The following is a 63,724-nucleotide window of genomic DNA, read 5'->3' as shown; positions in this document are numbered from 1 at the left end:
AACTGCATCCTGCATCTGCATTACGATTGATGGATGGACATCAGTGAAAAACAAGAGAATTATGTTGCAGTGACTGCTCACTTCAGTGATGAAATCGGCAATTTGAAGTCATAATTACTATCTAGTTGTAACTTCTATGACAGGCATACAGCTAAAAACATTTCCAGGGAATTACAAAATGTGACTTCAACTTGGGGTATTATCAAAAAAATTGTAGCTTGCATTACTGATAATACATCTAATATGGTTAAGGTAGTGATTATGTACTAATGGTGACATGTATCTTGTTTTGCACATACACTGAATATGGTTGTGCAAGCAAGCCTTGAACCAATTAACAGACACAAGAGCAAAAGTGAAGTCAATAGTGGAATTTGTCAAAAGAATTCCTCAAGCACTTGAGAAATTACACAGCATTTAGAAGCAAATGAGCTTCTCTATTTCAACATCGAAACAAGATTGCCCTACAAGTTGGAAGTCCATGTATGAAATGTTTGACAGACTTTTAAAAATTCAGAGGCTGTACAAAGCATCCTCACTATCCTCAGTGTGGATTCACAAACAGTCCTATAAAGACTGTTCAGCTACTGAAAAATCTTGCGAAACACTATCTGCTTTTTAGCAAGCAACAACAAAAATTAGCAGCAAAAGAAATGTAACCTTGTTAAAAGTTGTCTTATTAAGCAAAGATTTACAAAGTCATTGTCTGAGACTGAAAAACTCATATTACAGCAATGAAGTACAGTAAGTGCTAAGATTGAGGATAGATACTGTACCTATCTCATTCAAAAAGTCCGCAGATAAAGCAATTGCTTGGGAAACAACATTATTGGAAACTAGCTTCAGGAAGCACAGATTTCCAAAAACTGGGCATCAGTTTAAAGAAACAGAAGATGCCATAATTAACTAGTGCTGTGCGACATAACAGAAACCCACCCAGTGTGCTACAAACAACCCACCACCTGACCAACCAATTGTGGTGAGCACATTCAACTCTAGCAGAGGTAACATTTGGCAAGATTTTCACCAAGCTGTAGGAGACAAACCAACTGCTGCAAGTATACTCGAGCTTGATAAATATATGAAAATTGCACTGATACAAAGCTCACAATATACATTGCTGTGATGGAAAGAACATTGTGTGTTGTTTCCTACACTGTCTGAAATAATGAAATGACGTCTTTGTATTACAATCACCTCCGTTCTGTGTGAGCACAAATTTTCAAAGTACAGTAAACAATAAGAGACAGACAATCCCATTTTTTTGAGTGAAAAAGTATCAAGAACGATATTTCTAAACTGCAGCTTAGAATAGGTACATCAGATCTACTCAGAAATAAAATAGTAAAATCTGAATTGATTTTGTTCTTCTCTGAACAATGTGCACTGAATTTGCATTTGACAGTATTTTGTTTACATGTAACTACCTTACAAGAACATTATTCTCAAATTTGTTGCACATGGAAATACAGTTATGTTTTTGCTCACCATTCAGTGTGTTTAATTTTCTTGAGTGTGTTTATTTATTTACGGGTTTGAGAATAATTATCTGATTTATTTATCTATATGTTTATTTGTGAATTTAATTTTGTAAATGTGCTATGTTTGGTTATTACACAATATAGGCATCTTAATACTTGTGTATCATAAATAATTCTGAGGCAGAGCAACAATGGTACTTTTAAACTTTTGTTTTTGGCATCCAGATAATGTGACAAAAATTGCATTCTAACAGCAACTGAACTTCACCTCTGATTTCCTGGGGAAGTTTACAACAAAATGATAATGTGTGTGCTTGCTGTGACTACTTGAGGGAACTCCCTATACTTGTAAATCAACCAAAATTCTTTAGTAATAACTGTGAGTGGTGTAGAACCACGTCTACCAAGAACATCATCACGATCCAGGTAACACAAATGCATTACGCTGTATGACTTATTTTAAATTTTAGTCTGGATTTCATACTTCAGACACACACATCGCTGCATTTCAGTTACCTTGAAATGTTTTAAAATGTTTCTCAGTTCTATCAAGTGTGCATATTATGAGCTGTATCCAGATGACTTGTGAATGTTTGATATAAAACTGCCATACTTGATAGTTGTATTATATGCTCCAATCTCTTTGGTAATTTTTTGATCTCTGTGCATCAGTTAGTCACTTTGCAGTCCAGCCCTGTAGGACAAACAATGGAAAATTGAACTGTGATTGAGAAAAGTGTGACTGGCACACTCATAAATGTGGATCATCCACAACGAATGCTACACTTCAACGACCACAACAGGCTATTTAAAAAAGTTAAATAATAGTGGCTCAACTTTTGACCTCTGAGGTGAGTCAAGGTTTTCTGGTAGGTGCATTTGATGTCTTTAATGCATTCATTGTGGTGTGGCTGATTGGTGAACACAATCCAAAGGGATAACACATTTATCTACTGACCACTGTCTAGAGTGATATCGGATACATTAAAATAGTTGTGAATAAAACGTAAATTACAATTGGAGCACTTGGAAGGTTCTACAGTCTGTTTAAAATTAATAAAATATAAACATAAAAATGTATAAGTTTTTTATCAACTCTATAAATAAAATTATAACTCAAACTGGTTTAGAGCTGCAATTATTGTTCTAATTCTTTGGACTGGCCTCCAGATCTTTCACCACGATGAAGAAAACTGCTGTGTTCAAGTACTCTCTAAGTTTTCTTTTGAAGACTGGTAATGCTTCCACATACTTCATACTCTCAGGTATACTGTTGAATAATAATCATAATACCTTCATGGGATCTTCATCAGCAACTTTGTGTCTTGAAATGTTGATATAATAATTATATTTGTCTCTTGTGTGGTAGCACATTGCATATTTAAAAAAAATGATCATTCCATATCGGTACATGTAGGCAATTGTTAGTATATTCAGTATTCATTGAAATTATTTCTGTATGACTGTCTGGGTAACAGCCATCCAATACATCTTACTGATTTCTTCTGAAGCTTTATAGCCTGTTTATACATGTATATTTGCTGCTCTGGTCCATATTATTATGCAGTATAACAAATTGACTGAATTAAGCCCACTGGACTGATAGAAAAAATTTTCAGTTTTCTGCTATTAAATTCCAAGTTTACAAGAATCCATAGCTTCTGGCTGCTGCAAATAGGAAGAATTTTTAAAAGCAAATTTTTAGCTTCAGGGTGTGGTCAATAATAGTAGGGCTGAATTTCTGTAGTGCGAACGGAGCAGTGGAGGGGGGTCAGACCACCTGGGCGTGATAGTGCGGAGCCTCTCAGAGAGACCAGTATTTTTTCCAGTCGCGTGCAGGGAAGCGGTGAGTGAGCATGTCGATTTTTGTGGTCCTCCATTTAGTAGTGTGGTCGCGTTTCAAGATAGAGAAAAATCTCGAGCAGCACTACATCATCAAACTCTAGGTGAAACTCGGGAAAACCGCGACGGAGACCCTCGATATGACTAAGGACGCCTATGGAGCTGCTGCACTGAGCCATTCAATAGTGTTCGACTGGCACAAGCTTTTCCGGGAGGGGCAGGGCCTCGTCGAAGATGACCAGCGCTCCTGTTGCCCATCAACTTCATGGATTGGTGAAAATGTGGCCAAAGTGAAGGCGCTCCTGGACTACGATCAGCGCTTAAACATTCGTCTGACGTTTGCTGATTTGGGGATTTCATACAGTACCATCCAAAAAATTGTTACTGATGATTTGGCCATGCGAAAGGTGTGCACCAAGTTTGTGCCAAAATCCTGAGTGAGGAACAAAAAATTAACTGTGCACAATTTTCCCAGGAAATTCTGAACTGTGACCAAGAAAAGCCAAATTTTCTTCACAATATGATTATTGGTGACGAATCGTGGTGTTTTGAGTACAACCCGGAGACCAAACACCAGAGTCCTGTGTGGCACACTTACAATTTCCCATTTTCTGCGTCCAGAGAAAGCCAAAATGAGCAAGTCATGGGTCAAAACTATGCTCATCTGCTTTTTTGACCATTGTGGTGTGGTTCACAAGGAGTTTGAGCCCCCTGGACAAATGGTGAATGCTAAATTTTAAGTGGAAGTACTTGAAAGGTTGCGCAAACGTGTCCTCCGAGCGCGACCAGACATAGTCACTTGTTGGAAGCTGCACCATGCTGTGCCTCTGTGCGCTGCGAATCATGGAACACCTGGCCAAGCAATGGGTTGCCACGTCGCCTCACCCTGCCTACAGTCCAGATCTGTCACTAACAGACTTCTTCCTCTTTCCCCGGCCCAAGCAGGACCTCAAGGGACACTGATGCGGCTCCATATAAGACACCAGAAACGCTGTGACGGTGTCTCTAAAGAGGATCAGCAAGTTCCAGAAGGTGTACATGCAGCGAGAATCACGTTATAAGCGTTGTATCAAAGTGCAAGGATGCTACTTCGAGGAACACTAAGAATTTGTACCAGTTAGTTCAATAAAAAAATTAAATTAATTCAGTCCTTCTACTTATTGAATACACACTGTATAATTCATGCCGACAAAATGGTGCAGATATGTGTCCCTATTGTTATATTACCACCCACTCACTAAATAAATTATGGATAAAGTACTGCAGACCATATGGGCATAATTTCTTAATTCAGTGCCTCGCTTCCCAGACTGCTATCTCAATCAAATATATCCCATGACATGTCTTTTCAAGAGCACATACAGATTATCACACAAAAACCTATCAAATTTAGGCACAAGAATACAGGTAAGCGGATTTGGCAAAATCGAGTATGTCAAACATGCAAACGTGTGTCCTCAGCCAATTGGAAGGTATGAAAGGCACATGACATGAAAACAGCGCATTTGCTACAGGAAGTACGAAACTGCCAAGACACCTGACTGAAAGTTTCACACTTTCTGCTATATGATTGACGCTCCCGCTCCTCGATTGTGTTTATATGGCAATATTTATACAGTACACACTCAAGATGATATATTACCTCCCTTCTTGTAGCGGGGTACCGTAGGTCTCTAGAAGAGCGTAGCGTTCCAAAGGATTGGGAAAGGGCACAGGTCACCCCGTTTTCAAGAGGGGACATCGAACAGATGTGCAGAACTATAGACCTATATCTCTAACTTCGATCAGTTGTAGTATTTTGGAACACCTATTATGTTCGAGTGTAATGACTTTTCTGGAGACTAGAAATCTACTCTGTAGGAATCAGCATGGGTTTCGAAAAAGACTATCGCGTGAAACCCAGCTCGCGCTATTCGTCCACGAGACTCAGAGGGCCGTAGATACGGGTTCCCAGGTAGATGCCGTGTTTCTTAACTTCTGCAAGGCGTTCGATACAGTTCCCCACAGTCGTTTAATGAACAAAGTAAGAGCATATGGACTATCAGACCAATTGTGTGATTGGATTGAAGAGTTCCTAGATAACAGAACGCAGCATGTCATTCTCAATGGAGAGAAGTCTTCCGAAGTAAGAGTGATTTCAGGTGTGCCGCAGGGGAGTGACGTAGGACCGTTGCTATTCACAATACACATAAATGACCTTGTGGATTACATCAGAAGTTCACTGAGCCTTTTTGCGGATGATGCTCTAGTATATCGAGAGTTGTAACAATGGAAAATTGTACTGAAATGCAGGAGGATCTGCAACGAATTGACGCATGGTGCAGGGAATGGCAATTGAATCTCAATGCAGACAAGGGTAATGTGCTGCGAATACATAGAAAGAAAGAACCCTTATCATTTAGCTACAATATAGTAGGTCAGCAACTGGAAGCAGTTAATTCCATAAATTATCTGGGAGTAGGCATTAGGAGTGATTTAAAATGGAATGATCATATGAAGTTGATCGTCGGTAAAGCAGATACCAGACTGAGATTCACCGGAAGAATCCTAAGGAAATGCAATCTGAAAACGAAGGAAGTAGGTTACAGTACACTTGTTCGTCCACTGCTTGAATATTGATCACCAGTGTGAGATCCGTACCAGATAGGGTTGATAGAAGAGATAGAGAAGATCCAATGGAGAGTAGCGCGCTTCGTTACAGGATCATTTAATAATCACGAAAGCGTTACGGAGGTGATAGATAAACTCCAGTGGAAGACTCTGCAAGAGAGTCGATCAGTAGCTCGGTACGGACTTTCGTTGAAGTTTTGAGAACATACCTTCACCGAGGAGTCAAGCAGTATATTCCTCCCTCCTACGTATATCTCACGAAGAGACCCTCAGCGGCTTCAGTATTCCACAATACGGTGAATCCCTGCAGTATGCTTTTGCATCACACATAGCTCGCTCAGAAAAATTACCCTGTGTTTAAGTTAGGAATTTTCATCAGTCTTATTGTAATTATAATACTATTTTAGGTGAGAAGGAGAGCATTTTATGCTTTCCATCTGCTCTCCTAAGAAGCTAACAGTAGCGCTGAAGTTTTGCTGAATATTACTTCAATCTCTTGAAAAATTAAATGGCATTCGAAGCTACATTGTTTCTCTGCTCGTCCCTTTTTACGTCTGAACTGCAACTGCTCACATCGTTACAGGTTAGTTGGACCAGCTCGCTGGCCAATGGTGTCCAGGTTAAATGCGCTGATAAAACTGTTACCCCCATTATCGCTCAGTCCACGTGCGTGTAACACAGCATAAGACGTATCCTTATGATTGTGCTTGGCTGTACTGGACATAGCTCGGCTTCCACCTGAAACGAAATCCAATGAAATTCAAGCAAACACGGAAGAATACATGATATAATGTTTACGTAAGGTTTATTCTTATGATGAACACATACAGAAACAGATTTTCAGAATCGATTTTTGAGTGTTTTCATGACCACTCTAAAGCGGTATTGGGAAATCGGTTTACGTAATCCGATTTTGGGATCTCCATGTTAACAGGGTGACTAAGGGACTAATAATGTTGAAACAATGGTTGGGTCGACAACAGGACAAATCATGTTTGTTCGTGTTTGTTGCTTAGTGTTTGTTTAATTGTGATATCATCGTACAGGTGTGGGCATAGGTGCACAACTACTACGAATTAGCTTTGTGTAAAGTTATAAATTGGCGTAGCCTTTAGCTAGAACAGTGAATCGGTTGTCATTGTAAAGAGCTTGCGGATTTATATTTATTTATCATATGGAAATATAGACACATAAGAAAAAAAACAGACAAATCACTAATATAACAAATGTTAATAATTGCAAACGAACATCACTAATATAACAAAGTTTAAGGATTACACACAAACATCAAGTATATTAATATAATCTATCGACTCTGGAGCTGCAAGCAGGAAGTCGTCGGGGCTCCCATTATAGGCTCTTCTTGAACAGTCTTCAACAATGTGGCTGATTTTCTCCGCAGTCACACTGAGGGGATGGTATTTTACCCCATTTATACAGGGATTAAGCTCACCTGCCATGACGAGTTCGAACCCTATTTAGAGTGGACCACGTTTTGCGTGGGTGGTCAAAACCAGGTGGCTTTTGTGTGATGTAAGGCATGTTATGATTTTGCCATGCGTTCCATTTTTCAGACCATGCGTTTGTGATACTGAAACCTTCTTGTACACAGGTCCTTGCTGTTCTTGTTGGCGGGTTCCTAAATCGAAGCCTATTAGTGTTTGCAACCTCAATGTCTTGGTGGATTGGCAGGCTTAGATTTCCCTTGATGTTTTTGTATTCACGTACAAGGGCGTCAGTACGTCGCAGGTGTGGTGGCGGGATGTGGTTTAATATTGGGAGCTATTGGAGTGGGTTTAATTACTCCAGAAATCATCCTTAGAGTGTTATGCAACTGGACATTCACCTTTTTTACATGTGGGCTGTTTAGCCAAATCGGAGCACAGTATTCGGCAGCTTGGAATACAATTGCTAAAGCAGAGGTGCGGAGAGTGAAGGCCGTTGCTCCCCAGGTAGTGCCACAGAGTTTTTGTATAATGTTGTTTCTTGTCTTTTCTTTTTCGGCAGGCTTTGTTAGGTGCTCTTTAAAAGATAGTGTTCTGTCCAGCGTCATGCCCAAATACTTCGGAGTTTTATTGTGACTGAGAATGGTGTTTTCAAATCGAATGTAGAGTTCCTTTCCAGCAAGTTTGTTGTTGAGATGGAAGTAACTAACCTCTGTTTTGGAAGCATTTGGTTGAAGTTTCCACTTACGGAAATATTCACCCATTATCTTCAGGTCTTTCGTTAGGATGTCCTCAGGTGCTTCAATTGTGCTACATCTTCTAGCGAGGACCCAGTCGTCAGCATACCCGAACTTTCTTGATTGTGTTTCCGGCAGGTTGCAATATAGAGGCTAAACAGCAGTGGTATGAGCACTGATCCTTGTGGTAAGCCATTCTTTAGTTGTTTGATGGAACTGTAGTCAGTGCCCTGTCATTGAGCATGCTGTCTATTAAGTGTGCTATAGATTTGCAAGGAATTACTCAGAGAATTTTGTACATGATGCCTTCTCTCCACAGAGTGTCATAAGCTGCTGAGAGGTCAATAAAGGCCACTGATGTTTTCAATTTTCTCTGGAATCCCGCCTCAATGTAAGTAGTGAGTGACAATACCTGGACAGTACAACTTCTTCCTGAACAATTCTGGGCTAATTCTGTTATATATAAGCCTCTCTAGTAATTTGTAAATTACAGACAGCAGGGCAATTGGTCTGTAGCTTTTTGGGTTGTCAGCTGGCTTCCCAGGCTTTAGAATAGCTATTATCTTAGAGTGTTCGAGTTCTTGTGGGATATTGCCAGTTTGCATGATGTTTGTGAAAAATCGAGGCAGCCATACTTTCGTATACTTGCCACAGTATATTATGAATTCAGGGTGAACGTTGTCGAAACCTGGTGCCTTTGTTGGTTTGACATCTTTCAGAGCTTTTTCTATGTCTTCGCTAGAGAAAGGGTGATAGCGTTCAGTTTCTGTGGCTTCATTTTTTAAGATTTTTCGTTCTCGCTTCACTTGGATTGTATGTGTTTTATCCTTTGGTGTCCTAGACTTGTTAACCAGATGTGCAGCTATGGCATTTGGTGTTACATCTGCTTTTTGTCGTTGTGCTGGTGGGCCACTCCCTAGTTTTCTCAGCAGTGACCGTGCTTGCTTGCTAGATGTTGGGAAATTGAGGCTTTCTACAGTTTCTGTCCACTTTTGTCTTCTGGCAGCATCCAAGCTGTGAAGCAGTTCATCCGCTATTCCCTGATCTCCAGATTCAAGGAAGCTCTGGTACAGTTCTTCGCTGGTTTGGGACCGTCCAAGGATGTATTCTTTGCGTTACCCTCTTGGTATGTGCTTCTTGGCCATGCTTATCATGGCACCAACAAATCTTTGGTAATTTTTGCTAGTGTGGTATCCATCCCAAACATTTGTCCAGATCTGTGGGGAACCCAGTCCAATTGGCTTTTTTAAAATTCCATCATGGGCAAGGAATAGACGTAATTAGGGGAATTTGAGTTCCTACCTCTATTATGGTTGGATGGTGTTGACTGTGCGGAAAGTCGGGCAGAACTCTACGCGAGGTCATGAGAGGTTGGTCTCTGTTGTTGGACGAAGACGAAACACAGGTCATGGTTGTATTCCTGTCTCCAGGCAGCTGATCTAAACGTAAATCGTTCCTTAGCGTCGAATACATGGTATAAGTATTCGTCTTCTGCCCATTTTGCTAATGCTTCTCCATTTGCATCATTGTCTTTATACTTCCACTGTTCATGATGATTATTGAAATCCCGAACGTATACAGCAGGATGTGGTTGAGTTCGAAGAACGTGGGCTGGCCAACGTGTAGCAGGTGGCTTATAAATATTGGAGACGGTAATGCTTCCGATTTTTGTGACAACATTATGAATGTCTTCGTTGGTGGATGTAGAAATTAGGAAAGCGTTTTCAATATCTTGTTTGACATATGTGGCTACTCCATAAGACCTATGATAGGTCGCTCCCAACAGCTCATATCCTGGTATTTTGCCCCTTTATTTAGTTGTTGCACTGTATCACAATGGGTTTCCTGTATAGCAACCAAGTCAATGTTGTCATTTTTTAATAGTTTTGATAGAAACTGGCACTGGGAATAGCTTATGCCTTCTATGTTTATGTGACAAATTCGAACCACAGGTCTGAGTTTCTTGGTCAGAGGGACCTGAGAAGGGCCGTTTGGTCTGTATGGTGCCATAACTCTTTTCAAATGGTTCAAATGGCTCTGAGCACTATGGGACTCAACTGCTGAGGTCATAAGTCCCCTAGAACTTAGAACTACTTAAACCTAACCAACCTAAGGACAACACACACATCCATGCCCGAGGCAGGATTCGAACCTGCGACCGTAGCGGTCGCGCGGTTCCAGACTGTAGCGCCAGAACCGCTCGGTCACCAGCGGCCGGCTAACTCTTTTCGAGAGTGTCTTATAGTCAGGGGATCCTCAGATTATCTGACTGCCAGTATGTGCTAGTTCATTTAGCGTTACCCAGTGTACACGTGTAGTTTAATACTACGGACGCGAACTAGCTTTACACTCCAGAGCTTGCGGAGTACAACTAGGACCCAAACTCAGACAATCACAATATTCTCCACAATATAAGTGAAAATCGCTATTAAATTGGAAATTACAAAATAATGGACGTGTAGATCGTCTGATCAAGTGCATTGTGCAAAGTCTCTCTGCCTCTCTGATTAATTTCGTCTTTTGTGTCTGTAATGTGCATATGTTACGGTTTTCTCTTCCAAAGTGTATTTCCTGAGTAAAATGGTTCCCAGTGATACACGAAGCCCATGACAGCTGGCACGAAGATGTCCGCAGTGCATACTTCAGGCTCAGCGCAAATTAAGACGCATATAGCACGTGTGACGTGATAAGACACTACAGTGCGACGCGCACGTGCCGCACATGCGCACTGGCCCTGCGCATATTGCGACGCATACACATACTTCGCACACGCCGCATAGCGACGCTCAGCATTGACAGAACCGAAGCGCGCGCACCCTGTAATCTTTCTCTAACGATTTTACAGAAACTGTTCACTGAAAATATCTGATTTTTGCCTTACTTGTAGCATTATATGTCAGATTGGTGGCGAAGTGCCCATCATCTCGCTAACGGTCATACTTATTGTGATATATAGATTTTAGTAAGACGCTACGCAAAATTCAAAAAAATTTGCAATGAAAAATAGGGGTCGCTATGATTTTGCGTTTGGTGCGTAATATATCATATGTTACTGCGTATGAAATTTAGCTAACATACTGAATTTTTCTTTAGACTTGGGGGAGGTGTCTATCTGTCTGTCTCCAATCTCGAGAAAATGGATCCTATGTAGCGCATTCACTCCCGATCTCACGCCCGCGATAATGAAATATTTACATCATCTCTCATATCTCCCAAACCGCTCGAGACATGGCGAGATTTCGGCGAATGGTGGCACACAAGGAGCAGAGAACTTTGCCAGTTCGTAAAAACATTGAACTTTCTTATATCAGAAGTTGTACTTTCTATTTAATTTTTTCATGCCAGTGACTGTAATTCTTTAAGAACTATCGTCAGCTAGTGAAACAAGAGTTTCCTAGTATGAAAACAAACATGAAATTTCTTCTGTTACCGCAAACTGACGTAATGAGGTTTTTCGTGAGCTATTGAGCTCTCTGGTCGCCAATTACTTATTTAACGAGACACTGTTTCAGAATTGTTCTGCAAAAACGAGTTTGTGGAAATTATGCTGTGTTTTGGCAAAAGAGGGACAATTAAACTTGTCAAAAAGAGAAATGTGTCCATTATGAATAAATGACGATGCTTCTTCGAATAAGAAAAGGTTAATAATTCACACAAAAATAAGTTGCCAATTCTGTTGGAATTTTGGTTGAATCCCATAACCCATCATATTTTAAACACTGAGCGACTGGAATGGAAACTTACCAAAGGATTTTATTCCTTTTCTTCATCTGAGCAGTATTAAAATAATGACGAGCGGACCTTACAGGCGGAATGATACGCACATGCCGGATGCTAGTTATTCACCTACGACTTGCCAAACTTTCGTGAGGGCATCTCGACTGTTTCTAGATTGCAGTGGAAATGTGATGTCAACATGTATGTAATATAATGTCTCTTATTCTGTCCATATCCAAATAATGATAGTGAAACTTATGTACTTCGTATCTCTGACGCTTTTTACCAGGAGCACAAGGGGGGCATACCTGTGGAAATTAAGCCTTTTGGCTTTTTGTAACAGATCGTAGAGATACATCAGCATAACAGGCAGCAAGTACATAACATTGTTATACTTTCCTGTCTTGCTTCTAGATGACATGATTTTAAAATATTCCTTACTTCCTTATTCACTACCCTCACAATGAATCGTCTGCCCCTTCTTACGATCTGGAAACACTGTGAAAGCATATGATGTAATTCCAGTGGCTATTGGATCACTAGTCATTGAACTGTGGATATTTCTTGATAAAAGAATAAGCAAACTAATGGAAAGAGATGGAGCGCATAAACGGCGGAAAACGAAACACTAATCAGTGACAATAAAATTCAGTATACTGTAAGGCTGATTTTTCGGATGAGCAATACACTATGTGATCAAAAGTTTCCGGACACCCCCAAAAACATACGTTTTTCATATTAGATGCATTGTGCAACCACCTACTGCCAGGTACTCCATTTAAGCGACCTCAGTAGCCATTAGACATGATGACAGAGCAGAATGGGGCACTGCGGAACTCACGGACTTCGAACGTGGTCAGGTGATTGGGTGTCACATGTGTCATACGTCTGTACGCGAGATTTCCACACTCCTAAAAATCGCTAGGTCCAGTGTTTCCAATGTGACAGTGAAATGGAAACATGCAGGGACACGCACAGTACAAAAGCGTACAGGCCGACCTCGTCTGTTGACTCACTGAGACCGCTGAAAGTTGAAGAGGGTCCTAATGTGTAATAGGCAGGCATCTATCCAGACCATTACACAGGAATCCCAAACTGCATCAGTATCCACTGCAAGTACTATGGCAGTTAGGCAGGAGGTGCGGATACTTGGATTTCATGGTCGAGCGGCTGCTCATAAGCCACATATCACCCTGGTAAATGCCAAATGACACCTCGCTTGGTGTAAGAAGCGTAAACATTCGACGACTGAACAGTGGAAAAACTATGTGTGGAGTGACGAATCACGGTACACAATGTGGCTATCCGATGGCAGGGTGTGGGTATGGCGAATGCCCGGTGAACGTCATCTGCCATCGTGTGTAGTGCCAACAGTAAAATTCGGAGGAGGTTGTGTTATGCTGTGATCGTGTTTTTCATGGATGGGGCTTGCACCCCTTGTTGTTTTGCGTGGCACTATCACAGCGCAGGCCTACACTGATGTTTTAAGCACCTTCCTGCTTCCCACTGTTGAAAAGCAATTTGGGCATGTTGATTGCATCTGTGGCAGAGTGGTTACATGACAATAACGCCCCTGTAATGGACTGGCCTGCACAGAGTCCTGACCTGAATCCTATAGAACACCTTTGGGATGTTTTGGAATGCAGACTTTGTGCCAGACCTCACTGGCCGACATCGATACCTCTCCCCAGTGCAGCACTCCATGAAGACTGGGCTGCCATTCCCCAAGAAACCTTCCAGCACCTGAATGAACGTATGCCTGCGAGGGTGGAAGCTGTCATGAAGGCTAAGGGTGGGCCAACACCATATTGAACCGATGGAGGGCGCCACGAACTTGCAAGTCATTTTCAGCCGGGTGTCCGGAGACTTTTGATCACATAGTGTACTTCCACTGCCTATATGTGCCATGCCGATGCGAGCATATGGCACGACTGCCTTTCCGCAGTGCTCGCGTGACACGCGGTGCAAGAAACTGTGCCACAACCACATCGCCGCGAGACCTGGCTCAGGCGCGTGTCACGCCGCAATTTGCGTGGTCCCATTTGAACCTGTGAGGTTAAAAGAACGCGCGCTGCGCCGCGCCACACGCGCTATAAGCGTCTCAATTTGCGTCTAGCCTCAGATCTTCGTGAGTGGTACTTCGACAAATACGAACCACACCAGTGTGTGACAGCGCTGGGCAAACGATTCTCATGTTCGAACAGGCTCGAGATTTCCCGATTTGCCGCAGTGTTCGATACAGTATCGAGTTTGAGCTTGTTGGAACAATCATGTGACATTTGAGTCGCGCGGCGCTAATGCACTGGATACGCTAAAAGCTATGAACTAGCCACGACAATGAGCAATGGCTCTGCGTAATATTAGACAATATTGTGAGACACGGGATTATATAGTATTAATTAAATCCCTGCGCAAACTCCTACTGTGTCTGAACAACTGTACAATACGAGTTCTCATACAGTACCGGTATGTATGGATGAATAAACACTTATGCTGGTTTTTGAGTAAAGATAACAAACATGAAAATATTGTAATCCGAAAAATGCTACTTGACTGAACACCGTATAATATTTTATTTGTTTATGAGAGGGGTTAATGATTCGCCAAGTAGGTTGCACAGGAGCAATTCAATCTCTGTTCATGTATTAGAAAAACAGATAAAAACGTTACCAGATTTAAACGGTTTGAAAACACGACGGCAACATTCAGATGAAACAATCAGAAATTAAATAACAAAAAACGAAATATATTGTAGTAAAGTGTAATTTTTATCGCGATAATGAATTACAGCGGCAACACCCATCTTGGAGATAGTACCATCAGTCACTAGATCGCGGGCCAAGCAAAATCATAATTGCATTCTTTTATTTATTTATTAGTCGCCGTTGTTACCCAAGACCTGCACCCTAGAAGATTTTTCAGTTCGTGTTTCACAGTTATTTTATTATTAAAATCCATAGTACATCAAAAACGCTATGATAGATCGTTGTGATAGTACCGACGAAAGACACAAGATCACAGGGCGATCAAAAGACCGAACACCACCCAAGATATCCCGAACTGTAACGTAAACTGTCGAACAGTTCGGGTCGTGTTCAAGTACAGCCCTAGTGTGTGGCATGCGAGAAGTATCTGTGGCAAGTGCACTATGCATCGTTTCCAGTGATGCTATTAAGTTAATGCCAGTTGTTGAATGAATTCTCTGCACTTACGGACGCCCTCAAGGTGAAACAACGAGGCTGCAACGTGCCACACCACGCAGCATCATATCTAAAACTCGTCCGGACTGTCGGTTTTCTGTCAAGCACGTCGCCTACCTCCAGAGAAACTTGTTGTAGCACAGGACGATCAATAAAATGTTATCTGAAGGCACCATGTCTGTCTCAGACAGAGATTGGGCCTCTCCGCAACGCATGGTGAGAAAAAGATGGTATGTGGAGATTACTTGGCAAGTACAAAGCACTGAATACTCACACAAATTGGATTGCTATTAAGTACGTAACATAGCTAACTTTAACTGTGCTATCAGTGGGACACCTGTTTTCTGTGTTGTGGATAGTGCAAAAGCGCTCTCACAGATGGCGGTGACATAATGAAACCGGCCATTATATCGCCATTTGGACTATTTCATTACAAATGTATGCCGTATGGTTCACACAACGCATTATAGACGTGGCAGATATTTGTGCATAGGGTGCTACTTGCTTACAATTCGTTTTTTGCCATCTTGTTGATATATTTATCTTTCCTGAACCCTTTCAAGAATTTTTACAACATTTGCGTCAACTCTTCAAGTGCGTTGAAAACACTGAAATCCCCATTAATCCAGAGAAGTGTGTGTTTGCAAAAACAGATTTATTTTCTGGGATAGGTCTCCTCCGCTGGATTGGCATTACCACATGATACGATTTTAGCCATTCAAAAAATGCCACACTCTAACACATACAAGAACCTTAGGAATTTTATTAGCTTGGCAAGTTTTCAGTGCCTACATTTACCACACATTGCAGTTGTGCAATAGCCTCTTGAACTGCTTCTCTCAACGCTGCTCACACATCCGAACCCTGGTGCTCGTATTGAACTTGATGCCAGCCAGGCAGCAGTAGGTGCAGCTTTATAGAAAAAATGGACATATCTTGTCAACTCCGTGACATTTTTTGCTAGGCATCGTACAGGGTGCAAACAAAATGGAGCACAATAAATAGGGAGTTGCTCACTATGTACCAGGCTGTCTACATTTTCGTTCCATTGGAGGGCCACATTTTATTTTTTTTAAGACCAGCGACCACTCACTGCATTTTACAGTGGCATAAATCTGCTTTCCTCGACTGTTCGACAAACGAGCGTAAGAACAATTCTTCAGTGTTGGCGCCAGTATGACACAATGTGCTACGGCCATGCACCCCCCCCCCTCTCCCCCCTGCTCAACATCCGAAAACACCTGCGCAGCGTCAAAAATACTTTCTGCCCCTTCCCCTTTATACTTCTCCTGTAATGACTCACATGGGCAGGTTGATCGTGTGCGAGTACCCAAATGTCCCCGGCACGCCAGGCTGTCATGCAGACAGACAGTGCCAACAGTGTCACCAAGCTGACTTAGATTCCTACCAATATTTCTTCGCTCTCTTGACCACTCCCTTCTTCTACCCTGACCCATTCTGAAATGGCCCAGCCATATCACTGCTTCGGTGGCCTTCCACAGGCGTGTTGGTCGACTCCCTCAAGGTCCTCAGGGAGAGCAGAAGAAAGCTGAGGCACAATGCAAAATTCATTCTAAATGTAGCCTCTACAGCTTTTCAAAGGTGGGGGGGGGGGGGGGGGGGGGAATGGGGGAGTTACTGTGGCGACCATGAGGTTGACTGGTCGAAGTGCATTGCGGTCCAATGTGATATCTTTATCTCTCTGGTTTCTTTTGCCTTTTATGTTTGTAATTTACTTATGCTACTAGTGTCTCTTTCAACGTGTATTTTCTGAATAAATTGTGGTTATGTAATGAGGTGACAAAAGTCATGGGATGACGACATGCACATATGTAGATGACAGTGGTATCGCATACACAGAGTGTGAGATGGCAGTGCATTAGTTGAGCTGTCATTTACACTCAGGTAATTCATTTGAAAAGGTTTCTGACATAATTATTGCCGCATGACGAGAATTAACAGACTCTGAACGCGGAATGGTTCTTGAAAGCTAGATGCATGGGACATTCAGTTTAGGAAATCGTTAGGGAATTCAGTATTCCGAGATCCACAGCGACAAGACTGTGCCAAAAATACCAAATTTCAGGTGCTACCTCTCACCAGGGACAATGCAGTGGCCGACGGACTTCACTTAACGACCGAGAGCAGCAGTGTTGGCCTAGAGCTGTCAGTGCTAACAGACAGGCAAGACTGCGTGAAATAACCACAGAAATCAACGTGGGGAATACAAGAAACGTATCTGTTAGGACAGTGTGGCGACATTTGGCATTAATGGGCTATGGCATGAGTTCCTTTGCTAACAGCACGACATTGCTTGCAGCACCTTGCCTGAGTTCGTGACGATATACACCTAGAGGACTGACCTGGTGAGATGAGTCCCGATGTCAGGTGGTAAGAGCTGATGATAAGGTTCGAGTATGACGCAGACCCCATAAAGTCATGGACGCAAGTTGTCAACGAGGCGCTGTGCAAGCTGGTGGTGGCTCTATAATTGTGTGGGCTGTGTTTATGTGGAATGGGCTGGGCCTTCTGGTCCAAATGAACCGATCATTGACTGGAAATATATTCACCTACTTGGAGATCATTTGCAACCATTAATGAACTTCACGTTCCCATGACAATGTACAAGCTTCAAAAGACTCTTATGGTGCAGAAAGGAGTCCATGAAACGTAAACTCCCGAACAATGCCGCGGACTTCAGTTAGTGTAACTTAAAACTTGCGAATGCAATTTTACTCGTTACCAAACAGAGATCGGTAACAGTGGATTTTATTTTAGGTGATTACTAGAAATAACAATATTGTGATGTGTAGTTAAAAACAACTTAACAATAATGTTTTATTTACACCTCATTTTTTTTAGATCCAACAAATGAAGGAACCTGAATCACGGTCGGATCATTGTCTGCGCTTACACTGTGTTGGATAAACATCGTTCGCACAACCATAGTATCGAAACTATCGATAGTAATCTTACCGACAGAAAGAAAAAGTAGTTTTTCTAGCGCTGTAGACACAGTTTGCTGTGTCACTTTGAATGTGGCCGGCCGCTGGTGGCCGAGCGGTTCTGGCGCTACAGTCTGGAACCGCGCGACCGCTACGGTCGCAGGTTCGAATCCTGCCTCGGGCATGGATGTGTGTGTTGCCCTTAGGTTAGTTAGGTTTAAGTAGTTCTAAGTTCTAGGGGACTTATGACCTCAGCAGTTGAGTCCCATAGTGCTCAGAGCCATTTGAACTTTGAATGTGACTGAGCTTTCTAAAGCTTGCCCGTGACGAAAATCGTGCTGTCAAAAAAATAAATAAATAATATAAAATAAATAAGTAAAATTCCCTCGTTCCCTCCTTTTTTGTGTGAGCGAATGGTCCATTAAATGATGATGAAAGTACGAAGCACGAAGTAAAAAATTCAAGAGGATCATCTTCAATTTTACAAATATCATTCGTCCGAATGTTTATTTGAGTATATGTAAAAATACGAAGTAAATCGGCCAAAATATTTGGTAAAGACATTAATCGATTTGTCTTTATACTGTGTGGGCAGAAACATTGTGAAAAGCTCGTAAGAGTGTTGCAGGGTAGGTTGTGATGATAAGTAACTGTTAAGAAAAAAATGGGTACGTTACGTCGTTTCCTAGTTAATTAGCATTGAAGACAGCCAATCAGCAGTTGCACTTGCAAATTAAAGTGCCTCGCCAATTACAATTAGTGTCAGTTGATCTCGTAGCGTAGCTGGTAGCGCACGAGAGTGCTGAGCGTTTGGCTCAGCTTAGATTTTTACTACCGTCTCATGTCCAATTTTTATACCGCTCTCTTGTTCGGAGTTAGGGAACCAAATCAAAAACGCTTTTAGCGACACCCTATCTGACAGGCCGATCGAATTTGCTCGCGTAGCGGCCCCATTAGCTAAGTTCAGCGCCAATTAACGCGGAAATGGCGCAACGTATAGAATTTTTCGCGGAACAATTAGTTCCCAGCACAACCTACCCTGCAAAAGCCTTGCAAGTTTTTCAGACTGTTCCTGAACATCCTGTGTAGTGGTATAGCTATCTGTATCAGACACTTCAGTGCAGATCTGTCGGTCAGAGTAGCAGGAAACGAAGGAGAAAGCGAGAGGGAAAGTTACGGACAAGGACAGAGATAGATATTGCCCTGCAACACGAAATTCCAACACTAAGTGCCGTAAGGGCTTGTTCTCAATGCAGTTTGCTATCCGGAAGGCAAATTGTATATCTGAAATAGTGGCAACAATGTGTTCCCCAGACTTCAGAGAAAAATAAAGATGGTTATCTGTATTGTACAGGTCGTATCAAAAAGAATCATCCAATTTTGCACGTCTATATTTCTGAAACTAATCAACATATCCAATGAATATTTTTTTTTCTTTTCTTTTTTTTATGAATGGGAGACTCGAAGTTTTCTTTCATACCTTTTCATAGGTGTTCAATATGCCCCCTTGAGATGCACGGCATATGTAATGTGGTATACAGTCGTTCGCACACTGCAGCGAGCGTCTCTAGTTGCAGCTTCCACAGCTGCTGTTATTCGATGACTCAGTTCATTCATTGTTGTTGTTAACAGTGGCACATAAACGATCTTTTATAAGCCCCCACAAGAAATAATCACACAGTCAGGTCAGGTGACTTTGGAGGCCAGTAATGTATGGCTGAAACATTTGGTCCAGTGCGACCAGTCCATCGTTCAGTAATTTGATTTAAAAATTCACACACTCCCAGATGCCAGTGTGCCGGTGCCCCATCCTGTTGGTAAATGAAGTCGTTCAAATCAGTCTCCAACTGTAGGAAAAGAAAGTTCTTAAGGATATCGAGATATGTACTTCCTGTAACAGTGTTCTCGGCAAAGAAAAATGGACCATACACCTTTTCCCATGAAACTGCACAAAACGCATTAAATTTTGGAGAGTCCTCTCACTTTGTACAACTTCATGTGGTTGGTCCTTAGCTCATATTCACATATTATGATGGTTCACCTTTCCATTTAAATGGAATGGTGCATCGTCACTAAATACTAAGCGTGAAGAAAACTGTCATCCTCCATCTTTCCAAGAACGAAATTACAGAACTCCACACCTAATTGATTGTCACCTTCATGAACAGCATGCAGTAGCTGTATTTTGTATGGTTTCACTTGTAAACATCGATGCAACACACGCCAGACGGATATCGTGGGCATGCTGAGCTGTTAAGCTTCACAGTGAACGGATTTCTGTGATCTCCTAAAACCATGATGGATGCATTCAACATCTATGTTAAGACGGTCGGGGACAGCCCAGCAACTTGCCTTTACACAAACAATCTGTTTCTCAGAATTTCTCATGCCATTGTCTAATGCTCTATGCTGTAGTAGGATCCACACCATACCTGGTACGAAAGCCATGCTGAAAAGTTATTACTGACCCACACTGTGCAAAATGTAGAGCACAAGATGCTTTCTGTTGTCCCGACACCATTTTTACTATAACAGAAATGGGCACACACTGCTGCTATCTAGTGGGCTTGCATGTAAAACTCGACAGTTTGCTCTTACAACAGTATGTTGTTCATGCACTTCTCTCAAATAACATAATAGTTATGATTTTTTTAAAATCACACGATTCTTTTTGACACACCATGTATCCTAAGCCGCCGCAACCCCTTGATTGCGAACACACTTCCCTGTATGGCAGGTACACAACAAGTTACGCAAAAATCCTGAAAACAGGATTGCGAACTACAAAGCCTGCCATTTTTTTAAACAGTGCCCTAACATAGCATTCCTTCTTAGCTTCAACACCTTCAATGATTTCCATGTGACCTACTGTGCGAAATGCAAAGCTAAGCCACAAAGTACCAAACCTGAGCTCCCATTCCCATTCCATCCCACTTACACTCCCACTCCCACTCACCCCAGGAATTCCTTCCGTTCAACTCCCACTGCTGAACAAGCCCTACTACTCCTTCAAGAATCCAGTCGTATGTACCACTACTTTTTGCAGATTCATAACTACGATGCACTCACATGCCACTGGCAAAGACAGAGACCTATCAGAAATTTATTAACAATTAAAAAAAACCCTGGAACTGGTGCCGCACAAGCACCAAACTATGCACTACATTCCTCATTAACTCTTCCAAGTGCTGGAAAGCATTTCATCGACACTATGGCAATAACCCCATATGTCGCTACCTGATTCTCCATACCTGACAACCTGAGCAAAGCTAACCATTTTGCATCCTATTTGTCTGATATCTTCTCCATCCCTCATGAACATTTTACTTACTTTTCCCTACCCCCCCCCCCCCCCCCCCGGCTCCCAGCTTCCAGAACCTGGACAACATACAACAAACAGAATTAAATATGCTAATTACAGCAAAAGACACAAAATAAGTACTCCACAAAAAACATTTCCCCCATCACAACAACAGTACTTATTGGCACCACAAAGGGCACCCCCTCTCATTTCTCATTACCCTTGGAACACTTTACACCACTATCCTCTCCACTGGTTACTGTCCTCAACAATGGAAAACATCCAAACTACTACTTTTTTCTCAAAACCCATAAACCTCCTATTGATACCTCTTCCCACCGCACCATCTCAATGTTTGAATCCATCCTCTCCTGACATATCCATCAACACTTGAACTAACAGCACCTTCATCCTGTTAACCAGTGTGGTTTCCATCCCAATTTCTCCTTTGATGACCAGTTCCAACACATCATCCATCTCCTATCCTACCAACTCAACCCCCATAAATCTACTATTTTTCTCTCCTTCGATCTATAAAAAAGCTTAAGACTGTATGGCCTTCTTATCTCCTTTTCAAACTCCAGACATATGTACTTCCAATTAACTATGTCCATCTTATTGCATCCTTCCTATCTAATCACCCATCCTGTGTCACTAATAATAATACTAATTCCCATAAATTCCATCCCACTATATTAGTGCCCCATGGCTTTGTCCTCTCTCCTCTCCTTTATACTGCTGATATATCCTTTACAACTTATATACTGCCAAATTGCCCAGCAGGCCAGTCCCAACAGTCTATCTCCTTCAGTATGCTGATGACACCTCTTTGCTTGCCTTCTACTCCATACTTCAGAAATCAGAAATCCTTATTCAATAAACCCAGTGAACACTTATCGCTAGCCTCTTCTTCAAAATCCTAACTCAGTTACCTGCGTTGCCATCTACATCTGACCAAATAATCCCATCCCCTATAATTTCCTCACTCACATCAACTGTATCTCCAGCTATATTATTGCTGTGGACCGCAACATCCAAAGTAGGTCCCCTGCAGAACTCCAGCATCAGTTTACAGATTCCTTCCGAGATGAAAGTGTCCCAATACCATAGCAACCCATCTTGAAATCAATGCAATGTCAGATGTCATCCTAAATCTCCTTGGACACCTAACTGCAGAAGTCATCAATCCAACTGGAACTGACCACCTACCTGCCCTCCTCACTCACCATATCCTACACACTACCCCATCCCCATACAACCTATCCCAATCTCCATCCAAAATCTGTACATGACTACTCCCAACCAAGTGGAATGCCTACTGGGAATCCACAAATAAGCAGATAGGAAGCCACACTATGACCTTCCTTCTAATCTTCCAATAACCTGATGATATCCACCTTGTCACAGCCTTCCTGCTGCAGACTTTGTCAGATGCTTTCTCCACCTATATGCTACTAAGCCATATATCCTCGTCGCCCCACTCTCCCATCACAAGCTGTCCTCCTCCACGAATCCCATCACTTATATCGTTTCCTCCTATGGACTCGTGTACAGGACACACTCATACACCACTGGAAAGTACAGCAACACATTAGAAATTTACTCAATTCCAGATGATGCCGGGACTGGCGCCAGACTCAATGCTACACTCCCAGTTAACTCCTCTAGGTACGGGAAGCAATTCCACCAACTTACTGTCACCTATCCCATCCCTCACTACCGGATCCTTCACAACAACCATCCCTTACCTGATGACCTAAGCAAAGTTAGTCACTTTGCACCCTATCTCTCTGACTTCTCCTTCATTGATGATCCCCACTTTGACTACTCACAATTCCCTACTGTTCACCAGCGCACAGATACCAAAGTCCCACCCCTGGCACCCGGCTTCTGGTACTTAAATAACATATCAGAAACAGAATTAAGCACCTCAATCACAGCACAAGACATCAACCAAGTACTTCATAGAAAACACAAGACATCCCCTGCCACAACCATATTACCTGTCGAAACATCAGAGAATATCCTATATCCTTTCTCATCACCCTTGCAACCCTGAATACCACAACCCTCTCCACAGGTCACAACCTCGATCTGTGGAAAACCTCCAAAATGCTACTTTTCCTCAAACTGAATAAACCACCACTGGTACCTCCTTCTACAGTCCCATCTGCATCACCTCAGTGTTTGGCAAAGTCTTTGAATCCATTCCCTCCTGATGCATCCACTGACATCTGCATCAACACCATCTACTTCCTATTACCCAGTGTGGTTTCCGTGCCTCCTTCTCCACTGGCGATCAACTCCTGAACCTCACCCACCTCCTATCCCAACAGTTCAACAACTATAAATCTGTCATCTTTGTTTTCCTTGACCTAGGGAAAGCATATGACCACCTGCACCTTCCACCTCCATACTTATGACTGTTCTATCCATCTATCTTGGACTAACCTTCAACCAGCAATGAATGTGGAAACTTCATTTACTAACTATCCAGCAGATAGTCCCCGACAGACCAAAACTACTAACTGACTCAACATGGGGACTACATCTTTCCACTGTCCTTAGTGGCCGCGTGGTTTGAGGCGCCATGTCACGGACTGCGCAGCCCCTCCGCCGGAGGTTCGAGTCCTCCCTTGGGCATGGGTGTGTGTGTGTTGTTCTTAGTGTGAGTTAGTTTAAGTACTGTGTAAGTCTTGGGACCGATGACCTCAGCAGTTTGGTCCCACAGGAATTCACACACATTTGAACATTTTTTCCACTGTCCTTCACATGTACAAATCTCTGATCCCCCACCCCACCATCCTTTGCTATACACCCAAGTTCTATAAATCCCTCCAGATCCTTGAACACCATGTTTCCCACCTCACTTTCTTCATCTGTCTACCTTCCCCCACAAGGATCCTTTACTAATTGCATGAGGCTGCCAGCTCATCAATCGTTGTGCACGGATCCATGATCCAGACCCTGCAACTGTCATTGTTCCACCAGCTCATGTGGACATTCTCTCTTAACGACATCACACAACTGGATCTAGGGATGGAATTTTTACACCACTTCCACCTCTACCTGGTCGTACACATACCACACTCCCGTAGTTGGACACTGGCCTCTGCATCCCAGGACATGACGCCAGGTATCTCCACTCTAGTCTGATAATTTGACAATTCAAGACAAAGTATAGGAAGACAATCGTACATCCATTGACACACTCAAGGAGTGTGCTTCCTCAAATGTAGAGCTCTTGGTGGTTCACCAGAGCTACTAACTGCCATGAGTCATCAGACATACTTCGTGTGGAGATCTTAGATGCCTATGAATATCATCGGTACACACCACCTCACATAGCAGAGCATCGGTGAATTTCTTTCTTTCCATTCGTAACTTTTTTCATCCACAGATTTCTTTCAGTTTCTTTTGTATTATTACCTCTGAATAATCAAACAAATCCCAGTTTTTGTTTGTGAATAAAACTGAGTGACATCTTGTTGAAATTACTACAAACCATTCACTTCCAGCAACAGAAACAGAGTGGCACTGTAGTCCCAGAGTGCTTTCAGTTGTGATGTGTGCTGATTACCATGAAGCTGATCAGTCAGCCGATAAACTGTTTTTTTTTTGTGTGTGTGTGTGTGTGTGTGTAGGTGCAGTAATAGATTGATAATAGTTGAGGACAGCCATGCAGGTTGAGATCACATGACTTGAAATGACTTCGTGGAGTGTCAGCTGTGGTCAGAGGTGCACTAGCATGCATAAAACCAATTCTGGTGCCCAACACAATGAGAAACCACCTCACATGATCATGCAAGTTAACTGAAAACAGGGATACTGATGTGCAATGGAAAATGCATAATTTAAATGGCCCAATTAAGCATGAAACAATGGGTACCACACCAGTCACAGACATATTGCTGGCAGGAGGGATCTTTTAGCTATGAATGGAAACTAATAATTTACTGACTTTGAAGGTGAATGTTACCCACTGATGTCTTCCAAAGAACCATGAACAGTCGGATAAGGGATATTGCTTAATGTGGCACAGGTGGACAGACAGGATAAAACAAATACGTTAATAACTCACAGACAAGGCCAGTAACTGCATAGGTTCTTAATTGGATGTAGCAAGTACACGAAAAAATAGCAGCAAACACCATGACATTGCCAAAATGCACATTGAGAGTGACAAGCTGGATGTGTGACTAAGATTACGGACACGCTTCCTGAAGGAAGTGAGTAATATTCGTTTCTAAACTGCTTTGGTGGGCGCGATGATGTGCCACCTTACCGACCAGCCAGTGCATACATAAACAGGCTGGCAGCAGCAGCTGGAGGATAAGCTTCCAGATGCCTTTCTGTACTTAGTTCTTGAATATCGATATCGCCCCAGCAGCAGCAAGGCTCGTATCATGTCATCTCTCCTGAGGTGTGTACTTTATGAAGCCTGGGAAGAAGTCCTTATGTTACAAAGAACTAAACCCATGTTTTTCTCTAAAAGCTGCCTGAAACTCGGCTGGCTTGCTGCCAGAATTGGAAATTGCTGCCCAATGATACCAGAAATCCTTAGTTCCAATGAATGCAAAATGAGTAACAGCATTAAACAATCTCCTACTCTTTTCTGACACATTACACTGAGGTGACTGAAGTCTTAGGATAGCGATTGTACGTATACATATGTCGGCAGTATCGCATAGACAAGGTATAAGAAGGCACTGCATTGCTGGAGCTGTCACTTTTACTCACGTGATTCATATGGGAGAATGTTCCCGACTCAATTATGGACACGGGAATTAACAGACTTTGAACGTGGAATGTTAGTTGGAGCTAGATGCATGGGACATTCCATTTAGATACCATAAGGGTATTCAATATTCGAGATCCACCGTGTGAAGAGTGTGCTGAGAATACCAGATTTCAGGCATTACCTCTCACAACGGACAGTGCAGTGGCTGACAGTCTTCACTTATCAACTGAGGGCAGTGGAGTTGGCATAGAGTTGTCAGTGCTACCACACAAGCAACATTGGGTGAAATAACTGCAGAATTCAATGGGTGACGTATGACGAACATATGTTACACTTTGAACAGCACCTGCTGTATCTAGAAAACCGTGCTCTGATCAGATGACTCCTGATTTCAGCTGGTAGGCGCTGATGGTACAATTCCAGTGTGACATGGACCCCACAAAGCCACGGACCCAAGTTGTCAACAAGTTGTTGGTGGCTACGTAATGGTGTTGGCTTTATTTACATGGAATGGATTGGATCCCCTGGGCTAGCTGAACCGATCATTGACTGAAAAGGTTTTGTTCGGCTACTTGGAGACAATCCGCAGCCATTCATGGACTTTATGTTCTCAAACAACAATGGAATTTTTATGGATGACAATGTGCCACGTTGCCGCGCCACAATTGTTCACAACTGGTCTGAAGAACATTGTGAACAAATTGAGCAAATGATTGGGCCGCCCAGGTCACCTGACCTGAATCCCATCAAACATTTATTGCACGTGACAGAGGTCATTTTGTGCACAAAATCTGCACCGGCAACACTTTCGCAATTATGGACAGCTATGCAGGCAGCAGGGCTCAACATTTATACAGGGGATTCCAATGACACGATGAGTCCACGCCATGTTGAGATGCTGGGCTATGTCGGGCAAAAGGAGGTCTGACATCATATTAAAAGGTACACAATGACTTTTGTCACTTTATTGCATACCTGAGCCAACCACTCAAAGGCTGTTAGAGTTGGGAGATTTCTCCCATTTCCTGACGTGGTTCTGAAGTAGACAAATGAGAAGCTCTGCACGTAAGCACAGCACGAAAGCGCGGGCACTGCCGAAAATGACTATTTCAGCAAATCTGGAGGCTGTATTATGAAAGTTTAAACTAGACGTTACTCTCAGGTATTGTAACGAACATTCATACACCTTGAGGGTAGCTACACCTGCCTAGAGATTTCTCGGCAGCTTTTGTGAAGAAATCCAGATTTCTTTCAAGAATGAATTTGTGTTCCCCACCCCTTCTGGAAAGCAGATTGGGAGGAGCGAGAATGCCAGACTCGCTACCTGCCCAGAGTGAAACAGTTTGATAGCAACGAATTATTCTTAAAAGAGACGTATCTCGCATATCCATCTCATGAGCTTTCCAGTTTTTGGGACCAGCAGAGGCTATATGAGTTAGGGAGAAGTGAAGCGAAAAACAGCCACTGGCAAAGCTAATCACAATCTGCAATTACAGGGAAGAGTACTGACAACCTACTTGATAAAGGGAATTTACATATAAACCTCTGAAATATGTTAGTGGTCAGTTTCAGGGGGAAAAAAAAAATCTCAACTTGTCGTAACAGTGTGAATACAACCTAATGTGATGGTGTCGTAACGGCAGTGTGAATTGGCCTTCACTATGTCTACAATTTCTTTACACATGGATCTATATCTATTGTTGATGGTCTGAATATACAAGAATGGACTGCAGACACATGTGATGTCAGCAGAATAACTGTACAGCGAATTCTAAGCAAAAGTGTAAGATCTGTAGAAACATCACAAAATTTGGCTTCATGTCAGCTGGAAAGAATGGAAATCGCTAAAGATCAATATCACAAACAGTTGGTTTTGACAAATTTTTTAAGGCAGTCTGTCTTTGAAATTTATATAAATGGTATCAGATATCACAAAAACTTGTTACATTTATGCATGTGAAAATTGGCTTCAAAGAATAGCACCTTGTCGATGCAAAGAATTTTAAGACACACTGGATTCAAATGTTAAAAGTAATGATGTAAGAAATTTCATAATGGAAAGAACTTACATAGCTGCAGCACAAGCATATTTCTGAAATCTATGCACAAAATAAGAGCAGAAGGTGGTTCAACAGAGTAGTACCTTGATGAAATACGGGTTAATCAAAACCACTCCAGTAAAACTTTCATAGGAAAAGGTTCTCAAATAATTATTCGACATACTGGCTCTCTTTCCGGTTTTGTTACCGAGAGCAAACTTTTATTTAGGTGTACGAGCACTGACTACCATTTGGAAATGAACACTGTCACTTTCAAGAACTGGTTCATCGAACAGTTCTTGTACCACCTCACTCCAAAGTTAGCCATTGTAATGGACATTGCCAGTCATCATTCAGCTGTTACACAGAAAACAATCAGTTTTTCATGAAGCAATAGACAACTTCTCCACTTCAGCGTGGGCGGTCTGCACGCAGCATGCTTGAATGGCTTCCAGAAGAGGACTTTGCTAGGAAGGGCAACATGTATGCAGATATTGAACTTATCACTGTAAATTTAGTCAGATGGTTCAGGCACACACTCAGATAGCAGTAATGATAGTATTACAATATAGACACTGGAACAAAAGAAGGTGATAACAGTCCTTGGTTTGAAGACTATGATTTTGAAAAACTTTTGTATATCAGCATATCATTTGCATAAAGGGTGGGGCAAATAAAAGTGACCTGGGTGAGTGGATGTATGCACATAGCCACACCCTGTGAGGCGCATACCACATGTATGCCTGCCACGTTACCCAAACCAGTTCAGAGTAGCGCGAGTTGTGTCAGTGTGATAGGAGCAATGGTATAGTGTAGCAGCGGGTTTTCGTTGTGGAAAGTTGCGTGACAACAGTCTGATCAGTTGTTTGCTGAGAAATTTAATGATGTCAAACTGCCAGCAAAGAGTGCCATGCAATGCTTAGTCCAAAAATGGTGTCAGACAAAATCTGTTTTGAACAAGTCAAAAAATATTCCTAAATACACCAGCACACCAGTAAATGTGGCTGCAGTTCTCCAGGAAATGCTTCAGGGTTCTACCAAATCAACCAGACATCTCTCACAAGAGTCCGGCATATCATGTCAATCACATGAACGAGTACTCCACCTGAACCTGCTCATGCAGCCCTACCGAGTGTCTTGGTCATGCATTAAAACCAGCAGATGCTCCTCAGCACCTCCAGTTTTGTGAGTGGCTGTTCACTGAGATAACAATGAATGTCTTGTATATGGATCTGTTTATGTCTGATGAAACCTAGTTTCACCTGAGTGGTGATGTCAACTAACAAACAGGTTCTGAGCAGCAGAGAATCCACATAGTGTCCATGAAACACCACTGCATGATCAAGAGGCTGGAGTTTGGTGTGTAATGTCTGCATTTTGTCGCTGTAATGTGGAATTGTTAGTTTACACTCATAATGCTCTTTGTCAACAACAAAATATGACCGCAAACTGGCCATTTACACTGTGCTCTTTTGCATCTCACACACACACACACACACACACACACACACACACACACACACACACAATGTCCATGTGCCCCATGGTTCTCGGACATATTTTTATAATAGTATGCATTTAGCAACTAACAGCTAAATCCAAAAATGTGAACCAACATTAAGAGCTTCTTAGACAAGTATTTTTCTTGCTCAATAACAAACAAGAATATTCACAGGCACAGTAACATTTTAAGATGTGCTTAATTTTAATTGTTTGTGAATTTGGCCATGACCTAAATAAGGACTGCTGCCTACCTCAGGAGCAGAGTTTTATGTAGTGCAGCCACCGCGCGGTGATTAGAAGTTGGAGGAGCAATATTTTATTGTCTGTCTTACAATTGCTGACAACTACACAGTGTACACAACTATCACTGATCAGCTACTATGGTACAAGGTGTACAACTTTGCTTCCGCCGATTTTTGCCAACATTTGAGGCTATAATGAAACAAATTGGTTACACATGTATCATTCAAAGTATTTTCCATCGCTGACCACTACTTTCTCCCACCTTTCGGGCAGTGTACGAATCCTGCATCGAAAAAATTGTTCATCTTTTGAAGCCATCCACAAATCGAACCTATTTGTGATTTCTTCATAAGATCGGAAGTGTTGGTCAGCCAGGTCATGCGCCATTGACGTAAACAGGTGATAGCCAAATGTAGCAATGTCTGGAGAATACAGCGGGTGGGGTAGGACTTTCCACTTTATTATGCCTCTCACTGTATTGTAGCCGTTTGTCTTGTAATGTTCTGCTCAAACATTAATTGCGTTTGATAACTAGCACCTGTGATTGTTTCACTTGGTTTTAACACCTCTTAGTACACGAGGCCGAGCTGATCCCACAAAAAAAAAAAAAAAAAAAAAAAAAAAAAAAAATTTAACATTCCACTTAAACAGTGCTGTTACAAAGTTCCACATACTTTCTGTTGCAGCTGCAAGGATAATTTTACTACCAGTGACTGGTAACGTACATACATGTAATATGAAAAACCAGTAACCGTCTGAACAAATTAAAATGTACCAGACAGTTAATTATCTAAGGTTATGGCACAATTCACACAACATTCCTGCCACTTTGCAGTTCTTAACTGATAACTAAATTGATAGATTCCACCTACTTTGTTAGTTAACTGTAAACCCATCTAGAGTATTTAGTAGAAAAAAAACTGATATTTATAACTGTTAAAAATAACGGTTATAAAAGAACTGTAACCGTGATAACAGTTACTCCAAAGTAACCGTTTGGCCGATCTGTAAGTCTAGGTAAGAAAATGCACAAATTCTGAAATTATGCGTACCTTCCACTCCACAGGAGAAATATGCAGTCATCTGCATTAGTAAATGGTCAAGCCAAGTGTGCATGTTCCATATAACAAAAGTGAGCATGTTGTACAGATTGGTTGTCCTGTGATGGATTATGGTGGGTCAAGTTAGGCACTGCTTATATTGTGAGACCCGAGTTTCTCCTGGCATATACAATTTTCAAACAACTTACGGGAATTCAGCCAGGTAGTATTAATAGTGACCACCGATATTACAGCAGGTGCACACCCTGCCAATTGCTCTGAAAATGGCAGGGTGTGCTCCGGTCGAAATATTGGCAGTCACTGTTCATATTACCTTGCCGAATTCCCATAAGTTGTTTGAAAATTGCTTATATTGCCAATGTTTCTAGACCTTACATGAATAAGTGGTGAATCAAATGCTTTCATTACACATCTTTACTGATGGTGACAAAACCATGTACGTTCCAATCAAACACCGAACTACACAAATCATCCTTCCTTTTGCCTTGATAAAATTGTCTGCAAATTATTCCTTACACCAAAGTTGCATGTGAGCCACTTATGATGAAAGTTAGTATGCCCAAAAACACTCAACAACTCTGATTTTATATTGAGGTCACACTGTAAACCAACATACTGTGCATATTATTTGCCCGTGGCATTTGATAAACACATCATATTCTGCATGGCACTTAGCTTCAATAAATAGATAAATCAATTTTTTAGATGAAGTATTATTTGAACAGCTGAGGCTTAATACTAGTCCCCTTACTCCCAAAGGATCATGCCTGTATACACTGTAAGCTTTGCTCATATACACAAGCAACACAGTTAACATGCAGCACATTACCAGTCTACACTACAACTGCTCCTACCTCTTGACTCACGGAATCAAGAATCATTATTTTAATGTATGTCTTCAGGCAGGAGATACATTTTAATACAAGTCCTCTACAAGAGATGTTACACCAGGATGGACTTGTTCTAGCCAGAACAATTTTGTATTGCATATGCTAATAATACAATGTTTAAGTGAGAAACATGCATCATAATCTGCATGCAGTTACAAAGTCATAAAAATGTGGAAAAAATACCTTACCTAATTACAATTCAAAAGTAAATAAAATTAATACTTTCTTTATTGCAATATACCCATGATTACACAAATGAACAATGAAATAGTGAGATATAATTTTACTAAATATGAGAGGCAATGACGGGAAGGGGGGGGTGAGAGAGAGAGAGAGAGAGAGAGAGAGAGAGAGAGAGAGAGAGAGAGAGAGAGAGAGAGAGAGGGTTTGATGGGCACAGGTACCATTACAGTTGGTTCTAAAAGCAAAAAATGCCTTGCCAGGTACTATCAGTTTCTTCATTATAAATCTACACAAATTGATACTGTACTCTGGATAACATACATCAGATCGTAATTCTTCTTTCTCAAAATACAAAAATAATATTGATATATAACTAAAATATGATTATTTCTAATTTAATTCTTCTGCAATAAAACTAACAGTCTTCGTCATTAGGTTGGTCTCTCGGGAAGTGTAATCCACTCCCCAAATTCATGGCTGTAAAATAACATACCAAATGAATTAGAAACTGTCTACTCATTGTCAAGATGAAACTTATCATAATGCAACAATAGAATGTCCTGGGTGGCGCAAGTGTTTGAAATTTGGTGCTACAGAAGAGTGCTGAAGATTAGATGGGTAAATCAGGAAACTAATGAGGAGGTACTGAACAGAATTGGGAAGACAAGAAATTTGTGGCACTACTTGACAAAAAGAAGGTGTCCATTGACAGGACACATTCTGAGACAAAGTGATCACCAATTTAGCATTGAAGGTAGGTGTGGGATGTAGAAACTGTAAAGGGAGACCAGAAGATGAACACAGTAAGCAGATTAGGAAGGATGTATGCTGCAGCAGTTATATGAAGCATTCCAAGCTTCTGTAAATATCTGAACAATGATTACACTCACACTACAACTATTCCACGACACGAGAAAGATGTAAGTACTTCTATTAAAGTTTGTCAGTATTGCTTCCCAATGATTGTTTCATGGTGCAATAGTGGTTATCTAGCAAACCAGAAGTGCACTAACAATGAGTGCTAGTCTATGAGCTCAAGGAAGTCTATTTTTGAGAATGAGATATTCAATTGTTTAGCTAATTCTGGGAAGTAAACTTAAAAGCCACAACAAATGCGTTTAACCACTAGCGCCAAAACAGTGTTCTCTTTAAACTCTATGAATCAAACACCTCTATGTTTCTAGCAAGGACAATAAAGATTATAGTACACTAAAACCTATTCTTAATTTAGGCTTGCTAAAAAAAACATCGATGAAAATTAAGTCAATGCAACATAAGCAATAAGCTTACTAGGGAAACTTCCACTGCACCACCTCAGATTTAGTGGCAAGAGGGCCCAGTGGACAGTGTCAGAAACTGAACACAGATCAAGCATAAAAGGAGGAAGGTGTACTACACTTAGGGGAACAAAATAGTAGAGGAGGAAGAGGAAGAAGAAGAAAGCAGTGAACAATTCAAGCATAAGAATTGCAACACAGTGCATTGAGGAAGAGCCACGGCATTGTGGTTAAGTAGTCATGGTGTTCAGCTGCAAAGCAGGCAATTCATGTTCAAAGCTCCCTCTTGCCAAGAATTAATCTTTATTTTTTTCCTCTCATTGTTCACTGTGTTCAAATTTGTGTATCATGTAATGTTCATTTGCAACAGAAAGTTGTAAGGAAGAGCCCTACACCATGTGATCAAAAGTATATGGACATCTGGCTGAAAATGACTGACAAGTTCATGGTGCCCTCCATCGGTAATTCTGGTACTCAATATGGTGTTGGCCCACCCTTAGCCTTAATGACAGTTTCCACTCTTGCAGGTGTGTATTCTATCAGGTGCTGGAAGATTTCTTGGGGAATGGTAGCTGGAGTGCTGCACTGAGGAGAGCTATCTATGTCAGTCTGTGAGGCCTGAAATGTTGTAGTAGTAGAGGGGTTTTTGGGCACACGACAGCAAGGTCTTCAGCACCCGTTCAGTAACAGGGAGACGAGTGTCAAGAAAAATCCCAGAACAGGAATATAAAACAGAACATAAAACACGGGGAACAATCGTTGAAAAATATGTGCTCACCCACACCGAAGCGTGGGATGAAGCAGGGTGTCAGCAGTAAAACATGGACAACACAGGAAGAAAATGATAGAGGGAGCTAAAACAATGCCGCAGAGGGAAGTGGCTGGCTGACCACAAGGAAAAAAGGGGAGGAGTCAGCCACTATGCAATACACTAAAACCTCCAGCCTAAAAGTTTAGGCCAGAGTCCAGACACATCACAAAACTTAAAAACCCTAGACACACTCTTCTCATCATTAGCTATAACAGAAGGCAGATCCCCATCAACTTGTGCTTCTGCCCTTGCATCACAGTATAAAATGCAGTCTGTTAAAATGTGCCAGACAGAGATGTGCACACCACAAGCATCACAAAACGGAGGATCCTCCCGCCGTAATAAAAAGCTATGTGTGAGAGGACAGTGCCCGATCCGAAGACACGCGAGAGCCACCTCTTCCCGCCTGAGCAACCGGCAGGAGGAACGCCACGGCCGAGTGGTTGACTTTACCGACCGCAGTTTATTGGCGGTCACCGCCAGCCATTTGTCCTCCCACAACTCCATGCACTTCCTGTGGAGTGCAGCAATGACTGACTGCAAGGGGATAGGACACTGGACCACATCCTGCTCTCTGCAGACCTCCTTGGCAGCCCGATCGGCCTGTTCATTGCCCCATATGCCGACATGACCAGGCACCCAGCAGAAGGATACCTCTTTACCCCGCCGTTGGAGCAAGTACAGTTGGTCATATATCAGCTGGACCATCTCCTCAGTCGGGTATAGGTTCTGCATTGATTGTAAGGCACTAAGAGAATCGGAGCAGAGAAGAAATCGATCGCCCCGAACACGATGCATCTGCTCCAGTGCCTTCAGGATCGTGTGGAGCTCCGCTGCGAAAACAGTATATTCAGCAGGGAGGCGAATCCGGGTAACATGATCAGGGAACACCACAGAACGGCCAAGGAAATTCTCTTGTTTGGAGCCATCAGTGTAAACGACAGTGAAACCGTGATGCACATCTAAAATGTTAAAAAACAGTGACTGGAATGTAAAATCTGGCGTGCCACCTTTCTTAAAACGAGTCAAATCTAAAATAAGTTTGGGTCTCCGGAGGAGCCAAGGTGGAGATCTGCTCCAACCGCGTCGTAAAACACGAAGACCAGCCATAGACATTGCAGCGAGGCAATCCCATGCGTGAATCCCATACTGTGGGATGTACTGTGGCTAAGACATTTTAAAATACTTAAAGCCTGAAGCGACCGCCGTTTCAGGTCTTTAAGATGAGGTAACCACGTGAGCCTCGAGTCAAAAAATGAGCCCCAGAAACCTCACTGTGTCTTTGAAAGTAAGAATAGTGTCCCTCAACCGCAACTCAGGGAAGATTAAAATCGAACGAGAACGGTTATAAACAACACATACAGACTTCTCAGTGGAAAACTTAAAACCACTCTCCTGCGCCCAGTCATCCAAACGCCTAATCGTAAGCTGCAACTGACGAGTTGTCGTTGCAAGGCTTGAAGAAGAGCAAAACAAAGAGAAATCATCCACAAACAAAGAACACTGGACAGGACTTTTCACTATGGACGTAATGCTATTAATAGCGATGACAAAGAGAGTCACACTTAAAACGCTACCCTGAGGGACACAGTTCTCCTGCTCAAAGCGATCAGACAGGACGTCACCAATTTGGTATCTAAAATATCGTGGCGAGAGGAAAGACTGAATAAAAAGAGGAAGACAATCACAAAAACCCCATTCGTGAAGCTGCTCCAGGATGAGACGCCTCCAAGTGGTATCATAGGCCTTCTCGATGTCGAAAAATACACCTAGAAGGTGATAACGGCGTAGGAAAGCTTGTTGTATAGCCGCCTCCAGGAGGGCAAGGTTATCGAAGGTGGGACGAAACCTCCTGAACCCACACTGAAAGCGACTAAGGAGTTGTCGGGATTCTAACATCCAGACAAGGCGGCAGTTGACCATCCGCTCCAAGGTCTTCCCTATGCAACTAGTGAGGGCAACACTACGGTAGCTACTTGGGTTTGTGCGGTCTTTCCCAGGTTTTAAAAAAGGGATTAAAACTGCCTCACGCCACGCGTCAGGAAAGTGACCCCGATGCCCAAATGGCATTAAAAAGTCTGTTGCGCATTGTGAGGTGCCATAGCATACCGTAATGGATCCTGTCGTGACCAGGGGATGTGTCACGAGCTCCAGACAATGCAGAATCCAGCTCCCACATAGAAAATGGGCAGTTGTAAACTTCATGAGAGGTGGACTGGAAGTTCAGACTACATCTCTCAGCAACCGCTCTATGGTGCTGGAAACCTGGATCCTGACTGGTTGTTGCAGTAACTGTGGCAAAATACGCTGCCATAGTCTGGGCAATGCCTCGCGGATCCGTGTGGAGAGTACCATTATTCATTACAGCAGCTATGGGGCACCTCCCTCTGCCAGAAATTCTCCTGATGGTCTCCCACACAATGGAACTTTTGGTGGAACGATTAATGGTGTTCAGGAACTTTTGCCACGACCTCTTCTTGCTCTCACGAATAATGCGGCGACATCTTGCCCTCGCCACCCGAAAGGCCGCAAGATTCTCAGCAGTCGGCCGACACTTGAACCGACGCAGAGCCGCACGCCTGGTCCTGATTGCAGAGCGGCATTCGGCACTCCAAGGCACAGGTGGCCTCTTCCAGTGGCCTGTGGAATGGATGCTGCAGCGGCCTGGTGGACCGTTTTGGTAATATGATCCACCCACACCTCAACATTCACACAGTGTTCGAAGTGGGCCAACTGGCTATAAAGTGTCCAGTCACCTCCACTGAGCACCCATCGTGGTGGTCTCCTTTCGGGGCCCACGCCATCTGGCAGGTGAATCCAGATTAGGAAATGATCACTGCCGTGCAAGTCAGCGACCACTTCCCAGTGAGCACTGGCGGCAAGAGCTGGAGAGCAAAGCGAGAGATCAATGGCAGAGAACGAACCAGTCGCTGTGCAGAAATGAGTACTCTGTCCTCCATTGAGCAAGTAGGCACAGGATGACAGGAGAAGCTTCTCAATTGCTCTACCCCTGGGGCAGGTAATTGCAGAGCCCCAAAGCACATTGTGGGCATTAAAATCACCACAAATAATGAATGGCTGTGGGAGCTGTGTAAGAAGGTCGGTGAGGGCCACTTCATCAAGTGCGTCATGTGGGGGCAAGTAAAGCGAACATACAGTCAATGGATGACGCACGTGCACGGACACAGCGACAGCCTGTAAAGTCGTCTTAAGTGAGAGGCGAGGAGTGGTAGTCCGTCCTGATGAAAATACCTACGCCTCCTCTAGCTCTCTCTCTATGCAGGTCATCCTTTTTGTGGAGTGTATAGCCTCGTATCTCAGGGGAGTATGATGGATGGAAATAAGTCTCCTGGAGACATAGACACAGTGGTCTATCCTCAGATGGTAGACGAAGTTCTTCCACATGTGTCCTGAACTCTTGCAAGTTCCACTGAAGTATGGGAGCTATCTATGATGGGGGTAGCACCTTCATCCTGTCTCTCCGACGAGGCGGGGAGACCGCAGCAGGTGGAGGGGCAGGCGTGGGGCGAGATGATTGCCCCACACATACATCGTATTCCATCAACTCTGGGGAAGAGTCAGATGAAGCCTCATGTAAAACAACATCCGCATGGTCAGATGGTTTACCACGGGATTTGACCGGCTGTTGCTGCTGTACAGGAGCTTTCTGTGGTTTGGTGGGCTTTGGTGGAGCTAATGTGGGAGTGGTAATTGGCGCACTGGGCTTGGGGCGCCAGGGGCTGGCCCAAGTTCGCCACTGTACCTTTGTCTGCCATTCGAGTAGGGGCTACTGGCTCTGAAACACTGGCTGCGTTGCAAGTGCACTGACAGCTGCAGGTGTTAGTTCCAACACTCACCACCTCGGTCTGCGTTGAGGCATCGACTTTTGGAGTAGGCTTCTGAACCAGGGATGCAAAAGATGTAGCAAATGTGGGAGGTTGCATCGACTTATAGATCTTCTTGGCCTCACCATATGGGATACGCTGGGATTTTTTATTTCCTGGACTTTGTGTTCCTCTAAAAATATTCGGCAGTCCGTACTCCAAACAGGGTGGTTTCCAGAGCAATTGATACATCTGGCTGGAGACGAGCAACCAACTCCTTCATGAGCAGCCTTACCACAGTTGCCACAAGTCGCTTCGCCTTTACACCCTAAGGTGATATGCCCAAAACGCTGGCATTTAAAACAGCACATTGGAGACGGGAAATAAGGCCGCACACTAAGGCGAAGGAAGCCAGCTTTAATATGTTCTGGAAGTTTCGTGCTACTGAAGGTCAGAATAAAAGAGTCGGATTTTACAAGATTGCCATCAACCCTCTTCATGATATGTTGAACATCAATGATACCTTCCGGAGCCCACTCACGTTGCAGTTCGTCTTTGGGAACGTCAACTAGATCCCAGCAGGTCACAACACCTTTGCTATAATTCAAGGTGCTGTTCAGTTCAGTGTCTATGGCATACTCCAAGGAATTTAGCAGCTTGCAGGTTAGTGGATTGCTGGGAAGTGGAAGTTTCCACGAGCAAGGTCCCATTACGCAAACGCTTCACTGATTTTAAGGAGCCACCGATGCCCTCCAGACCCTTTTGTATATAGAAGGGTGAAACCTTCTCAAAACTACCCTCCTTCCATTTTACAATGAGAAACACATTCTGATTACCAGAATGCATTCTGTTACTTAAGACTTTACTTGTCAAATATGTGTTGCAGTCAGGGGGACTGACTGCACGAGCCCTCTTCAGAGACTGGGTGTTAAGAACCTTCCAGCAGCGCACCCTTTCCGCTGGGAGGAGGAAAAGAGGAATTCGAAGGATCCATCTTGGTCCCACGAGCACCTAGGGAACTAGAAGTCCACCTAGACAGAGCCCCGCATGCCTAGGTAAGCCTTATACAACTGGGGTGCGGGAGGTGCCCCAGAGGTTGCCCGCTTGCGACTGTTCCACCCCAACAGCCATGCATCTTATAGGCGCGCAGCACACCGTAAGATTGAGGTTTTTTTTAGGGGTTTACCGTCCTCACAATCCAGGCGGTCAAGCCAAGATTACCATTCCCCACAGCACACAACATTCCACCGCCGCGCCATACGGTGGTCGCTGAAGCATGTCCGGGGGTTACGCTGAAAGGAGACTGGCAGCACTGACCAGTCCCCAGCTCAGGACCCCGGGGTTGCCAAGCCCGTACTCAGCAAATGAATGCTGAGCCCCTGGGGGCGAGGCCTGGAATGAAGTCTGCATTCCAAAACATCCCAAAGGTGTTCTATAGGATTCAGGTCAGGACTGCGCAGGCCAGTCCATGAAATTGATATTATTGTCATATAACCACTCCGCCATAGACAGTGCATTATAAACAGGTGCTTGAATGCACTCTCACTATGCCTAATAACCACTGAGGTCGCTGATATGAAGTACCTGGCAATAGGTGGCAGCACAATGCACCTAATATGAAAAACTTGTGTTTTTGGGAGTCTCCAAATACTTTTGATCACGTAGTGTATAATGAAAGTTGATTCTGCACAACTACTCTATTAGCAGCCGAAAGAAAGAGGCTTTCGAATGAGAACCATGCACGTTTGATGACAAGGCTAAGAGTCAACTGAATCCTCCACTGGAAGATAAGTCTTATGTCATACATGGCATTAGTGACAATGTGTGTGTGTGTGTGTGTGTGTGTGTGTGTGTGTGTGTGTGTGTGTGTGTGTGTGTGTGTGTGTGTGTGTGTGTGTGTCTTTAAGACTTAACACACCTAATTTGTACACCTGATATTGAGCGAGATATGCCTCCTCGCCAGATTAGGTATTCATATGAATGTGATCGTGCCCAAGGAAATAATGGAAACATAACAGTTTGTAACAAATGAATGCAACAGTTTCACAATCACACAGTTTCTCTGTTCTGTCGGAACACATTTTCAACGCTTTTGAAGTTGCTTTCCACTTTGGAAGTTTTGACACTAATTCCTTTGTTGTAACATAGTTCATACACATCTGCTGTTTTCATTTATGTGAGACGTCTATCTGGTATCGCGCCTGACCTCACCATTCATTACATTTATTCTATAAACAGTGTATAGTATGACAACTGCCAAGACTACAGAAAGAGAACAAACATTTCTATGACCGGAAAAAAGAGTTCATAAAGTAGTAGTTGTGGTAGGGGGGGGGGGGGGTGGATATAATATGAGGGTCGTCTACTTAGTAGTCCAACACCGTGACTGTTTCACTTCACTATGAAAGTTCAATACACCATCTTCTTGTGTTCGTGCTTTATCTATCTTCAGTTTTTGATGGGCTCTGCACTGGGCCATCTTACCAATAAAACTGACAGGGGTGCAATGGGGAGTTTCCCTTAAAAAATGCTTCATGCTATACAGGCAAGCTGAGATTTTAACAAATTAATTATGCTAATCTTGAATGAAAGATTCAAATAGTACAACCGACTGCAAAATTCAATGATGCTCTTGATTTTAATAGAAAATTTGGCTGCAGAGGAAAATTTGAATTTCCATTCATCCTTGAAGTAAGAAACTTGGTATAGTTACACTCCCTTAAATCATGTTACACACCATTAATCATCTTCCTCATCTTTTCCATTCTCTGCTTCCTTCTCTTCGTCTTTTCCATTTTCTGCTTCTTCCTCTTCATTTTCTGCTTGTGACCTCTCCTCAGCTCCATCAGTTTCTTCTTCGGAATGCTCACTCCCATTTGCTGTATTTTCATCCATCATTTCCTCAGTTGCAGGATCTAGATCCTGTAGCATTACAAGAATTCTTAACACTTAATCTAAAAACAATATATCAAGTTTCAGACTTTGCATCTATTTGTAACTGTCTGATACAAAGAAATACAAAATGTGAATCACACTATTTCAATTACATCATCTAGTGAACACAACATATGTTGTACATATGGTCTCTTACTACTATGTACCATTTACATGTACAGATAATAGGGCACTGAGGTCTGAAGAGAGAGTGGGATGAGGTGGCCGTGCTGAGTTTTAAGACTACAGAATGACCACTTCCCAGTTATCCCCTGAGCTCAAAATTACATCTACAGACTGCTGAGAAGACTAGTGACCATGTTCTACCTCGTGCCACACAGGAAGCATATATGCCTTCATTCCCATCTCCAGTGCCTTTAGGATTTCATAGATCCAACAATTCCGCTGGAAGTTTAATCCTTAAGACATGTCAGGAAAAAATACTCAGCAGCTGATAATATGGCACCACTGGTGGTAACTTAAATTTCAGTTACCTTCTGAAAATTTGTGGATGATCTTGTTTAAAAATAAAATCTGCATGATTTCTTTTACTTTATCAGATTTAAAAAGACCTGGAATCACTACTAACCAGGGAGAATTATCACCCCAACCCCATGTTGACAGCAATACGAGATTCCCTCATGTAACATAAGTTGAAGACAACGATAGAAATAACACTGATCCAAATATCAACCAGAAATGCCCTGAAGGCCAGACAGGATCCTTGCTGCACCTTTCCCAAATCAAATTTACTAACATAGACCCCTGCCATACAAAGGGAATCACTCTACAAGCTACTAAAGTTGAGACTTTTCCTGTACCACTGTTCCGTACCACAAAACCCAAAATTATCTGCTAAAAATGTGTGGATATATGTTATGTAATAGAAAACTTCCAAAAATATCAAATCAGCATTTAAACAAATTAGCTGAGGCCTTACATATTTAGTAAGTCATTTCGTGTGACCTAAGTGCAAAGTAGGGCTCATAACTTGTCAAAGGTGAATTACAAAGACCCAAAATACGAGGTTGGTTTGATAAGCCTGTTAAAAAAGCATGGAAATTTTTTTTCGTGAACAACTCCCTTCACTTCTCAACAGTCGCCTTTGAAGTACACACCCTTTGTCCAGCAATACAGCTTTTTCATCGCACCAGACAAGTAGGTCCTGTGAAACTCTGCAAAATACTCTTTGACTGAAGTTGTTCTCCATTTGATGAAAATTACTTTCCAGCAAGCTGAAGTCTCAAGTTGGGGAACAGGAAGAAGCCACATGAGGTGAAGCCAGTGAATAGGGTGCATGAAGAACCAATTCAAAGCCTAATTCATGCACTTTTACCTTTGTCATCACTGATGTGTGCGTCAACCTTTGTCTTTTTCAGCCAACCCAAGTTCCAAATGGTCCAACAATAAGGCATAACAGAGTCCAATTATGGTTCTGCTTTTTTCCAAATAATCTATGAGGATTACTCTAATTTCTTGGGATTTCTAATCAACAGTAGCCATCATCTTACTAGCTAACAAAATGGTCTTTGCTTTCTTTGGTGCAATTTCACCAACCTTTATCCTCCGTTTTGATTGCCAGTTTGACTCTGGTGAGTCATGACAGATCAAAGAGTCATCAACAGTCTGCAGTCTTGTGGACTGCAAGTAAACGTCTCCAGACATTGTGCTGATGTTCATCCGGATGCACTTTTGATTGACTGTAAGCAATCACAGTACCCACTTTGCACATAGTTTTGTAGCCAATTCTGCAAGCAAGATGATATGCACTCTATGACTAGAGATGCCTACAGTCTCAGCACTAATTTTTGTCTGTTGGGCTTTCAGTACCATACATGGCTTCGCCCATAGTTTCCTTTGCGGCGGCCTCAACTGGATGGCCAGAGCACAATTCGTCTTTGGTACTTCTGACTGGCAGTCCAGCCTTCCACATGAAAATGTTTAATAACAGCACAAAACTTTTCCATTTTCAACTGCAATCAACACACTTAATGAATCAGACAGTTAACACAAACTGCACACAGTACATTGTTAAAATTCTGGGTACAATCCTCAGAATACTCAAGGATATCAAACATGAAGACACAAAAAAAAGTTCCATTTTTTCATGGAAATTTACCAGACTCATCAAACCACACTTGTATACAAAAACACACACTATACAGATGAGAAGACAGTTACATGAAAAGCACATTGTAAGAAGATACATGCAAACGATGGGCAAAAACTGATGATGTCCAAAGCTATGGACCAATCTAATAAATGTCTGTTGTACCCACTGTCAATATCGACAGAAAAATTTTATACTCTTTGCAAGAACTATCAACAGCCATTTCTCCACTTACAGTATTTGTATACATATGTGATTAAGTCAGTTTCAGAATCTATCAAGGCAGCAATAGATCCACCTACCATCTAATCACTAATCAGCCTGATGCAAATTTCTCCACTGTTTTTTCACAATCATGAGCACACAAACCATTTTCCGTTAATTACCCAAAAATTATTGCACGTCAACTGGTATTAGCTTCCTCTCATCTGTTCAGAAGTCCACTTCCCTGTTACTTTACCATTAAATAATCGAAAACAATAAATGAACCAACTAATCTAATTTAGTGCATAACACTTTTCCAACCTCAACTCTACTCTACTCTCCATTGAAAGCTTAAAGTTATCATACACTGGCCACATTTTACAACTTCCTTATGGTATTCCAAGTACCCATCAGACTCTCAGAAAAACTATGGCTTACAAAATGCGAAATCCTGCAAAACCTAATCACCTAAATAGTCAATTTTTTTTGCAAATAACTGAAATGGCATAACAAGACTTGATCAGACATATCTTACTAACTGAAATTTAAATACATACATTAAAAACCATTACATTCATCATGCATAAGATATAAATATCAATTGGAACTGTAGTTTCCACATTGTCACCAAACACAAAGTTCTTACGCACCTCAAGTACAAAAAGGATCAAACACGCAGAAATGATTAAGGCAAGGATATTCTCTAACTACTCAATTTTTGATCAAAATTATCAAAAAGCAGCACTGTAAAAATTTATGAATCATTACATATTTCACACATTACTAGAATTACTGTTATGGAAGGCCTTAACCCCATTATTAGCAGCATGATTGCACATCAGACAGGAGAGGTACCAACAGGCAATAACTTTGAGGAAACTATGCCAAACCTCTTTCTGATAGGGCCGCAACAGTTTACCATTACGCAAGTTCAACTAGTTTATACAATTACAAAAAGTAAACTAACATTACCTTTGAAGAGGATGGCTCATCACTTTTGAAAAAAGTACCTACACTTCGCTGCCAACCAGGTATTGGTTGTTTTGTTATTGGAGGAAGTCTACCACTGCCACTTTTTGAACCTGGAACAAAAAGAGGTGTACTACCTAGAGCAACAAATATGTTCAACACTTGCAATTCACACAACTGCAGTCATAGCATATCTCCGATAACTGATTGCATAAGGCACTTAAATTGGGCAACAGAGCACTAAACCAAATATAACCATCAGAAATCTATCCCGTGGAAAGGTGAAAGAAAGCGTTAGCATATCTCACTAATATCAGAATGCAAATCAACAAGTGCACGAGAATGGTACTCTTGCAGGTTGGTAGTGGTATTGCATTGTCAAGTTCCCCTACACCAGTCATCTGATGAACGCCTCAGTTAAATTCATGTTCTGTAGACCATTTTGCGTGATAAATCTTAATAACGTGGAATGAGTCATTTTAAATTCACATCAGTCACTGAAAAATATAAATGGGAACAGACTATTTTCATGCTCTTTCTTATACTGAGAGCATCATACAAGAATTAACAAAAGCTAGATCCGCAGTTGTATGTAACGAAGTACACTGAATATTTAACTCAAAATATCTAGAAAATGTATATGTTTCGTGTTCGAGTCAAACATGGAAATTCACTCATTTTTGGTCACAACACTGCAGCCACCTTCAATTGCAAGAACTGCCACAAATACAATAAGGATTCTTCAAAGAAATCCCTACAAATTAAGTTCTGAAAAAAGACGATGCGATCAGTAGTTATAACTACAACCCATTGTTGGATCACACAGATTAGTAGCTGTCTAAAAAAAAATTAAAAAAAAAACTCGTGAAGCACCTACCTTTGCTTTTACTTTTCTTTGCAGGCGCTGGTGCCGGCGCTACCTTCCTCGGCGCCTTAGCAGCAACAGCTGTAAGAGCAACGAAACAAATATCAAAAACAGTGCGAAAACGCATGTTCCGAGATGTAAATTTTACTGTGAAGGAAACGGGAACATCCTTAACGCTCCTTCAACATCCACATAAATGTTAGTCAATATCTGCAAAATAAAATAAAGGAGAATTTTATATTAACGTAATGACTTTTAACGGGGAACGAAAATCGAGCTTCGACATCACGAGCGACTCCCTGTCACTTGACTGTCAAAACTTAAAACTCCTAAATGAATTACACATCAGCCCTTAGGTTTTATCCACATTAATTTCATAAATACAGAATACCAACCTTTGCTCGCTGCGTTCGAGGCTCGCGTTCGGACCATTTTGCAGTTCTGCGCTTGAATCAACAAGAAGGCTGACACCTGATGCTTAACTTTTCCCGCAAAAATATAGAGCAAAGTTACTATACCTCAAGAGTACCAACTAGAGATCACAGGTAACAACATTAGAAGTTAATGATGCCAACCTTCGACATAGCTGGCAAAACAGAAGAATCAATATTGGAAAGGTATTTTTTTTATTTCCTTATAATGCTAACAGTTTTTTGAGTTGAGCATTGAATGTAAATGTTAAATGCTGAAATGGAAATTTATTTGTGACTTCATAGATTTAAAGCTCCTCTTGGCCCCCATAAATATCGTACGTAAACACAACAGTGTTCGTATTGGCGCGATAATTGAGTAATGATTCTTCTGCACGGTAGTACAAAGTTTGGCTACAAAATTAAATGCCATACGATTAAGGTAACTGTATATTTACAGAACCTGTGACTTTTATCAGAACGTTGATCAACTCTAAAAATAAAAGACAAAGCTGAACTGCTGAGACAAAAACCTTATTTTCCGATGTAATTTCAGCCCATTGCAGACAGCACAAAACTTTAGAAGAAGTGCTATTTGGAATGCAATACATGTCTTTCAGCATCGTCAGTTACCAGATATCGTCATTTTACTTGCAATTTAATGCGACATATATATGTATTAAACTTTTGTGTAAATCCAAATAATGTGACTCAGAAGGATTTAAGAATTGATTTTACTCGGACGAAAATGATTTTCGAACGAAACGTCGTCCTCAGATGATAGCTCCGTTACTGGATGTTCCCAAACGATTCTTATGAATACTCATTTCCACATATAACATTTGTGGTTTCACTTTTTCTTTGTCAATGAGAGTCCCACACACATGCGACAGATCACAGGGATCTGTCGCGTGGGCTACCGATCTACAGCAAGCACTGGTTGCCTGGAAGTGAGACAGCACCATTTTGTTGGGACCAAATCAAGAGTTTCTCACTTAAATTACTGTGTGAAACTTGCTCTCTCTACTTGAAGCCACTTTTGCATCTTAGTTGTTGTTGTTGTTGTGGTCTTCAGTCCTGAGACTGGTTTGATGCAGCTCTCCATGCTACTCTATCCTGTGCAAGCTTCTTCATCTCCCAGTACCTACTGCAACCTACATCCTTCTGAATCTGCTTAGTGTATGCATCTCTTGGTCTCCCCCTACGATTTTTACCCTCCACGCTGCCCTCCAATACTAAATTGGTGATCCCTTGATGCCTCAGAACATGTCCTACCAACCGATCCCTTCTTCTGGTCAAGTTGTGCCACAAACTCCTCTTCTCCCCAATCCTGTTCAGTACCTCCTCATTAGTTATGTGATCTACCCATCTAATCTTCAGCATTCTTCTGTAGCACCACGTTTCGAAAGCTTCTATTCTCTTCTTGTCCAAACTATTTATCGTCCATGTTTCACTTCCATACATGGCTACACTCCATACAAATACTTTCAGAAAAGACTTCCTGACACTTAAATCTATACTCGATGTTAACAAATTTCTCTTCTTCAGAAACGCTTTCCTTGCCATTGCCAGTCTACATTTTATATCCTCTCTACTTCGACCATCATCAGTTATTTTGCTCCCCAAATAGCAAAACTCCTTTACTACTTTAAGTGTCTCATTTCCTAATCTAATACCCTCAACATCACCCGACTTAATTCGACTACATTCCATTATCCTCGTTTTGCTTTTGTTGATGTTCATCTTATATCCTCCCTTCAAGACACCATCCATTCCATTCAACTGCTCTTCCAAGTCCTTTGCTGTCTCTGACAGAATTACAATGTCATCGGCGAACCTCAAAGTTTTTATTTCTTCTCCATGGATTTTAATACCTACTCCGAATTTTTCTTTTGTTTCCTTTACTGCTTGCTCAATATACAGATTGAATAACATCGGGGAGAGGCTACAACCCTGTCTTACTCCCTTCCCAACCACTGCTTCCCTTTCATGTCCCTCGACTCTTATAACTGCCATCTGGTTTCTGTACAAATTGTAAATAGCCTTTCGCTCCCTGTATTTTACCCCCGCCACCTTTAGAATTTGAAAGAGAGTATTCCAGTCAACATTGTCAAAAGCTTTCTCTAAGTCTACAAATGCTAGAAACGTAGGTTTGCCTTTCCTTAATCTTTCTTCTAAGATAAGTCGTAAGGTCAGTATTGCCTCACGTGTCCCAGTATTTCTACGGAATCCAAACTGATCTTCCCCGAGGTCGGCTTCTACTAGTTTTTCCATTCGTCTGTAAAGAATTCGTGTTAGTATTTTGCAGCTGTGGCTTATTAAACTGATTGTTCGGTAATTCTCACATCTGTCAACACCTGCTTTCTTTGGGATTGGAATTATTATATTCTTCTTGAAGTCTGAGGGTATTTCGCCTGTTTCATACATCTTGCTCACCAGATGGTAGAGTTTTGTCAGGACTGGCTCTCCCAAGGCCGTCAGTAGTTCCGATGGAATGTTGTCTACTCCGGGGGCCTTGTTTCGACTCAGGTCTTTCAGTGCTCTGTCAAACTCTTCACGCAGTATCGTATCTCCCATTCCATCTTCATCTATATCCTCTTCCATTTCCATAATATTGTCCTCAAGTACATCGCCCTTGTATAGACCCTCTATATACTCCTTCCACCTTTCTGCTTTCTCTTCTTTGCTTAGAACTGGGTTTCCATCTGAGCTCTTGATGTTCATACAAATGGTTCTCTTATCTCCAAAGGTCTCTTTAATTTTCCTGTAGGCAGTATCTATCTTACCCCTAGTAAGATAAGCCTCTACATCCTTACATTTGTCCTCTAGCCATCCCTGCTTAGCCATTTTGCACTTCCTGTCGATCTCATTTTTGAGACGTTTGTATTCCTTTTTGCCTGCTTCATTTACTGCATTTTTATATTTTCTCCTTTCATCAATTAAATTCAATATTTCTTCTGTTACCCAAGGATTTCTACTAGCCCTCGTCTTTTTACCTACTTGATCCTCTGCTGCCTTCACTACTTCATCCCTCAAAGCTACCCATTCTTCTTCTACTGTATTTCTTTCCCCCATTCCTGTCAATTGTTCCCTTATGCTCTCCCTGAAACTCTGTACAACCTCTGGTTCTTTCAGTTTATCCAGGTCCCATCTCCTTAAATTCCCACCTTTTTGCAGTTTCTTCAGTTTTAATCTACTGCATCTTAGTACATGCTTAGATATGGCATACTTGCTCGGAGTCATGCTCATAATCAGACAGCTGAGAACAGTTTGGAAATCGGAAGAGTTTTTCTACTGAGAATGCCATTTAAATGTTCACTCACCAAATTTTACAAGCATTAAAAGTAAAACAGCTCTGGTTGGTATTTGCTGTGACCTTCCTAAGACATATGACTGTATGAATCACTGTGCCCTCCTGGATAAATCGAAGTTTTAGGGGACTGTTAGCATACCCAATCAATGGATTCAGTCACATATAACCAAAAAATGCAGAAAATTGTACTCAGTAATTCATCCAATATCGTCTGGGGACGTAATTCTCACTGGGGAAAAAAAAATCGTGCATGGGGTTCCCCAAGGCTCAATCTTAAGCCCACTATTGTTCTTGATATGTTTAAACTATCTCCATCTAATGCACAATAAGCAGAAATAGTCCTTTTTGCAGATCACACTAGTATTGTAATCAATCCAAGATCATGTACAGCAACAGAATAAATGAGAAACAATGATTTTAAAAATATTGTTGTATTATTTTCTTTGACTTGTCTTGTCCTCAGTTTCAAAAAGGCATGACATATTCAGTTCCGTCCAATTAGAAGTATTACACTAATGATAAGTACAACACATGACGAAAAAAATAACAAATAGGGTGCAAACTTTAAAAAATCATTCTTAGGTGCCCATATTGATGATGGTGTAAACTGGAAAAAGCTCATTTTGGAGCTCCTAAAACAAATTAGTTCAGCCACATTTGCACTTAAAATGACTGAAGATCTTGGGGAGAGACAAATCAGTAAGTTGACATATTTTGCATATTTTCTTTCAGTAATGTCATATGGAATAATGCACTGGCATAACTAATTTTTAAGAAAGACAGTCTTCATTGTTCCAAAAAGGGGCAGTAAGAATAATATGTTGTGCTCATCCACAACCATCTTATAGAAATATGATTAAGAAGTTGGACAGTCTGACTATTGCTTTGTGATATGTTTATCCCTTTACAAAGTTTATTGTAGATAACCCACTACAGTTTAAAAGGACCAATGACATAAATAATCGAAGTACAAGAAGAGAAAATAACATTCATTACTCCGCATTAGGGTTCTCTGGCACAAAAATGGGCCCACAATGCTGCAGCAAATATTTTGATCACTTGTTTGGTGATATGCAATGTCTGACAGACAGCAAAATAAAATTTGAAAACAACCTGAAAAAAGTTTCTTTAACAATTCCTTCTACTCCATAGATTTACTTTTATTTTAATGTGTAAATCGAGGTGGGCACGAATTTCTAACACACATCTGTATTTTCTTTTTTTAAAATAAATAAAACACTTATGAATGTTCAGGATGTAGCCATATTTTCAAATTAATTTTTGATGTGGATGTAAAATGACTCATTTCAAGCCATTACTATTTATCATGCAAAATAATTCATGGAACGTGAAACTAACTGTTGTTGTTGTTGTGGTCTTCAGCCCTGAGACTGGTTTGATGCAGCTGTCCATGCTACTCTATCCTGTGCAAGCTTCTTCATCTCCCAGTACCTACTGCAACCTACATCCTTCTGAATCTGCTTAGTGTATTGATCTCTTGGTCTCCCTCTACGATTTTTACCCTCCACGCTGCCCTCCAATGCTAAATTTGTAATCCCTTGATGCCTCAAAACACGTCCTACCAACTGATCCCTTCTTCTAGTCAAGTTGTGCCACAAACTTCTCTTCTCCCCAATCCTACTCAGTACCTCCTCATTAGTTACGTGATCTACCCATCTAATCTTCAGCATTCTTCTGTAGCACCACATTTCAAAAGCTTCTATTCTCTTCTTATCCAAACTATTTATCGTCCATGTTTCACTTCCATACGTGGCTACACTCCATACAAATACTTTCAGAAACGACTTCCTGACACTTAAATCTATACTCGATGTTAACAAATTTCTCTTCTTCAGAAACGATTTCCTTGCCATTGCCAGTCTACTTTTTATATCCTCTCTACTTCGACCATCATCAGTTATTTTACTCCCTAAATAGCAAAACTCCTTTACTACTTTAAGTGTCTCATTTCCTAATCTAATCCCCTCAGCATCACCCGATTTAATTTGACTACATTCCATTATCCTCGTTTTGCTTTTGTTGATGTTCATCTTATATCCTCCCTTCAAGACACTGTCCATTCCGTTCAACTGCTCTTCCAAGTCCTTTGCTGTCTCTGACAGAATTACAATGTCATCGGCGAACCTCAAAGTTTTTACTTCTTCTCCATGAATTTTAATACCTACTTCGAATTTTTCTTTTGTTTCCTTTACTGCTTGCTCAATATACAGATTGAATAACATCGGGGAGAGGCTACAACCCTGTCTCACTCCTTTCCCAACCACTGCTTCCCTTTCATGCCCCTCGACTCTTATAACTGCCATCTGGTTTCTGTACAAATTGTAAATAGCCTTTCGCTCACTGTATTTTACCCCTGCCACCTTCAGAATTTGAAAGAGAGTATTCCAGTTAACGTTGTCAAAAGCTTTCTCTATGTCTACAAATGCTAGAAACGTAGGTTTGCCTTTTCTTAATCTTTCTTCTAAGATAAGTCGTAAGGTTAGTATTGCCTCACGTGTTCCAAAATTTCTACGGAATCCAAACTGATCTTCCCCGAGGTCCGCTTCTACCAGTTTTTCCATTCGTCTGTAAAGAATTCGCGTTAGTATTTTGCAGCTGTGACTTATTAAACTGATAGTTCGGTAATTTTCACATCTGTCAACACCTGCTTTCTTTGGGATTGGAATTATTATATTCTTCTTGAAGTCTGTGGGTATTTCGCCTGTCTCATATATCTTGCTCACCAGATGGTAGAGTTTTGGCCATCAGTAGTTCTAATGGAATGTTGTCTACTCCCAGGGCCTTGTTTCGACTCAGGTCTTTCAGTGCTCTGTCAAACTCTTCACGCAGTATCTTATCTCCCATTTCATCTTCATCTACATCCTCTTCCATTTCCATAATATTGTCCTCAAGTACATCGCCCTTGTATAAATCCTCTATATACTCCTTCCAGCTTTCTGCCTTCCCTTCTTTGCTTAGAACTGGGTTGCCATCTGAGCTCTTGATATTCATACAAGTGGTTCTCTTCTCTCCAAAGGTCTCTTTAATTTTCCTGTAGGCAGTATCTATCTTACCCTTAGTGAGACAAGCCTCTACATCCTTACATTTGTCCTCTAGCCATCCCTGCTTAGCCATTTTGCACTTTCTGTCAATCTCATTTTTGAGACGTTTGTATTCATTTTTGCCTGCCTCATTTACTGCATTTTTATATTTTCTCCTTTCATCAATTAAATTCAATATTTCTTCTGTTACCCAAGGATTTCTATTAGCCCTGGTCTTTTTACCTACTTGATCCTCTGCTGCCTTCACTACTTCATCCCTCAGAGCTACCCATTCTTCTTCTACTGTATTTCTTTCCCCCATTCCTGTCAATTGTTCCCTTATGCTCTCCCTGAAACTCTCTACAACCTCTGGTTCTTTCAGTTTATCCAGGTCCCATCTCCTTAAATTCCCACCTTTTTGCAGTTTCTTCAGTTTCAATCTGCAGTTCATAACCAATAGATTGTGGTCAGAATCCACATCTGCCCCTGGAAATGTCTTACAATTTAAAACCTGGTTCCTAAATCTCTGTCTTACCATTATATAATCTATCTGATACCTATTAGTATCTCCAGGATTCTTCCAGGTATACAACCTTCTTTTATGATTCTTGAACCAAGTGTTAGCTATGATTAAGTTATGCTCTGCACAAAATTCTACAAGCCGGCTTCCTCTTTCATTTCTTCCCCCCAATCCATATTCACCTACTATGTTTCCTTCTCTCCCTTTTCCTACTGACGAATTCCAGTCACCCATGACTATTAAATTTTCGTCTCCCTTCACTACCTGAATAATTTCTTTTATCTCGTCATACATTTCATCAATTTCTTCATCATCTGCAGAGATAGTTGGCATATAAACTTGTACTACTGGAGTAGGCATGGGCTTTGTGTCTATCTTGGCCACAATAATGCGTTCACTATGCTGTTTGTAGTAGCTAACCCGCACTCCTATTTTTTTATTCATTATTAAACCCACTCCTGCATTATCCCTATTTGATTTTGTATTTATAACCCTGTAATTACCTGACCAAAAGTCTTGTTCCTCCTGCCACCGAACTTCACTAATTCCCACTATATCTAACTTTAACCTATCCATTTCCCTTTTTAAATTTTCTAACCTACCTGCCCGATTAAGGGATCTGACATTCCACGCTCCGATCCGTAGAATGCCAGTTTTCTTTCTCCTGATAACGACGTCCTCTTGAGTAGTCCCCGCCCGGAGATCCGAATGGGGGACTATTTTACCTCCGGAATATTTTACCCAAGAGGACACCATCATCATTTAATCATACAGTAAAGCTGCATGTCCTCGGGAAAAATTACGGCTGTAGTTTCCCCTTGCTTTCAGCCGTTCGCAGTACCAGCACAGCAAGACTGTTTTGGTTAATGTTACAAGGCCAGATCAGTCAATCATCCAGACTGTTGCCCCTGCAACTACTGAAAAGGCTGCTGCCCCTCTTCAGGAACCACATGTTTGTCTGGCCTCTCAACAGATACCCCTCCGTTGTGGTTGCACCTACAGTTCGGCCATCTGTATCGCTGAGAAACTAACTATCTAACTTTATTTATTAATGTGAAATTTCATTCCTTCAGCATTGAATACATCATGACAGAACAGCCAACTGTTTAAATTTAAGTCGAATTACTACCCGTGATAGTTAACAACACAAACAGTACAAGATCCTTCTTGTCATTTCACTATCGAAATGAACGATTTTCATGGTGTAAGCAATGAAATGAAGCTTTTTAGCCCCAGGAACAGCACAATATTGTATGAAAATTATTGACTTGAATTTAGGGGCAATTAAGCACTACCAATAAAATCAAAAACTTACACTTAATGTCGAGCAAAGCCTATCTTTGTCTCTCTCATACTTCCCCTCCCTTCCAAGAATGTTTAGGTTATGTGACACATCAATTTCATTCAAGAACTTTGCACAATTGGAACTATATATTTCCACCATAATTTTAACCTGTAACTACAATCAGTAGTGCATATATGTTCAGTTCTAATGTCTGTAACAAGGATTCAATTTTGTATCATGTTGGTATACTGAAATAACAAAAGTTTATTTAATTTTGTCTTGAAGTTGCAAAAATCAAACCTGTTCACCAGAATTAGTTAGAAATAGTACAACTGATGTAATACTTAACGTTCTGTACACCTGTGTGCCTCACAATTTTATACCAAGATGGAAAGCATACAATCTGTCTTTTATTCAAATACTAGATTTTCACAGAAATGATTATGCAACTGTTATTTTGATTGTGTAAATTTGTATCATGCATACAGAACACAAGATCTATATTATCAGTTTCACTTGTAAATTTAAGCAAAATTTAAAAACTATGTCTACTTGCTATTACTTGAACGGGCTTCAAAAGTTTTGTCCAGGCTTCAGCTGTGCAAACCTTTTGAGAGAGTGTGAAATCTAACAGCTAGGACGTTTCTTCTTCTTTAATGTTTCTAACCATCAGATTATCATTCACATTAATTACTGAAAAGCAAATAACATGTCAATAGCAATCCTAAGCATAGACAAATCTGGACAAATTAATACCACACTTTGGAAACCATTATGGAGAAATAAAACTTGTACAAAGTATTCCCCATGGCTCAAGTAGACACTGTACTATTTACTTAAATCACTAAAATATGGTTACAAATTTTGTCTGTGACACATATTTTAGATCTAATGTTATTTGAAACTCAAGAAACAGAATTAAATTGAAATATGAATCTTACTGTATAATCGCAAACCTTTATCCTGTCTGTGTGATATACAATTATTGTAATTAACAGGAATGATGATTGCAAATAATGTTAACAAACTATTTTAAGGAAGTTGGAAGACTGTTATTACTAAATGAAATATATTTTTATTGATGCTAGGAAACATGTCAGGAAGAAATTATATTCGATATTTTTCATGTAATCCATTAAAATGCAATACGTTTTGTTATATTTACATATCTAACTATTTTCACTGTGAATGAGACTGTTGTGTAACAAAATTCATATACTGTCTAACAATTATATTCATACTGTCTAACGTATTTTCATTTTACGATTTATATTATGTTATTTAGCGTTCTAATATGTGCCAAAATTAATTGTAGCAAAAGTATATAAGGCCCAAGCAGGTCCACTTTGGCATGTCAATTCTTGGAGGTACACACTATGCCAATGTAAATATGTAATCGATTCTTGGAGGCTCACACTTGCCAATTTCGTTCAGTTGCAGCATGGCTTGTTTCATTACTTGAATGACTTCAAGACAGAAATAAATTACACTGAAACTCAAAGTCAAGTGTGGTATGAATGAATGTGACTATTTTACCCACTTAGGTCAGTTGTTGTTATACCAGGATTTTGACCTTTTTTATTTTCTACAGCAGCAGCAGAAAATCAACTCAACGAGGCAGATAACTCAAGTTAAGTATATTTTCAATGGGTTCACCCATCTACTCATTTTCTGCAGATGCTGATAATTAACTGATAACTTCAAGAATCTTTACCACAACATTATTAAATTCAGTGACTTTATTAAGTACAGTGAATTAATTGACTTCCAAGTCTTCGATACAAGATTGGGGAAACTTTAAAGGCTCTCTGAGTTTGCACTTGGAACATGCAACACTATCTAAAAAGTTAGCTTTCAAGCCCTCTCTCACCACAGAACACGGGTTTACACATACGATACTTTTTTTTACATCACAGATACCTAAAAAATAACGGTAGTTTCAATATGAGAAATAGAATAAAATGATTTCAGTGTCTGCAGGGATAATGTGAATAAATAATACTAAGAGCTAACGATGCTAACACTGGCAGTACTTTCTGTTCCACTAATAATGATAATACAGAAATATCTGTGCTTATCTGCATGCATAAGAGGACAACTTTGCGAATGATTGTGAAATATGACCAAAGAGTCAGACGTCACAGATATATCGAACACAAGCGCTCTTTACCAGTTCCAGTCATGGGATTTTCTGAGACAGACCTTGCAGGGCAGCATTGCTGAAATCAATAATTACATGTATTTGCACAAGTTCCTACTTCAGGCCAAGAGGGAAAAGCTTTTTATATTTTTGTAGGGCCAGAGAGATGCTAATGTCGTCCTACACATTTCAGTTGGACCACAATGTAATAAATACAGTCACGACATTCACTGGTGCAAAAGTTGTTACCGTTAGACAGCTGGAGCGACACTAGCGCTCCAGATAGGCAGACAGTCATATATGTCATAAGGATAATGTTTGTTTTTTTTCTACTCAATTAACGGAATTGTTGTTATATTTTGGCATTCCATGCGTTATGAAGTTACCAAGAGCCATGAAATATCGTGAAATACATGTAAAAACAGCCGAATTACTCTGATTCAGTGACATAAGCTGCAACTCATTCACAAAGAAATACTTCGGAATATGTTCATATTTGCAGCTTATTCTTCTGAAAGCAAGAGAAAATACACACATTTCATGCTTGAGAAACATGTATTTTTTTGTTATTGTCATATGCACTTTCCTTTACACTAAAATTTTTGTTATGGAGTCCAATGATTTCCCTTCTTACACTACACTCAATTTTCTAATACACGAATATTTTTGTGAATGTAATTACTTTTGATTCAAAAGTGAATATGTTGAAGATTCTTGCCATTTATGGCTCTGATTATCAACAATTATGGAATTGGTTCCCCCTCGTTTGGGAAACAGTTTTATTGCCTTTGATGATTTATTATTACATCTGTGTGGTGTTTCCTAATGCTATAATTATGGTGGCTGTTTGATATCTTAAATAAAGTAAATATTACATTCCATATAGATGTCCTACGTTCCACACTCAATGATTTGGCTGAAAATGTAGCGAACTAAACTCTAATTTATTGGGCAGATGTGTTTCTGTAAAAGGCCAAGTATTCTGGTGTTCACTAGCATTTTTGGTTATTAAAGGAAAACGACATTATTCAGTAAATGTCTGTACTTTACAAGAGAATTGTAAATGAACTGTCCTGTAAAACGCCAGCTGTTTCGTATCTGTCATGGTCCTTGGGGAACTAAATAATCACAAATGTGGTGTAATTTCTTAGTTGTCGATTTTTATGACATTACGTAAACGCCCTATTGTAAAAACTATGTTACAAATCAATATAAAAGTTAGTATTCGTGCATATCCAATATCGCTTGCTGCTTATTTGGAGTGTTGGTAGGGTAACAAAAACGAGATGGAGTGTCATGACTGTTACGTCAGACTGTGGTTACACACTCAGTTCAATCTAGATTTTTATCTGTTATTGCTCCTAGACTCTTTGCTGAGAGAGAGAGGTTCATATTTGTCCCATATAGTATTAGAGATGGCAGGAATTCCTAACATTTCGGGTTAATGAGCCTCGAATGACGAACAATTATCGCATGATTTTGGATGTGCTGAGCTTTATCCCTGTATTCTGTGCCCATTTTAATGCTGCACACAGGTCAGTAATCAGATTTCCAAAAGCTGTCTTCAGGTTTGTAGATGTTGGACTTGATACAACTGGATGTCATCAGCATTTATGTGATATTTTCAACAGGAGAAAACTTTTGACACATCATTGACATACATCGAAAAGAATGTGGAATCTAATATCAAGTCCTGGGGCGCTTTATACTATGTGCCTCCATTATGACTTTATAGTGCTGGACACAACATATTGTTATTGAGACGTCAGATATAGGCAACACTACTGCATGCACTTGCTGGGAAAGTTAGGCTGCTAAGTTTGGCAAGCAAAATGTCGAAGACGTCAGTGTCAAAAGCTTTGCTGATGTCTAAGTAGCACATGGTACTCGTCTCTTCTCCATCGATGGCATTATTAAGCTCAACTGTTACCTTTATTAAGACAGAAGTTGTGCTGCGATTTTTACCGAAACTTGATTGGTACTCATCTAGTAGGTTGTTTGTACAATAGTTAAGTAGTTTGTTAGCTGATCGTGGACTATATATTCTAAGGCCTTGGACAACGTAGGAAGAATACAAATAGGTCAGTAATCAGGGGGCACTCTGGCAACATTCTTTTACATAGTGGCTTAACTAGTCCTATTTCCAGGGCTCAGGGAAAATCCTTGAGGTTAAGGAGTGAGTGGTGATGTTTGTTGTAGTGGGGCAGTTGTGAGTTAATAATAAGCTTCATCATTTGGACTCTCATGCTATTGAGTCCAGTGTCTGATGCACATGATGCTTTTTGACACTATTGCAAGTACATTTCTTTTTTGTGACTACACTCATCTATCTCCATGAAGTAATCAATGGGTCTGTTTCGTTTGTGCTTCAATTGTGGTTGTGGGTAATGTGAAGTACCAGTTCAGTTCTTTGGCTGGGAAAGTGGAATCAGTTCAGCTTTTACTTTACCTTTACTAAAACCACAAAGGTTTTTCCATAGAAGAGCTGGTCTATGCCTGTTGTTGTTAAAGTATGGGCATGCGTAGAGTTTAGCATTTCTCACAGACTGACTGACTCTGTTCTGCTTCTGCTTGTAAGCGATAAGATTTTCAGTTATAGGGCCTAGTCTGTATGCCCAATATGGAGTGTCTATGAGATTCATGAGTTGTTTTAGTTAATCAGCTAGCCTAGGTGCAAGTTTTGTTACTACTTTTCCAGTCTTTAGGGGTCATATTAGTCATATAGTTGAGTAAGTTTGTTAGAAAATTCGACTCTGAGAATGGAACAGAAGTCATCCCCCAAAATATTTCTCACATCTCATTTGCAAGTTCAGACAAATTAATGAATGAGAACAACCTTGAAATCAACTGTTTAATAGCACACAGCCTGCAGCTTGCAGTACAATAAGGGAACATAAATCTCTTATGTTTCAATAACTGACATCTATAATTTGTGTGTATGAAACAGATGTGTACATAAAATTTAACTGTCTTCATTAACTTTAATAGGCTATTGCAATGGCTGTATTTTTCCAGCAAAAAGCCAAGGAAAAAAAAGCTTATGCATGAGATTGGAACTGAAGGCGAGGTAGTACCAAGAACGCCTTTAAATCACATCATACGAAAACTTATAGTTAATACACAAAGATATTCTCAGAATGTCATTTAAAATAATCAAGGGCTCTTACATGATGTATTGCATCCTTAAATTTCTAAGTATTTCTTAATGTGTTCGATAGTTCCATAGCTAGTTATTTTCATGTTCCATGTAGTATATACTGTAATATATTTCTGTGATACTGGACATAACAAATCCTTTGAAAATCACGTATTTTTAAGAGCTAATGTGACAAAATGCCGATTATTTGTATCAACTTCTGCAACTACACTATACAAACCATTGTGAAGAGCATGCCAGAAGGTGATACCAAATATTAGTCTCTCTTACCACAGCATTTGCATACTGGTATGGACCGCTGGGTGAATGACTGCTAATGCGAATGTGGGTACTGTAATTAATTCAGTCATGTTCCTTGCTCTCTCTGCAGAGAGCCATAGTATATTTCCAGATTGTTCAATTAAAATTGACTTTTGAAGCTTTCTAAACAGGTCTTTGTGGGTAGTTGGTGTCTCTCTTCAAGCATCTTTCAGATCAGGTTTTCCAGCAATTCCATAACGATCTGCCATGAGTCATACCAACGTTGACCACTTGTGTTCCCTTCTTTGTGTAATTCAGTACTCTTCTATTACTGCTATTTGGTATTGATCCATACACATCAGCAGTATTCTGGGATGGGTGGCAGAACTGCTTGAAAATAATCTTCTGATTGCATATTCCCAGTATCTTACCAGTGAACCAAAGCTGTTCACCCAATTTAGCTATGGCTGAGACAATGTGACAGCTTTGTTTCATATTCTTACAAACCATTACACCCAGATGTTTGTATGAGTCGGCTAACTGCAAATGTGGCTCACTGATATCGTTCTACTAGTACATAATGCTTTTTAAAGTGCATAATTTTACATTTCTGCATATTTAAAGCAAGTTGTTAATCATTGCATCACTTTTAATTTGTGTCGAGATCTAGCTGAATATTTATAATGCTTTTTTTTAGATAGCACTACATTATAGATAACTGCTTCATGAGCAGTAAATCTAAGGTTAGTGTTATTATTGTCTAAGAAATTATGGTAGACATTTCCAGAACATATTTTTTTGCAAACTATATATATAGTATGCGAATAAAAAAATATAAACTCAGCAGGTCACATTGAAATCTAAGTTTGCATCTTTGAAGAATGCATTCATATCATAAATAATTTACTTATCATTCAAATCTGTCTGCTTCCTGTATACTTGAAGCAAGCCAAGGTGTTACCTGCACTCAAAAATGGTGACACAGACAATGTAGAAAAACTGCAGACCAATTTCAGCGTTGTCTTCTACGTCTAGAAACATAAAAAATAACGAAAAATAGACAAATGATTTGTCTAAATATGTAGAATCCTATTTGCAATGAACAATTGGGTGTCAAGCCCAGGAGAGGTACACAGTCTGCTACAGTACAGTTTACAAAAGTCGTTCATGAAACACTGGAAAAATATATCGATGCAATTGGCATTTTATTGACCTTTCAGATGCTTTTGACACTGTTGGCCACAGCATTTTATTAAATAAACTGCAGTTATTAGGAATAATATGTCTGGTAAATAAATTATTTTAGTTTTTCCTGAGAAAAAGGGTACAGCAAATTGAAATTTGACATACTTCAATAAGGTTAATGGCAAAATGCTTATCAGATCATGAATATGTTAATTTAGATGTCCCACAGGGAATTGTATTAGGCTCAGTCCTTTTCCCAATCCATACTAATCATTTGCCAATGTGTGTCAAGAATAGAGAAAAATTATTCTGGCATGGCAGTATCATGATGATCACAGATAGATAACCAATACAATCGACAAAAAAGCCAATAATGCTCTCAAAGGTGTCCACAAGTGGTCACTGGACAACAGAATTGTATCATCTTTCAGTTCAGTAAAAACACAATGGTGCTATATTATAAGCCAACAATAATGTATTAGAATGGGCAAAAGGGATAGATTCTTGGATATGAATGTAGACTGTCATTTCAAATGGACAGAACTTGTGAAGGTTTTGGCAAAGAGAATATCTGCAGCATGTTATGCCCTTCACGTCCTTGCTCCAGCATGCAGCAATTCATGCCTTGAAGTGACCTATTTTGAACATAAACGGTTACTTGTCAGTTATGGGACCATGTTTTGGGGAATATTTGCTGGGAATGTACAAACTCTTTTTAAGGTAAAGAAGAGAGCAGTATGAAAAACAACAAACAGCAGCAGTAGGGATAAATGTGTTAAATTATTTAAAATGCTAGAAATTCTAACTGCCTCACATGAAAATATTTGTTGGAATATACGGTACATTAGGAAAAACCTTCATCTGTATGCCAAGAACAGTCCAATACATGGGCACAGAAACAGATCAACTCATTGCTTACATTTGAATAGGAAAACAAGTAGAAAAGTAGTGTGTGACATCATGGACTAGAGGACACCAAACATCAACAGAATGGAATAGACGGTCAGGTGGTGTCACTGTCAAACGATGGAGGGTTCACCCTTGACGGAACAACACAACATCAGTTTCCTTAGCCCAGCACTGAACAGTGAATGTGGGGGTACAACATACCATCTGTGATACAAAATGTCTGATTATAGTATCCGAAATATGGAACCAACAATAGCAAAGTTTGCTATTAGCCAATTCAAACTTTATAACAGACATTATTGATCAGCTGTGTATGGTAAATTGCTGAGAAGTGAAAAAACATTTCAAAAGATCAACATTTATTTGTTAGCAATTATGTATACACATAAACACATCAAACAATATTCATACTGGAATGCATGTAGTGTTTACCTTATCCATTGTGTTTTCTTTCTTACATAGTAAATAATGCCTCAAACAACTGTGTTTCTCTTGTTCAATAGAGCCGCTTTTTCACTCAAGAAAGATTATTTAAAAGAAAACGCTTCACTGATTTTTGCTCTGACAGAACAGTTCACAGGCGAACGGCCAGATGACAGCGTCCAGTGGGCACATTATTTCGGCAGACGACGAAGTTGCCATCATTAGGCATGCTGATTAACTTTATTTATTTATTTATTTTTACATATAATTTTCTACATCTCTAGAATGCAGAACGAGATGTCATCACTGTGTGACTAAACCGCTTTTCAGCCATTGTAATTAGTTCTGTTGTTCCACTGTAGTGATACAGGTTATCAGGCCAGTTCTATCCTGTAACTGGTGGTACACAAAGACTTCCATCTGCTGGCAGTGATATACTGTTTCTGGCCTGCAGAAATCAATCACAGATGGACAAAAGAACTGCTAAATGTATTTCTCGGAAAGACTGGCCACCCTGGAACAATAGCGAAATACGTCACTATTCGTCACGTATGAAGAACTGAACAGTCAACAGCAGTGTGCTTTCAAATGTTCTGGATATGCTGGCACCATCTGTAAGTGGTCCCTGGCTAAGTAAAATCAGTCTCATGTAGGAACCACATTGAAATAATACGTCCTGTGTAAATGAGATGTACACGGAGCTTTATACTAGTCATCTCACTCTACATTGATCTTCCCTTGTCTGCCCCCAACAGGTGCAGAGCAGTGCCCCACACTCGCTAGCTTCTGCCACTGCATGCAGTTAAAACCAGTCGTCGCTCGCGTTTATTCCACTTCTTCAATTAAACTGTCGGAAGCCTGTCTGTTAGACGTTTCAGATGCTGTCTTAGCACCTCAGCTGTTTGAACATTCATTTGATGCATGACTTACTACCATCGTGCATTCTCCAGTTGTGAATCTTTTGCTTGCTACAATGAATATTGTACCAACAGACCTCACATTATATCCTGTAAAGGATGTAGTTTTAAGACTTTGAAACGAATGCTGTGATGACAACATTGCAAATAGCAGATATAGTCCTAAAGTCAACGAAATTTCCAGCTAAAGAAGAGTAAACTCACTGTTGTGGTATGAACTGATGCTTGCTACAATGAAAATTGAACCGAGAGCATTGAATCTTGCCTTGAATGTACTACAAAACAAGCACTTAACACCATCCAACAGCCCTTAAACATACATTCAGCTAGCAGGTTCGTTACACTATGGTGAGTAGAAGACTTCATCAATAATGTAATCCTGGTAGGACCAAACAACAACACGATAATCAATATTTAGCAAACATTCTGGGATAGATAGACATATTTTCTTTGAATGATACAAGTGTGTCTTAGGAGGAGAGAGACATAATCCGCTACTAAGCGAGCAGTTATTTAAAAAACGCGGTATCAACGATTATGTTACACAACAAGTACAGCGCTGGCTTGGCTCTACAGGAAGACGAAAAACTGTAACGACATCACACAACTATCGACAGAAATATCTACCACCAGAATAGTGCATGAGTCTTCATCTAGATGTGAGAATACAAACTAAGCAGCTTAGAACAAATCTTACCTCACCTCTTACCTCCCCTCATCCCTCCCTCTTGGCCCTCGCCCCCATCCCATAGGTAGGGATACTGATCTTCCAGATCTGCTCTAACATTTCGCTGACGTTACACGAAGAGCTTCATCCACTAGAGGTGCTCTGCTTTGGTTTGTACTTGAGTTGACAATGATATACTGTTTCTGGTCTGCAGCTGGACACTCCCTCAGGTAGTGATGCTTTCCTAGGCCTGTTCTATCCTCTCTCTGATGTTACACAAAGAGATCCAACTGCTGACGATACTCTGCTTTGGTCGGTGTTGGGCTACACGCCTGCAGAAGTCAAACATATTTTTAGGAAACATGCTACGGCCCTCAGCTATGTTTCATGGTGGGAACAGGTAGCTTCAGGGGTTACCCTTACCAGAGGGGAGAACGCCATGACTGGGTGGGCACCATGGCCGTTGAGTTCGCTACAGGCTCTCGCTATTCAATACACTGGCGCCGGCCGCCTACAGTAGCCACCTGCCTCTTCCAGCAGCTGCCTCCCATAGCATACACACTCAAAATAAGTATCTGTAAAAGT

At 40.9% G+C, this 63,724-nt stretch overlaps 1 protein-coding gene across 1 annotated transcript; it reads right to left on the bottom strand.

Annotated features, from left to right (window-relative positions):
• Window positions 1-31,965: 31,965 nt before the first annotated feature.
• LOC126251565 (PCNA-associated factor-like) lies at window positions 31,966-45,465 on the bottom strand. Its single transcript, XM_049952083.1, has 5 exons — window positions 45,328-45,465; window positions 44,945-45,013; window positions 44,071-44,180; window positions 40,588-40,772; window positions 31,966-32,415 (listed from the first exon to the last, which is right to left on the bottom strand). Exons 1-4 carry the CDS (start codon window positions 45,362-45,364, stop codon window positions 40,590-40,592), a joined length of 399 nt encoding a protein of 132 aa, XP_049808040.1. The 5' UTR covers window positions 45,365-45,465; the 3' UTR covers window positions 31,966-32,415; window positions 40,588-40,589.
• Window positions 45,466-63,724: the final 18,259 nt, after the last annotated feature.

Source organism: Schistocerca nitens, chromosome 4 (assembly GCF_023898315.1).
Source record: "Schistocerca nitens isolate TAMUIC-IGC-003100 chromosome 4, iqSchNite1.1, whole genome shotgun sequence".
NCBI classification, from domain to species: Eukaryota; Metazoa; Arthropoda; class Insecta; order Orthoptera; family Acrididae; genus Schistocerca; species Schistocerca nitens.
This window is presented reverse-complemented; position numbering and strand designations above follow the sequence as displayed.

Bases quoted from the DNA above. Each gene is read 5' to 3' on its own strand.
- LOC126251565 (XM_049952083.1), bottom strand. From the start codon at position 45,364: ATGGTCCGAACGCGAGCCTCGAACGCAGCGAGCAAAG. The intron at 44,181-44,944 runs GTAGGTGCTTCA...TTTTTGTTCCAG, and splicing joins AAAGAAAAGTAAAAGCAAAG to GTTCAAAAAGTGGCAGTGGT. The intron at 40,773-44,070 runs GTAATGTTAGTT...GTAATGCTACAG, and splicing joins ATGAGCCATCCTCTTCAAAG to GATCTAGATCCTGCAACTGA.